The 71897-nt window shown below is 43.6% G+C and overlaps 1 protein-coding gene across 2 annotated transcripts; it reads left to right on the top strand.

Moving 5' to 3' along the window:
- Positions 1-15835: 15835 nt before the first annotated feature.
- On the top strand, positions 15836-66072 carry PIGG (phosphatidylinositol glycan anchor biosynthesis class G). Of its 2 annotated transcripts, XM_033172753.1 has the most exons (13): positions 15950-16103; positions 17444-17649; positions 22026-22235; positions 24903-25091; positions 27186-27330; positions 29737-29949; positions 30525-30742; positions 32148-32426; positions 36130-36587; positions 39291-39482; positions 46844-47153; positions 54739-54902; positions 64514-66072. In XM_033172753.1, exons 1-13 carry the CDS (start codon positions 15950-15952, stop codon positions 64737-64739), a joined length of 2964 nt encoding a protein of 987 aa, XP_033028644.1. In that variant the 3' UTR covers positions 64740-66072. The 2 variants fall into 2 exon arrangements, with proteins under 2 accessions (XP_033028645.1, XP_033028644.1); XM_033172754.1 differs by lacking the exons at positions 32148-32426; positions 36130-36587; positions 39291-39482; ... (1 more) ...; positions 54739-54902; positions 64514-66072 and having other exon boundaries at positions 15836-16103; positions 29737-29953; positions 30525-30689.
- The last annotated feature ends 5825 nt before the right edge of the window (positions 66073-71897 follow it).

The raw sequence follows: 71897 nt of genomic DNA, 5'->3' as shown, positions 1-71897 counted from the left end.
GTCTATTTTTTATTGTCTTTTGTTTGTCTCTCTCAGACTGATGATGGGAGAAGGGGTGTGTTTGTGCATGTGTGAACAAGACGTTTCAATAAACACAGGTCTGTCGTTGAAAAGGCAGCCCTGTTGCAGGTCTCCCCCACCCCCCGTAATCAGGAGCAAAATGATTTCCTTTTGTCTTCCTGCGTGTTTCCTCACCAGCCAGTGATGTGGGACAGAGAAGTACACAGTGTGATGTCAAAATATTGGCAAGTTTCTGACAACACAATATTAGGAACTTGATGCTTCCGGTTTCAATGGCCGGCCTGTCTTCAAAGAGTGACTTCCATGTTACTCCTTCCCATCTTGGTTCCTCTCAAAGAAAGAACAGTTATGGTGACACCTGTGTGAATCATCTTAAAGTAAGGGCCAAACTTCCAGGATATTTTTAGGATGATCTCAACAACAGTGAGGACTAAAGATTTCTCTCCACATCCTGCCCCCTGTTCTAGTCTCAGCCCTCAACTCAGAACTCTGCGGAACGTTTTAGAAGCAGTTGATATTCTCTTCCCCCACTCCCCCCCAGCGCTTTTATAAATGTTATAGAATGGGTGTGTTTGTAAGAGTTCCACAGCAGTTCAGAGTTTTGTGGCTGCGTGAAAGGAGCATAGATCATGCCATTTGGTGAGGGAGAACACATTTCTCATTTAAAGGAAAATCCATTGTTTCAGATGCTGCAGCTCCAGTGTATTGTTTGATTTTGATAAAGTGATTGGGCTGCTAGACCAGATTTGAAGAGTTGTTTTGCACCTTTGGTGGTGGGTGGAAATGTATAGTGCAATCTGCATTGAGTACTCTGGAAAGAAGTACTTTAAATGAGATGAATATTGCTCTGTCCGTGTTAATGGTTGTTTTACAGAGCAACGTGGGATGAAAGGCAGGTCCTTGCCCTAAAATGTCTGCAGTCTGAATTTCAGTAGCAAGAGAGGCATTAGGAGAATGGGGAAAGAGAAGGGTAATAAGTGGGAGTACAGTCTAATTTTGAAAGAAGGCACACTCCTGTTTTGAAGACTATTTGGCTCTGGTATATTATTGTAACATGGTATAAAAATAAAATATTCTTTGAAACAATGGACAAGGAGTGAAATTTTCAGTTCTAAGTTTTAAGCAGTTTTATACTTCTCTATTTTATTTTAAGGCCGCCTATATTGTGGTTTTGGTAAAATACAAATATATTTAAATGTTACCAACTGGTGTAAAGGGTGTTTATTTTAAACAACCCCAGTGTTACAAGGGATTGAAGAAAGGTGGGTTTTATATAAGGGAGTTAGAAGTGGAGGTGTGCACCTGTGCTTAAGTATCCCCAGTGTCAACTGTTTTCAGTTGCTTGGCGTTCCTACAGGGTCTTCCCTGGAGCCAGAAGCAGTTCTGAACTTCTAGGCTATGTTAATGCCTCTTTGAATCAAGAGCCAGTTGTCGCAACTCCTCCCTGTTGTCTAAAGGAAAGTTCATTTCTAATATAGCTACTGAGGATCCTTGATGCAGCCGTCGAGACTCTCGCTTGCTCCTATGATTTCTGTGGGATGTTCGTGCTGTGGGTACTGTATGTGTTTGGAGATCACATCTTAGCATAAAACGTTGCCATGACACCAAGATTCTTGGTCCATCTTGTCCAGTGTTGTCTACTCTGTCTGGTAGCACTTCCCCCGGGACCGTCCCATCACCTTTTCCCTGACTCTTTCTTAGCTGGATTGAACAAGAATAGCTTTTCTCACCGTGGACTCGCGGAGATCAGTGGGGCTCTGGGCAATCTGTGAAATGGGCGGATTGGGGGTGAGAAACCACACTTTCTCTACAAGTCATGGGAGGAACATAGAATTGTATCATTCGAAGACAACCCATGGATCATCTAGTCCAGGGATAGGCAAACTCCAGCCCTCCAGATGCTTGGGACTACAATTCCCACCATCCGTGGCTAACAGGACCAGCGGTCAGGGATGATGGGAATTGTAGTCCCAAACATCTGGAGGGCCGGAGTTTGCCTATGCCTGATCTAGTCCGACTTGCAAGCTTGGCATTATCAGCGCCTCGCTCTAACCAGCTGAGCTATCCAGGCTCTCCATGTCAAGTGTTTCAAACAGTTCAGTGAAGACTGCTATGCTTTTCTCTCCCAATGGCAGTGTGGCATCAGAAGGAATCGCTCAGACCCAAAGCCCCAAAATGGTATTTCAGAATATAATGTTAATGCCCGATATCTCTAGCTTTTTGTCTGATTTCAGAGCTGCTCCTCCCCCCCTTTTTATCCATTTCTTCCCAAGTTTCTTTTGGATTAAGAAAGGGGAAGGGGGAGAGAAAACTGCCCAACATATTGATCAGTGGTCCAATCCTGCAAAACACTTCCAGTTTTGCTTTCCCCATGGTATTATCCACTTTTCACCACATGGGGGTGTTTCATAGGAACATGTAACCACAGACGTATAGATTGAGTTAGATGCAGTGCTAATGCATACCTGATTTTTTTAAAAAAATCTTATCTTTCTTGAGCAAGCAGGCAGTCTTGCGTATATGTAGCTGGCATGAATACACACAGGGGAACCAAGGTTGGGCCAAGCCTAGGGTGGTCATACCTGCAACCCATCTGGAATGGGTTTGTCCAACCAAGAGTCCTTAAAGCCTCCTTGTATTTATATATGGCTTGACCAATCCAGAGGCCCTCCCCTGCTGCCTGCCATTCACAGAGGGTGGTGTTGCAGTTCTCTATTCCCCCTTCCTCAAGAAGGCTGCAGAGCATTGGTTCCCCATTAGCTAAGTACTGCAGACCCCTTTCCCCCCAAAAGCCAAGCCAGGGAATCCCTACTTTTGAAAACATTGATAGCTCTATGGTAGCTTTTGTTATGTGAATGGTGCCACCCTGGGTGGGTTACATTGACTCTCTGGGGTCCATGGACCACCAATTAAGAACCGCTTCTGTAGAACATACAAACATGTGGATCTGAGTACAGTAACTCCAGTTAGGGCCACCCACAGGCTGCTACAAGCACTGGAATTATTGACAGAGTTAGACTGTCCTCCCCCCCCTTTTTTTCTTTTTAGCTACTCCACTAAGCAATCCGAAGCAAAAGATAAATAAATCACTTTTCCTTGGGTTGATTTTTGCTTTGCTTTTATGGCTTTGAAGTGAATTTTTTGGAATATCCGGAGTGGCCACCTGCCACTTAGGATTGCTTCGTTGACCAGTGCAGTAAGTGCAAAATATTAAGCAATGGGTATAAAATGCTTTTTTAAGACCAACTATATTATAAGGCAATAAAAAAGGGATCTATTACATTCATATGAGGAGGTGTATGGGGGTGCCTGATTTCAGCATACTTGATTTCTTGTTTTTGGCTCTTATTTCCAAATGGCTCTTGTGTTTCAGAATCAAACTTCGCATTATTAATGCAACTGTTTTTATGAAGGATGCATGTATTTAAACCTTTTTTTAAAAAAAATATCAAAACAGGAGCATTGTGGACACTTTTGGCAATCTTATCTTTTGGTGAATGTACTGTACATTGTTTCATGAAACTGAGGAACAATGAATGAGGATTTTATTTAGTCCATGACATACCACCATTTCATGTCCTTGTCTTATAGGTAGTCTGTCTGTTTTGGTTTTTTTTTGAGGGGGTGGAGGGTTGGGGTTGGTAAGCGGATGGGCAAAGGGAAACCTAAATCTTTTTTTCCCCCCTCTTCATGGGAATTGTTATGTGTTGAGTAATTTTGGTAACAGTCAAATGAAAAAAAATGTATAAATGTGTGTGTATATAAAATGAGCATTGTCTGAGGTTGCACCTTGTAAACAATTGCAGATAATCTGTTCGAATGTTTGGCACATAATGTGCTCAATCAAAGTACTTTACTTTGAAATTATCATGATTCAGTCATTAAAAAACAAAACAAAAGCAGAACATCGCTTTCCTTATTCATACTTATAAAAAGGAGGAGATTGTTAATTGGGTGTGTACAGTTTGTTAACGTGTGGTGTATTGATTATGGTGGGTGAACACACTGCCCTGTTTTGCTTTGCTTTGAACTGTGTACATAAACCGATATATGAAACATAACTGTGTTGAACTGACTCAAGGCTGCCCCAAGACCTCTTGCCACCTGAGGCAAAGGACACAATCAGCCATCTTGGCTTGATCCAGCAAAGCGCTTCTTATGTTCTTATAGCATCCCACCCCGCATGTATTGTATTGAAGCCAACCGGAGTAGCAGCTGAAACCTTTTCTTCAGCACTATCCTGTTGACCTCAGTGCAGTCCAGGAGCTGTGCAAACCTAAATTTCCAGTATGCATTGGAGTCTCTCCTAAAAGTCACATGATAAAGGAAGCTTATCTTCCAGCTTGCATTGTGTGTGTTGGCAGCAGAGATAGCTGGTGCCCATTGCAACTGGTTGGGCAGAAGGCAGGGAGGTCAACAGCAGGTGGCGCCAGAGCCAATGAATTCTAGGTTTGTTCCCATTGTCCTCCCTGCTGCATTCCACATGGGGCAACACTGAGGGTAACTGACAGGTATTTCCACTGCCTAGGCTGTTTGTAAACAGCAGGGAAGGCAGGGTTGGACCGGCTGAGTCTGTTGGGATAGTGCCTCACTCACCCTAGAATGGATCAGCCTCCATTGCTTGAGTCCCTTCTTCCTCATTCTCCTTCACCCATTGCTCTCTTGCCTAGCTGGCAATCTAACCACAACTTCTTATAAGCTTAAATGCTCCCTTCTTTTCCCTCCATTTCCCTACCACTAAACACACCATCACATGAAAAGAAAACTGCAGATTCTTGTTTTGAAGGTCCTTCATCCTCATGAGGATTCAGTTTGTGTGCATGGGCTCTGTAGTAGTTTCTCATTTTCCTCGACTTATGAGCGTCCGGCTTTTGCCAATGACGATGCTTCCCTCACCTCTCCCATCTCCACAGCCACACAGGAAAGTATGCCATAATCACATTCATTTGGGTGTACATCATCAGTGTGGCATCTAGTATTGCCTCCTTATCCATCTAGAATAATAACATTCAAGCCCAGTCCTTCCGCTTCTGCCAGCCTCCCCTTCCTAGTTCATTTGACGGTGCCTCGACGTGATTCCAATACCCATTGTGATTTCGAATCTTAATGGCCATTAGTTGAATCCCGTCAATTTCACTATGACTGTCTGTAACACTAAGTGATGTTGGCGTCCTTTCTGACAGCTGTTAATGGAATACTTGACCTCTTGTCCCTTGTTGATGGCTGCTGCTTCTATCGGTGAATCTCCGCTTCTTCTTTTTTAATGATTGCAGGCAGGAGGGAGAAATCCTTGGGAATCCATTTGTGATTCTTTGCTGCAAAACTGGATTTTTAAGGACAGAGGAAGAAAGGGGATATAAGCAGCCGCATGTAAATATAAAAAATCCTGCTGAATCAGACCAAGCAGCCATGTAATTCAGCCGTCTGGTCCAGTCAGCAGCCATTTTCAGAGGAGTACCTAGGGGTTGGCAAAACTGTTTTCCGCCAGGGGCACAGGCCCAGGGAGAGGGGCACAGCAAATTCCTACCGAACGATGGAGTATATGATGCATATGTGTGTGGCAATGTGTCACCGTTGTCACAGCGAGAGCAAACGGAGAAGCTCGCTATCCTTGCACCGCGGGCCAAAGGTATGTGATTTTTTTCACTGTGGACAATTTTGAGTACTTAGGTCATGTAAAACATAGTCATTTCCAATGTGGCTATTGCGGTGAAGCGATTTTTTTTTTCCTTGAGGGGGTGCCGATGCAACTCCTTCCCGAGGGGGCAAGGGACCCTAGGTGCGACCTCTGTTTATTTTATTTATTAATGGATGAATAAAGTTAGCCCCAGGGGCTGTCCGTGCCACTGGGCCACAAGTTCCCCACCGCTGATAAGACAAAACCAACCATGAAAAATATCACTAGGCCTCCCCCTCTCACCTTTGGTGGCATTCGGTGGTATGGGACCTGATTCGAGAGAAGGGAGAGTGGCACAGTTAATTCCTCATGTCCAGCCTGTCCTGTTGCATCCAACAGATCTTAACATTCATTAAAATGTTGTGTACGGTAAACACAATTAGCCACGCTTTAGAAACTCATTCTGATGGTGTCAAGTGTAATGCGAGTGCTCTGGTTGATAGATGATGAACGCAAGTGCTTTTTTTAAATTTCAGCACGATGCAAATGCTATTACTGGGAGTTCTCAAGGGTGCCCAAGTTCTCAACAGGTCAAAGAGCATGTAACTATCAGACATTAATGGCCTCTGGGCATATTGCAACAACAATAGAGCTCTGAGAAGAAATTGCAGTATTGGAGCGCTTTAATATAATGTCGCTGGGGGGAAAGGCATCTGTCTGACAATAGGGGTAGACGGTGATGCGACCAGGCGGTGAGGGATATTGCTGGTTGTTTATTGCTGTAACGCTACAATGCTCAAACCTTGGGCTGCACGCTGGTGTGGCCATGAGAAAACAGAGAAATTGAGGGCCTATGAGCCGAAGATGTGCATCCTGCCACTTTGCAGGAGTGACAGCTCTAATGCTGCCTTTCTTCAGTCAACCCCATTGTAGGTTGGTAGATCTGGTGCATCTCTGCATGGGTATGTGTTTGAATCATTTCATTGCATCTACTCCGTGGTGCTCCAGATAAAATAAATGCCGTAAAATTCCTCTCGGCGGTTTGTAATGAGGGAGGCTGACACACTTCATCAGAAAGGGCCTTCCACAAATGGGCAACTGACTTCAGGTGGGAAAGGCCTGTCAGAGTAGGCCGTGCTACACTGGGGTAGACCCAGGGATGGAGAAACTTCAGGGGCCAACTTGGACACAAGGGGAAATTGCTTTGCAAAAAAAAACAAGTACGTGAGGCAAAATTGTAAACAAGAACGTGTAGCCTATAGCAAGAGAATTCACACTCTTGGTGGGTTTTCATTAGGACTTAATAATAATAATGCAGAAACTGGTGCAGGAATCTGGGGAACTGAACTTAAGACTGGAAATATTAGAAATCAGAAGGGATAGATTTGCCCAGCCCTTACAAGAGGAGGGCAAAAAGTAGACTGGGGCCTACGGATAAGTCTCTGAAATCTCAAGCATTTAACAACTCTCTCTTTCACCCCTGAAACAATATTTGAGGGAAACGGGAGTACTGTATATTTTTTGTGAGGGAAAGACTCGGACTTCACATTTAATTCTGGTAATGAAAACAGACCCTGGGATATTGTGTGCTTGGAGATAACATTTTATATCCCTTTAAAGGTTGCAGCCTTACCCCCACTTTCCTGGAAGTAAGCCATGTTGACTTCATTAAGACTCATTTTTTCAACTGACTTCTTCTATACAGGATTGTGCTGCCATTCTAAAATGTGCTGTAATTCTAAAGTGTGTGCTTGGCCCACTGATCTGCTATGCAGATACTTTGCTTCAGCTGTTGGATCTTGTAGATCTGGGGGGTTGGGGTGGGGTGGGGTGGCAACGTAGTCCCATACCCCTTAAGTCTTCCCACTTCTGCTTTGTATGGTTGCTTTCCTCATAATCGAATCCACCACCCCCCCAAGAGAGATGTGTCGTATCAGTTTTTAGGGAGAGCGACTTTGGTGTCAAGACCAGGGTCCGTTAATGCACTTTCCCCAGTCTGCATGCTGCCTCCGTCCTTTTCATAAACAGCTTCCACTCCCTGGATCCGCGGAGGATAATTTTGCTGACAGCCTTGTCAAAGATATGCAGGGCGTGTGGCTTCATAATGCTGCTAGCTGCTATCGCTCAAAGGGCTTCTTTTGTTTCAGAAATTGGTAATTGTAGCTTATCTGCGTTACCATCTGTGGACAAACTAAAGCCCGGGGGCGGGAGGGGGGCACTTGTTCTGCATTACATCTCCTGATAATGCTGGAATTTGCTGTCAAACAGCTCACAAAATAATGGGTTTCCAAGCATGTCCGCTATTTCAATAGAAACTGGAAATGGCAAAACGATTGTGTGTGTGTGGCATCTTTTGGAATATGATACATCTTTATTGAGACAGCTGGGCAGATATTTTTATCCGACGACTGAAATAATCACATATTCAATGTTGGAATGGGAGCGTTCTGAAATCCTAAAGCACAACTGGGAAGCGGGTATTTTCTGCAGCACAGATTTGTGTTGTTTTAATAGTTTCTCTCCAGGAGTCCCTGAGAATTGCAGTTCTGGAAGGGTTAGCAAAGGTCTTTCAATGGAGAATTCTCACTGTGGTACAATTCCCAGGATGCTGTGGCATTTATTTATAGAAAACTGATATAAATTTATACCTAGCACTATCTACAAGCCCCCTCCTGGCTGTCAAATAATGAAAGTTGATGAGTGAGGTGCCATATGCTAGATTAGTTGATGGTTGCAATGAAGGTCAGATTTAAATAAATTTGCATGTTGCCAAACCTTCAACTTTGGTGTCTTTTGTAACTTAAAAGGAAATACCATATTTACTGTTTTCTTTTTAACACTTGCTCTGGTAGTCCACCAGAACCAAAGAATAAACAAGTGTGATATAGCTACTTGTGTTGTCTTATCTATGCTGTATATTACTTTTTGTGATGAAACAGTTGTGTGTCTGCCACCACCGGCCCTGTGGTCTGGCAGCATCTGAAGTGCACCATTGTCTCTTACCGTTTGCCATTTGGACCACTGGACAACACACCAGTGGCTGCCGCTAGCCTAAACACATGCTTCTCTGCCGCATTTTCTTCTTTTGCACCAGCTTTTAGCCTAAATGGCAAGATAGGAAGAATAAGGCTACAGGTAATTTAATGCTAAGCACATGAACCTGGGAGTAAGTCCCTGAGGAGCCATATGCAGGATTGCACCATGTATGAAAACAAGTTAAGAGTCCCCATTTAGAGAAAGCGTCCTAGGCCTCATTGCCAAATGAAGAACCCAAACTTGGATTTCTGCTTCTGCCAAATTATTAGATAGTGATACCATACCCTCCAACATTTCTTCAATGAAAACAGGGACGTCCTAAGGAAAAGCGGGACATTCCAGGCTCATGACAGTGAGTTACATCTAAACTTCTTGGGAACTAACTTAACTCTTGTTAATAGGACCAAACGTGACTCTCTTTCTTTGCAGTAGGGCTAATTTGTTTGGAAAGGTGGGAGCAGGACTTCTGTACACAGCGAACAGCAATGGCTGCGTCAGGAGCTCCTTTGAAACGAGGCTGATTTAAGCCTCATTTGTGAAAATGTTTGTAGTGGTTGCTTCTGTGAAAAGCAAAGGCGTTGAGGAGCCAGTATTTGGGGGGGGGGCAGGCATAGGCAAACTCGGCCCTCCAGATGTTTTGGGACTACAACTACCATTATGCCTGGCTAACAGGACCAGTGGTCAGGGATGATGGGAGTTGTAGTCCCAAAACATCTGGAGGGCCGAGTTTACCTATGCCTGGTTTGGGGCATTTGAAGAACTGGACCTAGTTTTCCAGAAATCTGAATGAAATGCCAGATGATCCTTGCACATTCCTCCTTGGTGGTTTTTTTTTGGAGTCTGGTCCCTTCTAGTTTCACAGCCCCAGATGAATCGTCATCTCACTTCACTGTGCTTCCTGCAGGGGCGTAGCAAGGTAAATTGGTACCCGGGGGCAAAAAAAGGCATGGGAAGGTCAGGTGGTACCCTGTGCGGAAAATTTCTTGTCAACCCCCCAATTGATTCCCCACCCCCGAAAAAAATGGTTTTACGTTATTTCATATTTTCTTACAAAGGAATAATAACAAGTAATAATAATAAAAAACTTTTATTTATATCCCACCCTCCCCGGCCAAAGTCGGGCTCAGGGTGGCTAACATCAGATACATAACATTGGTATAAAATCAAACAATAATTAAATTACCACCTAAAAACATCTCAAAATCAAATTAAAGTCTAATTAGATGGCTTTCCACAGGGTTAGGGTTGGGAACAGTAAAGTGTCTCTGAACTGAAATTTCAGCCTTTATGACACAGGAAAACAGCCAAGTGAACAGCTATTTTGGTGGAGGACGGTCAAGATATTAACCGATATGCATGAAATTAGACCTTCGGAGCAGGCATTTTCAAAAAAAATAAATTCATTCATAATTTGTCACCCCCTCCATTATGGAACCCGGGGCAGCCCGCCCCCCTCGCCCCCCTTGCTACGCCCCTGGCTTCCTGCAGAGACAACATTTCATGTCCCTTGGCTAGCTACCGGTATGTTACATAGTACCAAGGAACCTGACTACTGCTGACATTAATAATCTATTGATGTTTGCAAGTACTTCAAATACCATTTCAAGGTAAGCTCTGTGCTACTCCTGCACTCTGTGTTCTCCAGGCGACCATGTGCTCCCAGGTAATTGCTGCGTCCCCATTCCAGGAGGAGAGTTATTGTTATACCAAGTGCTCCAGGTGTGTCACATATGGTGACATTTGAAAATGGCAAAGCGACAGCATCCTGTGCCTTGAAATGTTGATAGACAAAACGCTCTGACTTGCTTTGGCTGTACTTGGCCTGTAAAGCACCACCGAAGCTATTCAGAAACTCAGTAAAAGAGAGAGAATTACCGGTAGATGAATGCCAGATTCTTCCTTGCGACCAGCTAAATGATTATTTCATTCTCGTTGCTTCAAGACGATGCTTTGCTCAATCTATAAAGTTTTTCTGTCTCGCTCTGAGAATGCACAAGGGGCCAGAACATCTTTGTGTGGTGTAGTGGTTAAGAGTGGTAGACTCGTTATCTGGGGAACCGGGTTCGCGTCTCCACTCCTCCACATGCAGCTGCTGGGTGACCTTGGGCTAGTCACACTTCTTTGAAGTCTCTCAGCCCCACTCACCTCACAGAGTGTTTGTTGTGGGGGAGGAAGGGAATGCAGAATGTTAGCCGCTTTGAGACTCCTTCGGGTAGTGATAAAGCGGGATATCAAATCCAAACTCTTCTTCTTCTTCTTCTTCTTCTTCTTCTTCTTCTTCTTCAGTGGAGGAGGCAGAGAAATGTATGTGGCAAATGGCACCACTCGTATTTGCTGAAGCATTTCCTCTGCTTTTTCTGCTGTGTGTACAAGAGAGAGAGAGAGAAATGGTGTGCTTTAGTGGTTGGAGTGTGGCTAGATTGACTGGTGATGGATTGATGGGTATGTTTGGGAACTCCAGGTGTTAAGGCCAGATTATGCACTAGAATGAGGTTGGTAAAAGCCCTTCTTTTCTTCTGCTGTGCATCATAACGCTATTTGGAGAAATGTATCTGACTATTCCTCAGCACAAGCTAGACCGCAGATCTGGACCTTATAGGTAATGTGATTGGTAGGAACATTTTCCTTCTTTCTTTCCTTCCTTCCTTCCTTCCTTCCTTCCTTCCTTCCTTCCTTCCTTCCTTCCTTCTTTTTTACATGCAGAAGACCCCAGAGTCCATTGCCTGTCTCCCCATTTACAAGGATCAAGCAGTAAGTAATATGAAAAGCTATCTCCTTGAGCTGCTGCTGTCAGTTGCCTGGCCTAGATGGACAAATAGTCTGACGTGGTATAGAGCGGTTTCTTGTGTTTCCACTTCTTATCGGATCCCCTCATCCCCTCCAACATTTCTCTGACGAAAATAGGGACATCCTATTCCATAATAATGATAATGGTGTCATTATTTATACCCTGCCCATCTGACTGGGTTGTCCCAGCCACTCTGGGCGGCTTCCAGCATATATAAAATAATAATAAAACATTAAGCATTAAACAACTTCCCTATACAGGGCTGCCTTCAGACATCTTCTTGTATAGTTACTTATCTCCTTGGCTTTTTTTGGGGGGGGGGGAGGTCACATAATTCCATACCCTCCAATGTTTTTCTGATGAAAATAGGGACGTCCTAAGGAAAGGCGGGACATTCTAGGATCAAATCAGAAACTGGGATGGCTTCTGTAAATCTGGGACTTTCCCTGGAAAATAGGGACACTTGGATCCCCTTGATGTGGTCCATTGGAAGAAGTTTGATCTCTGTGATGCTCAAGGGAAGGGGGGGTGAGTGAGGGAGGTGATGATAAAACATATTTTACCTCCACCTTTCCCTTGTGCCCTATATGTATTGGGAGTGGTGTCACAATACAAACAAGACATCTATGTGGTGTTAAGAGGAATAGGAGTATGAGGGATGTCTCAGAAAGGAGCCATTTGGTTGAACACTGGCATTATCCATGGGCTCTGTAGGGATCTTGTTGCTGGGCCACCACTGGAATTTTTTATTATAATGTGCTGCATGGTGTAACTTGTGAAAAATCCTTGATGCTAAAAAAAAATTGAGTTTATTAATATGTTTGCAGCCGGTCGTAGAGGTTGTTCAGTCCCTAATGAGAGTGACTTGAACAGAAAGCTTCCCCCTACCCCATACCTGTTGGAAGCAACGACCAACTTTCTTTTTTAAAAGCTTCACAGTTTGGTGCTCCAACTTCAAAGAGAACTGATTTCCTCATAGTCACCTCTTCAGTCACAGCTGAATTTAAAAGAAAGGCAGTGGGGGAAGCAAAGAGCTTAGCAGTGCCAGCAGGCAAGAGTTTTAACAGAGCCCCCCCCTTTTTTTGAAAGGTAACTGAAGAGAGATTTTGTAGAAATTAAAACAAACTTTGAAGCCAAGGAAAGCTAAAAAGGATTGTCAGGCTTGTCACTTTGTAAATTAGCCGAACAAAAGTGTCGTGGGGAGAATCAAAAGTTCTGATGAGCCTTTGGTGCTGAAAAGGGGGGGGGGGAAGGGAACTATTGTATTGATCTCTTTTAACGTGGAAGAAAATGTGATTCCCCCCCCTCTTTTTTTTTTGTCCAAAGCTATACTGAAAGTCACTGAAGGTCAAAACCTGCAGACAGTCAGTGCCGGATATACGTATAAGCTAAACAAGGTATAGCTTAGGGCCCCACTTTCTTGGCCCCCCCCAAAAAAATTAAAGGAAAAAACAAACTGGATGTACAACATTTCCAAAATATAAGATAAAAAACAAATAAAATAAAACCTACAAACAGCAACAGTGTTTTGTGTTTTGTAGGCTGCTATGATGTAAGTAATGGGCCCCGCCTGCTAGCCTGCTCCCTAAAATATCACTGGTTTGCTCATTTCTTTATATAGGGTGCCTACGTTTTGCATGGACTGTTAAGTTAGGTCCATAAATTAACATATAGCATATATTCAACACAAAAAAGCGACAATTTGTTGTTGACAAAGGACAGCTGGACATATAAAGGGCCCCATTACATTCAGTAGCTTAGGGCTTCATCAAACCTAAATCCGGCAGACAGTTACTGTTTCTTGAAATTAAAATGATGAGAAGCATGGATGGTGCCAACTGATTGCATGTAATCGAAGCCCTGGCCAACCTCTGAAACATCTGAATGGCTCGTGCTATTGACACGATTGCCCCTGAGTGCCTTGTCCCACTTTGTGGAGCCCGTTTGGCCCCCTCGTATACTCCAGAGCTTAGGGCGAGGAAACAAGATGGGAGATGGCTTGAACATAAGTGGAGGAAAGAGCCGAATGAATGCACCCCAACACTGGTAAGGGCTCATTACCGAGCCTACCTAGTGTAAAGAAGGCATACTTTGCTGCCTCCATGGCATCCTTAATATGTCATCTGGCAGAGCTTTTCCTGACTGGGGCAAAGGAGGTGGTAGAACCAACCGTAGCTTGCTGTGATGTGACTTGTTTACAAAGCATTTTGAGGATAAAATCACTTGCATCCACCAAGACCTTGTCTCTGCTGTTATAGCAGATGAATCTAGTCTTGTGGTGTTGGATGAGTTTCGGTTAGTAAGGCTTGAGGATGTGGACAAGGTGCTCGGATCGGTCAGGACGACCACTTGCGCTCTAGCCCCTTACCTCTCTTGGCTGATAAAATCAGCAGGGAAGGAACAGCTGGCTGGGCCAGGGAAGTGGTCAATGCCTCTTTACAAGAGGGGATGGTCCCTGCCTGTTTGAAGGAGGCAGTGGTAAAACCACTCCTTAAGTAACCTTCCCTGGATTCGGAAAACCTAACTAATTCTGGCCAGTTGCTAATCTCTCTTTCCTGAGCAAGGTTTTGGAGTGAGTGGTTGCAGACCAGATCCAGGTGCTGTTAATTCTTCTCGACCTCTCAGTGGCTTTCAATACCATCAACCATGGTATTCTTCTGGAGCAATTGTCCAAACTAGGAGTGGGTGGCACTGCTTTGCAGTGGTTCCAGTCCTACTTGGATGGTCGTTCCCAGAGGGCATTGCTTGGGGAAAGCTTTTCAGCCCTTTGGAACCTTCAATGTGAGGTTCCTCAGGGCTCAATCCTATCCCCTAAATTGTTTAACATCTACATGAAACCGCTGGATGGGGTTATCCAGAGGTTTTGGAGTACATTGTCAGCAGTATGCTGATGACACTCAGCTCTATTTTTTCTTTACATTTGCAGGTGAGGCAGTATAAGTGCTGGACCAGTGTCTTGCCTCGGTAATGGACTGGATGAGAGCCAGCAAACTGAAACTCAATCCAGATAAGACTGAGGCACTGTTAGTGGGTGGTTCCCTAGACCAGATGGGTGGGAGATCACCTGCTCTTGATAGGGTTACAATTTCTCTGAAGGAGTAGGTTTGTAGCTTGGGGGTACTAGATCCTTTGCTGTTGCTCAAGGTTCAGGTCGCGTCAGTGGCCTGGAGTGTCTTCCATCAGCTTCTATTTGTGGCCCAGCTACACTCCTGTCTGGACAGGGATAGCCTAACTATTGTTGTCTATGCTCTGGTAACCTCAGGGTTAGATTATTGCAATGTGTAATACATAGGGCTACCTCTGAAGACAGTTCAGAAACTTCAGCTAGTGCAGAATTCAGCAGTCATGTTGCTCACTGGAGCAAGACAGTTTGAGCATATAACACCAATCCTGGCCCAACTGCACTGGCTACCAATTAGTTTCTGGGCCCAATTCAAAGTGCTGGTTTTGACATATAAAGCCCCAAATGGCTCAGGACTGCAATACCTCAAGGAACGCCTCTTTCCATATGAACCTACCCAAATCCTGAGATCATCTTCTGAGGCCCTCCTTCATGTGCCTCCTCCTTGAGAGGTCCGAAGGGTGGCAACACGAGAAGGGGCCTTCTCTGAAGAGGCTCCCCATCTGTGGAATGCTCTCCCCAGGGAAGTTTGCCAGGCACCTTCATTATACACCTTTAGGCGCGAGGCAAAAATGTTCTTTTTTTAACCATGCCTTTGGTTGATTTTATTGACATCCTGTGCCCTTTTAAAATGTGTTTTTTTTGGGGGGGTGACTATTGGGCTGTTGACCCATTTTCTGTCAGTCTTGTCATGTTTTGTTTGTACAAGAATGCTAGCAATGGGCTATTGAAAGCACAAGCCCCATCTATCTCCAATCAAGTTAATGCATAAGAAAAACAGGATTTTCTCTGCTTCCTTGTATTTGTTTTCTGTTTGGTATGACTTCCTGGTCTTAAACTGCTGAGAATTGCATTTACAAATCTGCTTGTGTATTCATTTTGTTTAAATCAGTAAAGCTATTGATGCTGTTATTTGCGCATTTAATTTCATCTATTCAATTACACATATTGTGTAGGTTAACTAATATGAACTGTATTGCAAACACTTTAATTTGCGGTGCCGAAATTTAATTCAGTGTGTGGCCCCTCGCGGCCCACTTTGCCTGAGAGCTTGGCCCGCACTGGATTATATGTGGTAAAACGCACTTTAACACACGTAAATGCTCCGTCGCAGTGGTTTTCTGGGAAATGTAGTCTTCCCCACCCTCCTCTCGGGATTGGCTCTTGCCTCAACGCCTTCCATATAGGAGGCGCCTTGCATTGAGGCCAGGCCAGCCATTGGTCAGCCGGCAGCCAATAGCTGCCTAGAGTGCCCTCCGGGCTTCCCCGATTGTTGTGGCCCGTCGGAAGCGGCGGAGGTGTGCGCAGGCGCGCCTCGCGAACTCACCTGTCTTCCGGCTCTACCTGTCCGCGCTGGAGCCGGAGGATGCGGCTGCGCTCGGGGGTCTTCGCCTCCGCCTGCCTGCTAGTGCAGGCGCTGGGCGTCGGGCTCTTCCTCAGGGGCTTCTTTCCGGTGCCGGTGAGGTCGCTGCCTAGGAGCGGGGCTCTTTCTGGGCCGCCGGCGGAGCCGCCTCCCACAGGTAAATGCATTGCCTCCCTCCTGGCGGCGTGGGAGGCGGGAAAGGTGTGTGTGTGTGTGGGGGGGTTATACGCTTGGAAACAACGGGGGTCGGCCTCCTTCTCATCGCCCAAGCCATGAGTTCGTCTCTCCACACCCCTTTTCATGGGAAAGAGCCGTGGGCGGGGTAGCTGCCCCACCCCTAAATAAATGAAAATAGCTTACAAGTAGAAATAAGTAAAAAGATTTCGACAGGTTTTCCTGAGCACTTCGGGTCAAAAGAAAGGGATTTAAAACAACTGTTGTCCAATCTAATCCAAGTCGTTATTCTGGTCAGGGGCCAGCATAAGATAAAAACACCTCCATACATAAATGTAACACGCTAGATAGGCTGCCAAAGTAACTGCCGAAGTCAAAAGGTAAAGGTAAAGGTAAAAGGACCCCATGGCAGTTAAGTCCAGTCAAAGGTGACTATCGGGTTGGAGTGCTCATCTCGCTTTCAGGCCAAAGGAGCCGGCGTTTGTCCACAGACAGCTTTCTGGGTCCTGTGGCCAGCATGACTAAACCGCTTCTGGTGCAACGGGACACCGTGACGGAAACCAGAGCGCATGGAAATGCTGTTTACCTTCTCGCTACAGCGGTACCTATTTATCTACTTGCACTGGTATGCTTTTGAACTGCTAGGTTGGCAGGAGCTGGGACAGAACAACGGGGGCTCACTCCGTCGCAGGGATTTGAACCGCTGACCTTCCAGTTGGCAAGCCCTAGAGGCTCAGTGGTTTAGACCATAGCTCCACCCGTGTCCTGCAAACTGCCAAAGTAGAGGGTACTTATTCATGCTCACAGTTACAGTAGAACAGCAAAAGATGAAAACACATAAAACATGTAAATCAAGCCTTCAGTTTTAGACCTGCTGTGTCCAACTGTTGTTGAGACATTTCATTCTGAATCTGCTGGACAGAGCCAGAGAGAAGGTGAGTGTCCTTCCCCTTCCCAACATAAATCCTGCCTACGCCCATGGAAAGAGGCTCTGCCTTGCATGCAGAAGGTCCAAGGAGCAACCTCCAAGGAGCCCTGGGATTAAGCCCTTTCTGAAACCCAGGAGAGCCACTGCCAGTCAGTGTAGTCAGTACTGAGTTAGATGCACCCAGTGGTCTGACCCACTATAAGGCAGTTTCCTTTGTTTCCCCACAACCACCACCCATCACGTGGCCCAGGAGAGAGGGAGGGCAAGTGAGTAGGCAGTGAGCTGGCAGGTTGCCCACTTTCTGCAGCAAGGCAGACAACTGGGGATAGTATTTACATAGAAAACCAACCCTTGACTTGACTTGGTGACTCATACATGTCTTAAATATATTTTAGGATTCTCTTCCAACTGGACGAAGGTGCCATCCCCTCTCTTTAAAAAAGCTGTCATAGTACTGATTGATGCCTTGAGAGATGACTTTGTGTTTGGCTCGAAAGGCAAAAGGTTCATGCCCTACACAACCCAGCTGGTGGAAAGAGGAACATCTCATAGTTTTGTAGCGGAAGCCAAGCCACCTACAGTTACCATGCCTCGAATTAAGGTAAGTTCTGATATTTGGACATGTGCTTCAGAACAATGTTAGAAATTAGCCGGGTGTCAGGCGTGTTTTGCAACCAGTGTGGGTCTGATTGCGTCCATGTGGAGATCTCTGGATGCCATGTTGACGACTGAGATCTCCATTTGGCTGGCCTCTCCAGTTTTCTAAAGCAGGTAAGCAGAAGAGCTTATTTATTACATTTATATCCCACCTTTTTCTCCGAGGAGTTAATCCCAGTTAATCTCTACAACAACCCTGTGAGGTAGGTTTAAGAGGCTGTGACTGGCCCAAGGTCACCCAGTGAGCTTCATGGCTTTGTGGGGATTTGAACCCTGATCTCACTAGTCCCAGTCTGACACTCTAACCACTGCACCACCCTGGCTTCCTAGAGTACTTCTGCTGTAGGACAGCTATATAAGTTAAGCAAGTAAATAAATATGGGGAAAGCAGAATGTCACTTAGAGAAGCATCTGAAATCTTTCTTTGAAGCTTGAATTTCTTTTATTCTGGGTTGTTTTATTTAATGTTTTAATGTGGTATGAGATTTTTTTATTTAAACTATAAAGCTTATAAAAATGAAATTAATAATAATAAAAATATTAATACATTTCATTTTAAAAATGGCCCCTAGATATTCCATTGTTGCGACTGTAACCTAGGTTTAAGGTGCCATTTGGTGATTAGCTTACATATATGAGTTTCTAATACTGCTTCAGAATTGCTTGTACTTTTTTGAGAGGACTTCCAGGTTAGCAAGCACTGTAGGTGTAGGACAGAATTTCAAGCGTCGGGTATCTTTGTGCAGGACAGAGTCTAGCTAGCTGTTTCTTCCCCTTAGAACTTCCCACAGCTTAAGAGGCACCCTCCTTTTGAACAGAGCAGAGGTTTGTCTCTTCAATAGCAGCAACTATTGAGAGGAAAACTAGCAAAACTTTGCATGTGTTTGTGGTCCTTATACATTTATGTTCCTCCTTTTGATCCTGGCCATTGGCTTTGTTGTTATACTGAAGGGCAGACAATGAAAAATCTTCTATTGTCACATTGAGGGTGGATGGTTTATAAAAGTTTTTGAAAAAATGTTTCTTGAGCGGAACCAGTAATGACTTCTGCTAAGTGTTCATGAGATCAGGGTATAATTTTATCTATATTCTTTGCCCCAGGGAAATTTGCTTAGCAACTCCTTTGTTTTCTGAGATTATATCTACATTTCCCCAAAGACTTGCAAACATACACATGTTTACAACTTTGAGGACTAGAAACTTACATTTTTTAAAAAAGGGAAACAGATTATTTAATCTGAATTATGTGATATATCCTGTGGCTTTCTTGGGCTTCTGTATGTAGTTCCAGCCCAACAAAGTACCTACAAACAAATTGGGATCGGGACATCCAAATTCCACAAAACAGAAGAGTATAAACCAGTTATATAAAACACCTTTATATCACAAATGTGAACAAATGAAGACTGACATAACCTTTAAATACTCTGTTTAAGATTTAATGTGTGTACCAGTACATTTTAGGAAGCAACATATTACTACTAGTTGTTGCAGAATTTAAAAAACATACAAACATGGATGCGGTGCAGGAAAGGTGCTAAATTGTGTTTCTACACTGCAATTGGTTGCATGTAAGAGCTCCATGAGCTTGCTTAGGCTAATCAACAAAAGCTGCTGGCATTAAGGATGGAAATATGCTTTCATGGGTTGCAAGCAACCAACATGTCCCAAGGATTTCTGCTTGCATGGTGGGACGCCACCCCATCCTCCCATGTATGTGCCAAGCAACCCTCAGGAATCTCTATAGCAAGGAACGCATACTACAGTTGTACCTTGGTTTTCGAACAGCCCAGTTCTCAAAGGTTTTGGCTGAACAATTGAAACCCGGAAGTGACTGTTACGGTTTTTGAACGTTCTTTTGGAAGCTGAACGTCCGACGGGGCTTCCGATTTGGAAGCCACGATTTGGAAGTTGAATGCTTTGGAAGTCAAACAGACTTCCTGAATGGATTCTGTTCGACTTCCAAGGTATGACTATACTGTTTTGTGCATCAGGATAAAAATTCCTCAGTAGCCTACTAATGTTAAATGAGTTTCTAATTAAATACTCTGACAACATCAAGAACTGTGTTATTAGAACTTAATGAGCCGTTGCAATTAATTCATCTTATGTCCTTAAAACTTACTGTGAAGTTTCCCAAAAAAGACATTGCAATCTCTGTCCCAAAATAGATGCCTGTGAGGATTGATTGTCTGCTTTGGAAAGTGGCCGTCATCACAATTTGTCTTAAGTATCGGTTTCTTTTAATTTTGGTGAATGGATTCTGTAAATGATGCACAACAGCTACAGCACAGTTGATCAACTTTTTAATTTTGTGTGTTGCAAAACGGCACTCGATGCTTGTCGTGTCTTTTCCTTGTCTTGTTTTTGCTGTACAGCTGGAATCTTTCCAAGTTCAATATTGGGGATGGGCAGAAGTCTGAGGAGAGGGGAGGGATGTGCGGGCAGAGGAGGCAGGGGAGCTGGATGATGATCCGGGGGAAGGGGCCAGTGATATGTGGGGTTTTGTGGAACCCGTGAGGCAGGTGCCAAGGAGAGCCAAGGGGAAGAGACTGGGCACCCAGAGACAAGGGGAAAAGAGGTGGGAGGAGAGATTCAGGGAGTCTCAGAGACAGAAGGGGCTGTGCTGGTCCCAGGGAGAGTCTTGCCTTTGGTCCCCCCTTCCACTGTCTCCACGCATAAGGAGGGTTATAGTGGCGGGAGCAACAAGGGCAGAGTTGTAGGGTGCTAGATTGCCTAGGCAGCTAGTTAGCATGGGTGGTGTGTCTTACCATTGCACCTTAGGAGATGATGCAACCGAGTTCTTTGCCAATAAAGAAATACATTCATACCTCGAGTTGCGTACACTCCATGTTGCGTACGTTCGACTTACGGACCTCCGCGACCCGGAAGTCCTCCCCAGAGCGTGCGGGTGCGCAGAAGCGTTCTGCGCACTTTGCACATGCACAGAAGCGCAAAAATGTGTGAACTTCCGGGTTTTTTGTTTTTTTGGGGGGGGGGGCGTTCGTGTTAAGCATGCCCGTGTTACGTAGCATGATCCGGAATGGATCACGTGCGTAACACGGGGTACCACTGTAAATTTCCAAAAGCATGTCTTTGTTGGGCTGGGTTTGCTCTGGACATTCTTGGATCTCCTATCTAAACTTTCAGTGTTGGATCCTGGGAACTGAGAACATTTTTCTCCTTGTTGACGGATAGAAGTTCTGTTTCTCTTTGAAAGCAAATAATCATTTGCCTTGTTGCTGGTGGCGGCTAGGGACTGTGGGCCAGGTGAGTTCCCATCCTTCTTTCCAGGCTTAGGGCTGGTTCATAACATGGGTGAGGGTTATGTAGTGTTGACTCAGCAAACCCAAGCAAGGCATCAGGCTACTGTGCTCTGTCAGGAGGAGGACTATAGGTATGGTACGGTTTATATAGATACTACCCCAATAGCGGTGAGCATCAGTAATACATATCAATGCAGAAGAAATAGGCCATAAAAGTACAATTCATTAAAAAGTCAAGCAAAGCAAAAAAAATAAGTAGGGGCAGGATTTTGGGTGGAGTTGGGGTTGGGAAATGAAATGTTCCATTACATGCTGGTCCAAGGAATGCACTCCATATCGGAAGATGTCTCTTAGCACTATTCCATTCCTAGCAGACTTGGGCAGCTAGAGGTTCCTGCGCTCTTCTGTGTAACTCAGTTGCCAGCTGTGCGCTTTGTGGCGCAGGTCACGCACCCCTGAAATCCTCCACCTTTAAGTGCCTGAGCAGAAAGGGGTGGCTGGCCAGCAGATGGCAGACAGACGAGCAGAGAATAACTTCACCCAGTCCTCCTCTCACAGTTTAGCCCCACGTGAGCCCCATGTGTTCTCTGCCTTCTATTCTGTTGGGTAGAAGACTACTGCCATGAATAACGTCCATTGAAAATAATCTTAGCTTTGCATTGTGTGTGAACTGGGAATCCTGGCTTACAACTGAATGATGAAACCATTGTTTCTAGGTTTGCACATAATGCTAGGCTAAGATTCCCATCACCTTTGAACCTCGGCCATGCTGACTGTGGAGTGATGGGAGGGAGGAATCCAGCAACAATTGGAGGATACCACATTGGCTATCCTTGTGTACATATCTAACTGAGACTTGCTTGGCAGTTGTGCAGATGTGTTCTTTCTGGGTTGTTTTTTTTAAGTGTCTCAGAATTGGTTCATCAAGCCTGTTATAGATGATTGTAATAACATTTTTTACTGTTCATGCACCCTTGTCCTAAGGCAGTCTCGTCTTCTTCTCAAACCCTATCAAGATGTTTCCCCCCTCTGCTTTTTGGGCATCTGTTTGCAGGCACTGACAACAGGGAGCATCCCGGGTTTCATCGATGTCATCATGAATCTGAATTCTCCAGCCTTGCTGGAAGACAACTTGATACAGCAGGCCAAAGCAGCTGGGAAAAGGATAATCTTCTATGGTGATGATACTTGGGTTCGATTATTTCCAAAGCAGTTTGCAGAATATGATGGAACAACATCTTTTTTTGTCTCAGACTATACTGAGGTATGAAAATGCTCCAGTACAGTGATGTAAGAAATTGCATTGTTAGGTTAGTGTGCAAATAATTACTGTGTGAAAATTTGATTTATTCTTGCCTATGTGTTCTTAAAGATCTGTGTATTAGCTCATAGTAAAAAAGCTGGATTGATCATATATTCTAAAGCATGTTTTAGTTGCCACATTTCTAAAATGGGTATGTTTTTCCTGTCTGTGTTGTTTTTGGTGGTTTCTTTTGCAATTGGAGCCAGTCAAATAATTGACAGGCTCTGCCTCCCCATTGTGACGAACTACTAAAAGTTCCATATGTGGTTGTCACAAAATTGCAGACCAGAGTTCCTTACTTTAGCTCAGTAATGGAGAGCTTGTAGCCCTCCAGAAGATGCCAGACTCCAACTCCCATTGTTGCTGAGCATTGGCCGTGCTGACTGCAGCTGATGGGGGTTGGAGTCTAACATCATCTTGAGAACCACTGATTCCTCAGCCCTGCCCTAGCCTGCACAAACCCTTGAAAGCTTTGGAATTGCCATTTGCAGCAAGTACAACTGGTCCAAAAGGATGCGGGTGGCGCTGTGGTCTAAACCACTGAGCCTCTTGGGCTTGCTGATCAGAAGGTTGGCGGTTCGAATCCCCACGACGGGGTGAGCTCCCGTTGCTCAATCCCTGCTCCTGTCAACCTAGCAGTTCGAAAGCACGTCAAGTGCAAGTAGATAAATAGGTACCACTGCGGCGGGAAGGTAAATGGCGTTTCCGTGCGCTACTCTGGTTTTGGTGTTCCGTTGCACCAGAAGCTGCTTAGTCATGCTGGCCACATGACCAGGGAAAACTGTCTGCGGAAAAACGCCGGCTCCCTCGGCCTCTAAAGCGAGATGAGCATCGCAACCCCAGAGTCATCTGCGACTGGACTTAACTGTCAGGGGTCCTTTACCTTTACCTTTTTTTACAACTGGCCCACTTGGAATGGTTCTCTAGAACTTCAGGCAGGGCTCTTTCTGGTCCCCTTTAATTTTGTATTTACTATGTTCTTTTCTACCAAAGAACTCAATACTATTTATTTATTTTAAAACAATGGATACATGTGATACAAGGAAGATAGGGGGAAGAGGAAAATAACTTACTTGAATATTGCCTTTTTCATACGGTTATGTTAATGACCAGGCAGACAAGTCTCTGCAAGAGATGGTTCTGGGAGGGAAGAAACAAAATGGCACTTTGTCCTAGCTGAGCCAACGGGGAGAGCTTAGGTTTTTCAACTCTTCCTCTACCGCATCTTCATGGAAGGGTTTTTAGAAGAGCCTTCTAACTGGAGATGCCAAGGATTGAGTTCCCTCCATGAAAACCATGCCATGAACTCTGGCTCTTCCCAAGTTGATGCACTTGACATTGTTGTTGTTGTTGTTGTTGTTGTTGTTGTTCTTAAAACAATGTTTTGAAAGGTATAGTCTCTGCTTCTGTTGTAGGAGTTTAAAGCTTCTGCCACTGCCTTGGTAAAGGGTAGCATGAGGATTGTCAGCCTGGTCTTGTGGATTGCAGCTGAGTGTGCTCTGATTCAGAGAACCAGTTAACCTGCAACATGCTGTGCTTAGAGGCTTAGAAATTCAGTTAGGTCCACATGGTTACTTAATTCTTATTAATTGGCCATCTGCCTAAAGATCCTTCTACACCAGTGTTTCCGAAACTTGGGTTTCCAGATGGTTTTTTGGGACTACAATTCCCATCATCCCTGAATATTGGTCTCGCCAGCTAGGAATGATGGGAGTTCAAAAACAACAGGAGACCCCAGTTTGGGAAACACTGTTCTATAGTGTTTCTTGGACTCCAGCACTCCAGAGGAGAGGGGCATCATGTTTGAACGCTCCCCAGTTGAAAACAACTCATTGTATGTAGAAAATGAGCGTGTCTGTGAGAGACGTTCAGCCTTGCCTTCTCCCTTTAGTGTGCAATTTCCACTCTTGTGTAGGAAATAATAGGAACCATTGCAGTGTGATACAGTCCAGGAACAGCTTTCCCCCTTGGATTCTGCCGACTGTATAAACTGCAAGCTTGAAAAATTAAGATTTTTGCTAAATGAATAAATGCTTAAGCCAAGAAAGAACTTAGCATATGAAGTTGAAAGTGTGTAAATGTACCAAATCCTTGAGAAAGAATATTTTGAAGAAGAAGACTAGATGTTCTAGTTAAGATGAGATGTAACATGTAAATTTGTATGTATGAAAATACAGTAAATCCTGGGAAAGAATTTACTGAAGAAGCCCAAAACTGTCCATGGGCGAAACAGGGGACAAACGCCGGCACCCTGTCTAACTTTTGTACGTAACATCTTCAATATTTCATCTGATTGGACTTGCTTTCATCAATTAACATCTGTGCGTATCATCCTCGATATTTCATCTGACTGGACCTATTTTCATCAATATCTACAGGAGCCTGGCTAAAGAAATTTAAAGACTGAAATTGTCCTGTTGCACTAACTTGAATGAGTTTTCTGTTTGTGGCTTCTTTGTTAGACTTCTTGCATTGCTCTCTCTTTGGTTGGACTACCAATATAGAATTCAGTACGTGGAATGGTTTGGTAGATTTGTGTGCGCCGTTTTTGTGCTGCTTATTGTATACTGAAAAATTAAGATGGCATAGGAGTTTCAACCTGCCTTTGTTTTTCCTTTCCCTCTTAAGGTTGATGATAATGTTACCAGACACTTGGATAATGTGATGAAAAGAGAAGACTGGGATCTGCTCATCCTTCACTACTTGGGGCTGGACCATATTGGTCATCTGAGTGGACCACACAGTCCTTTAATAGGGCCAAAGCTTTCTGAAATGGATAACATCATCAAGAAGATTCACACTTCTCTCCTCTCCAAGGTGACATGCATATATATATTGATGTAAATTTAATCATGAGAGTAGGAACAGCATATGAAGCCTTAGGTTTCTATCCAATGTCATTTATACACTTATCAGCCTGTCCTAATGCATGCTTACTTGCAAGAAAGTCCCACAAAATGTAGCGAGGCTTATTCTCAGGCAAACGTACATAGGTTTACAGCCTTCGTGGTGCTGTTGCCTTTGACGTTTGGGGCAAGTTAACCTGATGCCCTTGAAAATCTTGGCCAATGTGTTAAGGACACGAGTAATTATAACAATTAAAAACTTCATCAGTGCATGTGACACAATTTCAGGCATTATGCAAAGGCTATTTTTGGGCATTCATGGCTATTTCAGGCATTATGCAAAGGCAAATACATGTTTGCAACCCACCTGACAACTCAACACGAAGCTGTATCCAATGGCAGCTCTCTCGGCAAGGGCACCTGCATGTAATGCACACGACTGCGGTACTCAGATTGCACATTTTTTCAGTGAAATGTGTGGAGTGACCTTAAAGCTCCATAAGGAAAAAGGACCACTGCCAACTTTTACCAGGGTGTGTGTAAATAGGAGAAAAAAAGTTTTGGGCTTAGTTACTTGAGAAAGTGATGCCGGGGCTCAAATCTGAGAATGCCACCTGATCTGGAAATTACTCCATCCTCCCTCAATCCCTGATGTGTTGGGGGACTCTCTGTACTTCCGAAGCCATTAAGGAAGTGCCCTCTGAAACCGCTCTAGTGTTTGAGGGGAAATAGGTGCCTTTTTGGCACTCATAAAGTCCTGTCTGTGCTGTGTGGCACAAACTATATGTGCCGTGGTGCTGCTGTCTGCCTTTTTCTTTTGGATGAACATTACAGTCGTACCTTAGTTGACAAACGCCTTGCGACTCGAACGTTTTGGCTCCCAAACGCCGCAAACCCAGAAGTGAGTATTCTGGTTTGCGAACGTTCTTTGGAACCCGTATGTCCGACACGGCTTCCGCGGCTTCCGATTGGCTGCAGGAGCTTCGGAATTGGCTTCCGATTGGCTGCAGGCATCGGAAGCCGCACCATGGTTTCCGAACATTTTGGAAGTCAAACAGACTTCCGGAACAGATTCTGTTCGACTTCCGAAGTACCACTATAGTGGCCGGCCTGTAGTGGCCCTCCGTTTGTCATAGAATCATAGAATTGGAAGAGACCACAAGGGCCATCCAGCCCAACCCCCTGCCAAGCAGGAAACACCATCAAAGCATTCCTGACAGATGGCTGTCAAGCCTCCGCTTAAAGACCTCCAAAGAAGGAGACTCCGCCACACTCCTTGGCAGCAAATTCCACTGTCGAACAGCTCTTACTGTCAGGAAGTTCTTCCTAATGTTTAGGTGAAATCTTCTTTCTTGTAGTTTGAATCCATTGTCCTGTGTCCGGTTCTCTGGAGCAGCAGAAAACAACCTTTCTCCCTCCTCTATATGACATCCTTTTATATATTTGAACATGGCTATCATATCACCCCTTAACCTTCTCTTCTCCAGGCTAAACATTGTGAAGTGCTCTCCCCAGGGACGTTCGCCTGGCACCTTCACTATATATTTTTAGGCACCCGGCAAAAACGTTCCTCTTCAACTGGCCCTTTGGCTGCTTAATATTCTACAGCCTTTTAAATGTGTCTGTGGGAGGGGGTTGGAGTATTGCTTTGCTGTTTTGTTCTACGTATTTACTTGTTTTTATCCTGTATTTAATTCTGCAAACCGCCCTGAGATCTTATGACGAAGGGCAGTATATAAATCCAATAGATAAATAAAAAACAAACAATTGGCTGAATGGCAGCCATTCCTCAAATTGCAGATGGGGGACCTGGTGCCCTCCACACATTGTTGGGCTCTACTTCCCATCAGCCCCAGCCATCATGACCAGCACTGCAGGGATATGGGGAGCTGGACCTCCCAACAGCTTCTACAGCGCCATGGGTTTCCTGTTCCTGCTCACACGGTTTTGACTACGACCACCTATGCTTCCTGAGCTTAGATTTTGTGAGTTAAGGAAACGAAATGGTTAACAGAGTATGTCAACATCGCCCCGCTAAGCCCTCGGCAATTTCCTTCCTTTGCAGGAGGAGGGAGAGGTGGCTTCACCCCACCTGCTCGTTGTCTGTGGCGACCATGGGATGTCTGAAACGGGGAGCCACGGGGGATCCTCGGAGGGCGAAGTGCGAACGCCCCTGCTTTTTATCAGCTCTGCTTTCGACAGGTCTGGGGGTAAGAGTTGGATTCCTCTTGCCGGTGCTGTTATTTCAGTAAAGAGATCCAGCTGCTTTTATTAAAAAGTGCCACAGAGGAGTAGCTACTCCCTTGTGAAATGCTTGGGAAATGACGCAACTTTAGTAAGGTGTGCTTAGTGTGTCCTGGTAGAAAGACAGTCTTATTTCAGAAAAAAAAGAGAGTTAAAAATGTCTCAGGTCTGTGGTAACCGTAGCATTAATAACGTCAGGACAGCTGCACAAATTATTATATCTAGGAAGTGGAAGGGGCAAGGTGAATAAAAAATGGAAGAATGGTACAAAGAGCTGTGGGATATAGCTATTAATGATAAATTAACATGTGCCATTAAGGTAAGACAGGGAATATGCAGGAGAAATGATTTTGAATTTGATTTTGAGGAGATAGGGAAGGTATTTGTACTGTTAAAATGGAAAGGAGTCAAACCATCGCAAGAGATGTTGAAAATTTGGGAGGTTGGATAGTTACAATGGAATGGCCTCAGTGCTGGGGTGCACATTTTTTCTCTTATTTATTTATGATTATTACTTTGTCAAAATAATAATAAATAAAAAATGTCAGGAATCACCCTTCCTCACCATGGGTTTTTTCTTTTCTCCCCCCCCCCCCCCCGGACTACCACTCCCCTCAGCCGTAGGTATCACAGTGGAACCGCTGAGTGTAGTGATTACCGTATTTTTCGCTCCATAGGACGCACCGGACCATAGGGCGCATCTCATTTTTAGAGGAGGAAACAAGAAAAAAAAATATTTTTCTGGTTTTCTTCCTCTAAAAGCCCTGGTTTTTTTTTGTTTTTTTTTAGGATCAGCTAAAAGTTTTGCAGCTGTTTTTGCAAAGGCAAAAGGCCTTTTTTAAAAGGATCAGCTAAAGGTTTTGCAGCTTTTTTGCCAAGGGGAAAACCCTGGGTTTTTTTTTTTTAGGATCAGCTAAAGGTTTTGCACCTGTTTTTGCAAAATGGAAAGCCCTGTTTTGTTTTGTTTTTGGGTTTTTTTTGAGGATCAGCTAAAGGTTTTGCAGCTTTTTTTGCAAAGGGAAAAGCCCTGTGTTTTTTTGGGATCAGATAAAGGTTTTGCAGCTTTTTTTGCAAAAGGGGAAGCCCTGTTTTGTTTTGTTTTTGGGTTTTTTTTTTGAGGATCAGCTAAAGGTTTTGCAGCTTTTTTTGCAAAGGGAAAAGCCCTGGGTGTTTTTTTTTAGGATCAGCTAAAGGTTTTGCAGCTTTTTTTGCAAAGGGGGGAAAGCAAAGCTCCTTTTGCAAAGGGGGAAAAGCAAAGAGGAAAAGCCCCATTTTTATGGGGTTTAACTCACATTTCTGAAAAAATCTTAAGGAAAGGGAGCCATTTCTACTGTTTGTAGACAGATAATCTAATCAGCCAGTCACATGTCCTGGGGAAACAAACAACCACCCTCTGCAGCACATTCAACAAAGGAGGGCGGGGCTGAAAGGGAGCCGGGACTCTTATCTCTCTCCCGATCTCTTGCTGATCAGCTGCTGAGCGGGGTCCTTTCAACACTCCCTTTTCTCTTTGTAAAATAAAAAGCACAATCTGCTTTTGGCCCCTGGGCAATTCAGCTCCAGGGACCACCATTCGCTCCATAAGACACACAGGTATTTCCCCTTACTTTTTAGGAGGAAAAAAGTGCGTCTTATGGAGCGAAAAATACGGTAAAATATCTGCAGGGCACCAGGTTAGAGGAGTGTGTCTTATTATTATTATTATTATTATTATTATTATTATTATTATTATTATTATAGCTATGAACGGCTCCAGCGCTTTACTCCCTTAAAGGTAAAGGTAAAGGGACCCCTGACAGTTAAGTCCAGTCATGGACGACTCTGGGGTTGCGGCACTCATCTCGCTTTACTGGCCGAGGGAGCCGGCGTTTTGTCTGCAGACAGCTTTCCGGGTAATGTGGCCAGCATGACTAAGCCGCTTCTGGCAAAACCAGAGCACCGCATGGAAACCCTGTTTACCTTCCTGCCGGAGCGGTACCTATTTATCTACTTGCACTTTGACGTGCTTTCGAACTGCTAAGTTGGCAGGAGCAGGGACCGAGCAACGGGAGCTCACCCCATCACGGGGATTCGAACCGCCAACCTTCTGATCAGCAAGCCCTAGGCTCTGTGGTTTAGACCACAGCCATCTTGATCTGTTTTGGTTAAAACGTGGCACTGATAATGCCAAGGTTGCAGGTTCGATCCCCGTATGGGACAGCTGCATATTCCTGCATTGCAGGGGCTTGGACTAGATGATCCTCAGCGTCCCTTCCAACTGTACAGTTCTGTGATCAGAAGGGACATGATTGTGTATCAAGTACCTCTTCGCATATATTGTATTTTTGGGAAGGCAAGCCAGGGAAGTTTAGCTGGTGTCTTTCTCCTCTCAGGTCTCCTGAAACCTCCAGAGCTTGTTCAGCAGACTGACTTAGCCGTCACGCTGGCCATAGGCCTTGGCTTGCCCATCTCAAGGAACAGCGTCGGGCAGCTTTTGTTGCCTGTCGTGGAGCAGAAGACAGTGAGAGAACAGCTGCGGTACTTGCATTTAAATGGATTCCAGCTTAGCAGACTTCTCCAGGAGAACATGGCTACCTATGAAAAAGGCAAGTAAGTTAATGTCTGCACTTTTTATGATAGCCGTCAAAACATTCTTAACCCACAGGAAACCCGCTTTGAAGAAATAGCAATATTCTGATTGTTAGGGGATTGAAATAGATTTTTGTAGCATGACAGGAGAGAGACAGGATCAAAAGCAACTCTTGTTCTTGTGACTCAATGGTCAGGGATGGTTCCCTCCTCCTAAGGCAGAATGTGCTGGTGGTCAGTTTCTGCTCTAGTGCAGACATCAGGCTGAGGCATTTCGTAATTCGCACATTGAAATCCCACCTGCGGAGGGAAATGGCAGCTCCTCTCCCTTATTTATTTTAATTTAGTTTAACAGTGTATAAAACAAATGAATTGTTAGTTTTAACTGTGGTTTAAAGTGGACACATGCTTATAAATGCTTATTTGGGTTTCTTTGCAAACTGTTTCGGATTCTGTTTTTAAAAGCGAGTTTGCAACTCATGGTTGCGAGGGAACCATCACAGACCTTTATGACTCGATGCAAGTAAGAAGAATCCTTTCTACAGATCCCTCGAATAACTTTCCGGTCTGCGTTAATGTCTCTTATGACTAGATCCTGGATTCCAGCAGTTTAAGATGGCGGAAAAATCCCACGGAAGTTGGATCAAGCTCTATTTGGAGGGGAATACCTCGGAAGTCCTCAGAAACCTTGGCAAAAAAGTTCTCAAGCAGTATTTAGAGGCCATCAGGGTCCTGAGCTCTTCCTTAAGCAAGCAAGTGGCACAATATGACACGTATTCAATGATCGTGGGAACCGTCATTATTCTGGAGGTACGGTTGAGTATACTGAAGCCATCAAAAAATTTCAGTTCAGTCAATAAGTCACTTACACTATCTCTATTTCAAGTTGGATGGTTAACCTACTTAGAAAGTACTTCGTTCATGCTCTGAAACAAGCTGACACAGCATGAGCTTCTTGACTCAAATTTAGGTGGCAACGTATCGGTCAGGAGCAGAGGACCTTACTTTTTTTTTAAAAAAGAATTTATTGGTATTTCCACACAAAACAACAAATAAAAACATAGAAACTACATAAAATACAAATACAAATACACTACAAAATACAAATAATCAAATAAAACTAATACATACCTAACACCACAGGAACACAGGAACACACCAATTAATTATTGTTTAAACCTTGTTTCAAATCTTACTTGGGGGACTTCCTCCGTTCTCTCTGCATTCAGTTCGAATTTACTTTAGTAACTTTGTAACTATTTTAATATTCATTCACCGTTATCCTTAATCAAAATCCAATAACATTTTATCTTATCTCTTTCAACTTATTACTAACCATAATATTTTACATGAAAAATTAAAAACACAATCTTAACTTCTTCTGGAGCAGAGGATCTTTCTTCAGAAGTTGCTGACCTGGCCTTGCACCGTACATGTGTCGTCTCTGGTTTTTATAGGCACTGTTTTTCTGACAGTAGGAAAAGCTTCACTATCTAGATCCACGCTGCCTATATTTGCGTCAAAAACCTTGTACATGCAAGGCGCCCCATGCTGGATTGCAGACTTTCTCTGCAGTTTCCAAAGTTTTGTTTTCCTACGTGGCTTCGCGAAGGGGCTGCTATTTGAGAGACCCAAGCCTGAAACTCTTATGAGCGTGGGGAAATATTTTGTGTGTGTTTTTCCTGTCGGATGCTGGCCATAGAGTCTGCGACTCAAACGCTATAGCGATGGGTAAAAGAGCAAGTCTTGCCTTTGCTCCCAAAATGCTAACGAGCAGTAGATGCAGAGAAATGCTGTCTTGCTCGGCATGCTGGGTAGTTTGAGAAGTCAGCCGGTCTGGTCTGTCCCTTGTGCCACGCATAATGTGAAATAATGCAGGACCCTAACTAAATATACAAAAGAGCTAGCATGGCATAGTGGCACAAGAGTGTTGGGCTAAGACCTTGGAGACCAGAGTTCAAATCCCCACTCAGCCATGGCCACTGGGTAACCTTGAGCTAGTTACCATTTCTCAGCCTAGCCCAGCTCACAGGGTTGTTGAAAGGGCAAAATGGAGGTGTGCAGTGGGGAGAGCCAGGTACGCCCCCTTGAGGTCATTGGAGGAAAGGCAGGATGGAAACGTAATGGTAAAAAAAAAAACCCAAAACCCGGCTCCTTCCACCGGTTTTGAGTTCTAGACTCTCATGGGATGTTCTTGCTTGTTTCCTCCTTCTAGGTGCTGGTGCTGCTGCTCTTGAGTACCGCAAAAGCTCTAAGCAGCAGGGCGGAACTGGAAGTGCCTCTCTCCCCATTGTGTTCTCTGCTGTTCTACCTGACATGCCTGATGCTCTGTGCGGTTCATGTCGTCGTGTGCACTTCGACGGAGAGCTCGTGCTATTTCTGCAGCATCTCATGGCTAACAGCCCTTGGAGTGATCATGCTGATTTCCGGGCTTCTCTGCGTCATTCTCTCTGCCCTGGAAAAGGTGTTTGTGAACCCCAAACAAATGGCGAAGGTAATAGATACAGGAATGTAATTTAAGCTGCCGGGGAATGTGGATCTGAAGTTGTCTTGTACCTTTTTGCTTCGGAAAACAACTACCCCTTTCACATGGTAGTGTTTCCCAAACACGGGTCTCCAGCTGTTTTCGGACTACAGCTCCAATCATCCCTGACCCCTGGTCTTGCTAGTGAGGGATAATGGGAGTTGTAGTCCAAAAACAGCTGGAGACCCAAGGTTGGGGAACACTGCTTTAAACCTTTGCAAGCATACATCACACACCAGCATGCTGCACATTTATATTCAGCACCACCACTTCTGCCTGCCGGTAGCCCCGATAGGCAGACAAGCCCACAATGTTCTCCTTAAGGAGGCTGACCTGGCACCCACGTTGCAATCTTTTCCATGCTAAGCAAAAGCGTTGCTTTTTGTCCTGGGCATTTTAGCTTGTAGAGAGCATGCTAACAATTGCATTGGTGTTGTTACTGCATTTGTACTGCTATACAGTTAGTTGCATACTGCCCTGGAATTTTAAGTAGGATGGTCTCTCTCCCCAGACCATCCTCAGGCTGAAATTGGACATTAAGAGACTCCCACTTCTTCGCTTTTCCGTTGCCTGTTTAATTTTTTTTTTAACCCACCTACTCCTCAACATGCAAGGGTAGTGAGGTCTTGCAGTCCAAGGCTGTTACAAATGATCTTAGCATGGCAAATTGCGAACATCGATTTGCCACAGTGGTGATACTGCTGCCTGAAAGGTAAGCTGCTCTCAGTTATAATGACTAAATTACTAGTGCCTAAGAGCAGAGTTCAGGGAGATTAGTGGTGGTGGAGCTGCTGGCTCGGCTCTTCTGGAAAGCTTCAACAGGCATCTTTTAGTCTTTGAAAATCGCTGCTTCTCCCAGTAATCCATGTTATCCGATTTTTATACTGGAGCGGTAATGAAAACCCTAGTTTTGAAGTCGCATCTACAGATTTCATTTTAACTGCTTTTTAACATGCAGTTTCTTGCAGAAGAGCTCTGGGAATAGTTTTGTATAAAAGTGGCATAAAATTGTGATGGGGAAAAACTAGCACAGAAAAAGGGGAAGCACGCGAAGGAAATGAAGCCCCTCCCTTTGACTTGAACCCCCTTTTTTGACCAGTTTATCTACGTGGGCAGAAGTGTGCAGGCTATGGGGAACCTTAGCTTGGAATTGGTGAGGATGATGGAATTGGTGAGCACCAAGATCAGTACAGCTGTGAGTTTATGAGCAAACCTTTTAAAGCTACTTTGGTTCCGGTGGTGTTTCTGTATGAGAGATTGGAAAGAAAGCATTAAAGATTACCCTTTTGGCTAACAGCGAGTGGTAACTTCCCTTGACTTGTAGGTTAACCTTGTGCACTCCTTCAGAATCTTAAGGTTGAGGTTTTGATAATATAGTCATACCTCGTGTTGCGTTCTGCTCTTGATACGGACTTTCAGCTTACGAATGCGGCAACCCCGGAGGTGTTTACTTCCGAGTCTGCCGTCCGTGCATGCGCAGAAGCAATCTGCGTGCTTTGCGCACGCGCAGAAACGCTCGGTTGCGCCGCACACATGCGCAGAAGAAGCGCTCTAGTTGCGGACTTTTCAGGGTGTGAACGGCACCCCGAAACAGATTAAGTCTGCAACTAGAGGCACCACTATATGGAAATTGAGTAGGAAAAAGGGTACACAATCATCTAAACGTACATTGAATTGGTTGATTTGGCTCTGGCTGACCACTGTACTCCATGTGCTGGTAACCACAAGGCTGGATTACTGCAATGCGCTCCGTGTGGGGCTGCCCTGGGGGCCTAGCTTGGAGCTCCAGTTGGTGGCGAATCTGATGGCCAGATTGCTGATGGGGGGCACATGGCCAACGACATGTGACACCACGGTTAAAACACCTGCACTTGGCTGCCCGTTGACTCCAGAGTCATGTTCAAGGTCCTATTGTTAATTTACAAAGCTCTGAACAACTTAGGTCCAGAGTAGGAACTGTCTGAAACCTTACCTTCCAGCTCAGCTGCCTAGTTCATCTGCAGGAGCGTTGCTCGTCATCTCCTGAGTTGGAAAGGCTTATCTGACAGCAAAAGGAAGCTGAGCCTTTAGTGTCATTGGCTCTGCCTGCCCTGTGCAATGCTCTGCCAATAGAAATTCAGCAGGCTTATCACGTGTTGATATTTATGCATCTGCTGAAAACTTTTCTATACTGCTTATGCATAGAAAACTATACTGCTTAATAAATAAATAAAACTGACTTGCCACAAGTGGGAAGCATTTACCCCCTCCCGAGCTGAGGGATTCAAGGTGGTGGTCTCCAGTAAAAATAATTATGCTTAATGTTTAATTATGAGCTTTAAGTTTTAAAAAAGAGGGCTCCCAAGAGGTTATGCCCAAAGAGCAGCCTTCCCCAACCTGGTGCCTTCAGATGTTTTGAACTACAACCTTCACCATTTGCAGCCAGCAAAGCCATGCTAACTTGGGTCTGATGGCGAATTATGGTCCAAAACATCTGCTTGATGAAGGCTGCTGTAGACAAAGTCTGAGCGTAGGTGGCAAATATTCTTTGATATACCCGTAGTTAAAGAGTTATTATTCCTGATACCTTCTGGCAGTCGAAACTGATTACATTGAATGCATAGAGCAGTAACTGAATAAGCAAGTCAGTCTTTTTATTTCCCATATATACAGTACATCAAGATCCTTTCAAGCACTGCCTAGCAGTGAAGTCTGAGAGGTCTAACATTCAGCGTTGAAGTCTATGACTTTGGTCAACTGAACGGCTGGATATTTTTTTATATACTTCTCTCTGCATGTCTTATTAGTGTTCAGATGATATCCCTTTATTTTACTTGACTGCACTTTTCCAGAGTCGTTTCGTTTTTTGTAGAGCTAAGCCGGTGTTTCTCAAACTTGGGTCTACAACTCCCACCATCCCTAGCTAGTCAGGAAGGATAGGAGTTGCAGTCCAACCACCACTGGGGACCCAAATTTGAGAAACACTGAGCTAAGTGAACTTCCGTTTGCTAAAAAATGGTGCACTCAAGGATTTCTGAAGCGCTATCCTTAAATCGGGTTACTCTGCAGCAATTAACATATAAAATAGCCATTTCCGAGGTAGCCTTGCCTGGCGGCTTCTTAGGAAATAAACCCATAGCTTTAGTATGAGCAACGTAATAACCAGCGGATCAATATTATTCTTGCTGCGGCTGTGAAGCTAAATGAACAACTGTAGATGGTTGGTTTTTTTCCCTTGCATCGCAACACGCTGGAAAATGGGTAGATTTAAAGAGATCAGGCAAAACGGCTGCCTACTTACCTCCTTTAGAATTTTCTGATTGCAAAAAGATTTTCTATTTTTAGTTCCACATCGAGGCACTTCATACTCAGTCGCGCAGCTAGAGACAATGTGAACTTTACATGTTAATGCCAGTTATTCAGGGAGAAGCACTGCACACTCCTTGAAAGAGAACGCGCAGCCGTTTGTTTCAATGGCACAATTAACCGAATGTTGACAGCAACTCTGAATTACGCTGCAATTAACCTTGTTTCGGGCTAGGAATATAGGAGAATTACATAAAACGTAACAAAAATACCGTTGTCGTTGAAGAAGCCAATGTATGCAATTTTATATGCCGGCGGGCTCTAATGATATGTTGGATTCTTTCCAGATTATATTGCCAACACATTTTTCTCCCTCCCCTCTTCACAGAATCCAGCTGCCGCTACTTCCAGCTGGTCTGAATTTGACGTGCTCATCCTGGCAGGCACCGTTGGCCACGTGTCAAGTCTGGGCGCTAGCAGCTTCATTGAAGAGGAGCACCAAACGTGGTACTTCCTCGTCAGTACCCTCTGCCTTGCCCTCTGCCAGGAGACCTGCAGGCACTATTTCTTGGCTAAAGACTGCGATCTTCAGCTTCCCTCGTCAGTCAAAGCAAACCCTGAAGAAGTCAAAGGAGCCCACCACCACCACAGGGATGATGCTGGCTTCCTGCAGGATGCCCCGAAAACGGGCAAGGCTGCCAACTCTGAGAGCACGAGGGGCTCCGAGAAGTGGATGGTGTTGGCCACTCCATGGGTTGTCCTCGTTTGCTGCCGCTTGCTTCGCTCGCTTAATCAGACTGGGGTTCAGTGGGCTCATAAGCCAGATTTTGGCCACTGGTTGACAAGGTGCGTATTTGAATTGCTCTGTATTTGTTTTGGGCAGGATGGGTGATGAATTAAGGCTTGTACATGGTGATTCACCTGTAGGGAGGTGTAGAGTGGCTGGGGAAACCCCACCAGATAGGCAGGTTATAAATAAAAAAAATATTATTATTATGTAGGGAAGCATAACAAAAGGTCTTTCTTTTGGGCCACAAGCTACTGATACTTTATGGATCTTGTGGCTTTATTAGCTAGTATTTGTAATAGTTTGTGTTTCATGCCATGTCTTGGAATGTTTCCTCATGTTTTATTGGTAACTCCCAAAACAGTGGAACGTAGGTCAGCCATCTTCCCTGCTTCACTCAAAGGCTCTGAAAAGGTAACAGTTTTTGAAAATTTTGCAGTGGAATGTTCTTCCTCTGTGCACTTTCCCTCTTCTTCTGGGTTGCTGAGAATGCGGAGGGAGAAAAAACACTGGAGGGAAGATGGCAATGTACCATTTCGAATATGGCTGGAGGTTCCTTTACCTCTGAAGCCACAGAGCAACAGACTTTGGCTCTGGAGCACTGTTACTTCATCCCCCTCCCTCTACAGACCACTTTGGAAATTGCTGCGGGTTTTGTCTGACCACTGAAAATGCTTTTGTTCTACAAATCAAGGAACAGCTTCACCACCAGTGTCACAATCAGAACAAGCGCCATCTTATGAAAATCCTGGCGCCTAGGCCAAGGTGGTGCCAGCCCGCTCATGGTCAAAGCAGCCTCTATGCCAGTCTCTAGAATGAATGAGTGGATGAAGTTCAGGGCCTAGCAACAGCTAGTCCAACAGCAGCTGAGGACCCCAAATTTGAGAAACACTGGGCCAGGCTAGTCTTCCCCATGACTTTTCTTTCTATCTCCAGTTAGCCAATGGGGTGCTGAGCCTGAATAGTGTGATGTATTACTTAAGGCCGCTAAATGAGTCCACGACTGAGGCCAGATTTGAACTGGCAGCTTCCTGGTTCACTGCTTAATCATGATGCTGCTCTAGCTTTACTTGGTAGTTAGACTCATAGAATTGTAGAGTTGGAAGCAACCCAAAGGGTAATCTAGGCCAGTGTTTCCCAAACTTGGATCTCCAGCAGTTTTTGAACTACAGTTCCCACCATCCCTGACCATGGGTCCTACTAGCTAGGGATGATGGGAGTTGTAGTCCAAAAGCCTCTGGAGATCCAAGTTTGGGAAACGCTGATCTAGTTCAGCCCCCTGCAATGCAGTTGTATCTATTTGATACTTTGCAAAAGACTGGAACAACCTTCCTTTGCATCTGCTTGCTTTCTTTTTAAAAAGAAAGTTTCCTTTACCATCTAGGACACAAGTTATCTGCTCTTGGGTGGAAAAATGGTGCTTTCTGGGATAACTTGCTGATCCTTAACTACAGACTTCTTTCCAACGGACACACTTGGCCTGTGAAATAAGATTTTTAACAGAAGCCTAAAAGTGAAGGCTTTAAGTGCCAGCTTGCGTTGTGTAGCAGCCCACCATAAATCTGCAGTGAAGCTGCCTTATACCGAGTCAGACCATTGGTTTATCTAGCTCAGTATTGTTTACAGAACCTCACTAGAGACACCAAGGATTGGGACCTTCTGAATGTCAGGGAGATGTTCTGTCACTGAGCTATGACACTTCCTTGTTATATTCATGTGCAAAAATAAGGTAGTGGGGAGGAAGGTGCCAGGCATCCAGAATGAATGCCATGGCATAAATAGCTCTGTGTGCTTCGTGCTAAAAATACGGCGAAAACTCTGCTCCAAAGCAATCCAAATTCTGTGATGCAAAAAAAGCTGAATTATGTCGCTTGTATGAATTAGGCAAGTTTGTGAGATTTCTCTAGTTTTGCATAACACTGTGCTTGATACTATTTTAATTTATTTATTTTTGCATTGGATATTCTGCTTCCACTAATTGTGATGAGGGGCAAGGAGCCGGAACTCGTGACTTCTGAAATTTCACCGGGTGTTCGCACTCCACTTTGAAGAATATATTTGCAACCCTAATGGCTAGAAAGCTGCTCTTTTGCTGGAGCAGGGATTGGGGGGGGGGGAAGCAAAGCCCTTTTACAAATGGTGCTTGGAACTTTTGACTACCCCAAGCAAAATTCCTATTTTCTCAGGCTAGTAAAATTGTCCCCAAGCAGATCCATGTGTGTGATATCAGAAGAAATGTATTAAGGCTGCAATCCTGAACCCACTTACCTGTGAGTAAACCCTATTGAATTTAGTAGGGCTTACTTCTGAGTAGACATGGTTAGGATTGTGCTGTAAGTCTTTCTTGGATTAGCTTTTGTTGGGAAAAACCCCAATGGGGCAATAAATCCCAATAATTAACATTGGCTGGGGCAAATATATCTTGCTATAATTAGCTATTTCTGTATCTGTCTATATCTATGGTTTAGGATAGGGAGAATTCCTCTGCTGTAATCAAGAGGCAAGTCCATTTTTTAGTAATAAAAAATGTCTGGAACAATGTGACAAAATGAAGTAATATGCAACTTAGACAAAAGCATATACGGTATATCAGGGTATGATATTTGCTGTTTTTGGGTTGAAACTAGTTATTGGGAAGGAGGCTAAAGAGAGTTAAACAACTTTAATACAGGTCCAACCGACCAACAATTTCAAAAAATGAACTTGCAGTAGTTGAATCTGTTAAAATGGATCTAATTGAAATTATTCTTGTGTTTTTGCAGTTCTGAACATAAAGCTGAACTTTCTCTCGTGGCATCTGTATCTCTAGTTATGATTTTTATTCTTGTGCAGCGGAGATGTTCTCTGGTTTCAAAAATAGCAATGGCACTTGGACTCTTGGGAGTGTACAGTTACCGGGCAGCCATTGGAAATGTGGAATTTCCATGGCAACGAGACAGCAAAGATATTTCAAAGTAAGTTCATTAGCAGCTATGTAAATGTACTTAACACTGCAAGGTCTAAAAGGAAATGTTATCCGAGCGAGCGGTGTGTTGGTTTGGTTATGAGCCTTAAGAGCTTCTGCAGGTTGCCAGGAACCGTTGCAAAATGGGAAGCTCCTGTAAGACTCCGTTCTGCCTTGGTCAGACCACACCTGGAATACTGTGTCCGGTTCTGGGCACTGCAATTTAAGAAGGAAATTGACAAGCTGGAATGTGTGCAGAGGAGGGTGACCAAGATGATCAAGGGTCTGGATACCAAGCCTTATGAGCAGTAGTTGAGGAACTTGGGTATGTTTAGCCTGGAAAAGAGGAGACCGAGAGGAGATAGCCATCTTCAGATATCTCAAGGGCTGTCACATGGCAGATGGAGCTAAGCTTGTTTTCTCCTGCTCTGGAGGGTAGGACTCGAACCAATGGCTTCATGTTACAAGGAAGGAGTAAACACCAGGTCCCTTCCAACTCTACAATTCTGTGATTCTATAATGCACTGTGGTGATGAGGAGGCACCTAGTCAGCTTGGAGATGCATGGTTGGCTCATTGCAGGCGACCAGCTGAGTGTTAAATGACAATGCTAGGGATAGTTGAGGATCAATTTGACAGCAAGGTTCCGCAAATCTCTCCGTTTCCTACTTGCAGCCACCTGCTCTTTCACAAATGACTTTGGGGGCTTCTAAGCCAGAAGCATAATCCGCTGAACTTTCAAAGCTGCAGGTTCCGTGCGTGACTCTTCCTCCTTTAAAGCTGATGGCTTAATATCGCCATTACAATGTGAAGAGCAGTTTAGAGGCATGTGATCTGAGGCTTCTGAAGTACAACAGCTCTTTTTAAAAAATGCATCTTTAACTGGGTTGATACATTATAAAAAATGTGTACTGTTGTCATTTAAAATTATATATATATATATATATATATATATATATATATATATATATATATATAAAATGTATGCCTCCTTGACTGGACTATGCCCCAAAAGTTGGCCTATACGTAAATAAGTTCATTAAAAATGCAGCAAGAAACTTCTGCTTCTGAATGTCAATGAGAGCACTCATTTTAATAGCTAGAAATCTCGAGAGTGTTTGTGGCTACATGTACGAACTAGAACACTGAGATGCATTCCTGTAACTTTTAAGGAGAGGTGGTTGAATTGTTGTTTCCCCTGCAACTAATTGGTGGTCTCTTGATTTATGAAGCAAGTAAGATTTTTTTAAAGTAACTTGGACTTGTGGTTTGTGGAGGTCCTTGTCTCTGATGACATGGCCAAATGTAGCCTTTTCTCACCCCCAGTAAGTCATCTTCACCAGTTGCATGTACAGCATTTCCCTGTCCTTTTGCCTTGGACCAAGGGAAGAATATGATACACAAAGGTGTGAAGGCCTGGGAGTTGGGTGGGTGGGTGTTATTTGGGTACATGCCATTTTCCCTCTGAATTTTATTTTAAGTTGGGGGAATACTGAAAAAGAACCGCTATAAAATATTTTCTCTTTTGAAATGAATAACACGCTTTTTAAAGACAAGGTTTTTCTTGCTTTAAAATGTATACTGTGAAGAGTTTTATGTAAAATGATGTACAACAACATTAGAAAGTGATGATTTCTGTGTTTGCTGTAACGACATATACACCCCTCAAATATAATACAGTCATACCTTGGAAGTTGAACAGAATCCATTCCGGAAGTCCGTTCGACTTCTAAAACGTTCGAAAACCAAATCGTGGCTTCTGATTGGCTGCTCCTGCAGCCAATCAGAAACCACGGAAGCCCCGTCAGACATTTGGGTTGCAAAAGAACATCCACAAACCGGAACAATCACTTCCGGGTTTGCGGCATTCAGGAGCCAAAATGTCTGAGTTCCAGGGTGTCCAGGATCCAAGATACGACTGTACTGCAAAAATTTAACCATCTAAATATGCAGCAAGTCATCAAGATTAACAAAATTTCTACTTTCTGTTTTCAACATTTAATTTCCCCAACTTATTATCATTATGATTATTTATTAAATTGGTATATAGCCGCTTCATCCATAGATCTCAGGGCGTACAACTTATCAGATGACGAACGCTTAAGATACATGTACTTAGGCAAAGCACTTTGCAGCTTTCTCTAGTATTTGATCATATATTAGTAATTTTGCTTCTACAGAACAGATGCATACTTTTTGAGGCTGCAATTCTTTGTGTGCTTATCGTGGGAGAACTTCACTAAACAGAATGAGTTTTACTTCCCAGTAAGCATGCGTAGGACTGCTTTGTGAATTTCATAAACATAGCAAATGGTATGCCTAATAAATAATGCATTTTATACTGATAAAAGCTATAAAATAAAGGTAGGGTTTATGAGAATGTTAAATATTGCATATATTTCAGTTCCCCCCCCAACCTTGTTTTGGCAGGGAAGGATGGAGGAGAGAGAGAGACCAATAAGTCCTTTAAAAAATATATATATATGACTTCAACATTTTCAGAAAGTCTCTGTTATGTAAGATTTGCAGCATATTGATATAATAGGCATTCAATGCTGATAATAGAAAGTGGAACTCGTTTAACTGTTAAACTTAGGATTGTATCCAGTATTAGTCATACTCCGAGTAAACTCACAAAAATAGGACAATTAATTCCAGTTGGTCTACTCTGAGTCGGACTTAGTTGGATGCAACCCTTCATTTAAATGACACATTTGTTTATATGAATTGATTTACTAGTGGCATAGTTTAACTTTCCGCTGGATGTTCCTCAGGGTCAAATGTTTTTCTTTCTTTCTTGAAACAGAACAGAAACGTTAACTGCTTCAATTGAAATGAGAGGGTTTTTTTTTTTTAACGCAATTAGAGTGGTGAATAACTTTTCTTTTTAAAATGCCTACCCAAAACCTGCTTCTGACAGTTTTAAGTGCAATCAGCATGTTAATTCCAATTAGCATAGACTGAAATATAATGTATTTTTTTTTAAAAAAAATCTCTTATCATACTATTGTACAGTTGGAAAGGGACCCTTTTGTAATTTGCTTAAATTGCCGGTCTTTGGTAATACTGTACAGTGGTTTTCAAGATCTCTTGCGATAAAGCCAGAGAAACGTTATGCTATCAACTGGAGATGAAGGTGCCTTAAAGATAATGGAGTTTGATAACTGAGCAAGGTTTGGGTTATTATTTATTTATTTATTTATTTATTTATTTATTTATTTAAATTCCCTACCCGTCCTTCACCACCAAGGTCCCTAGGGAAATTGCCACAGTATAAAAATACAATACTAAAATCCGTTAAACCCAAACAAACAAACTAAGAACCTTCCTTTTTAATATGGAGGAAAGCTATTTGGGGGGGAAACAAAAACAAAAACACTCCCCCCCTTTTTTACCGGTAGGGAGCGCTTTCCAGTTTTTTTTGTTTACATTCGACTGTTTACTTTGCCTGTTAGCAACCTCTGCATAATTAGCTGAGCCCTGAGAGTTTTTGAGAACAGGAAGTTCCGCTGAAAGAGTTGGTTTGTGTGCTTGTGAGGGGTTAAAATTAGCTACAGCCCATGGCTTCTTTCCTTATTTATCAGGGGGGTGGGGGCGGGTAGGAAGGAGGAGAGAGCAAGCAAACAGAGCCTGCAAACTATCTTCAAAGTATCTGTAAAGTTCAGCTGTGCTACCCCCTGGGAAGCTGTCCACCTTTTGTCCACCAGTATGTTGCCTTGTTGAAACACTTATTACGATGTTATTACAATCAGTGACGGATTGTATACGTATAAGCTAAACAAGCTATAGCTCTAGGGCCCCACTCTTTTGGGCTCCCCCCCCCCCCAAAATATAGAAAACACAAACCTGGATGTACATTTCCAAAATATAAGATAAAAAACAAATAAAATAGAACCTACGTACAGTTAGAGCTTAATGATTATTTCACTATTAATCTACTTCTTCTTAATTGTATTTCACTATTAATATAAAAAGATAAAGGGACCCCTGACCATTAGGTCCAGTCGTGGCCGACTCTGGGGTTGCGGCGCTCATCTCACTTTATTGGCCAAGGGAGCCGGTGTACAGCTTCCGGGTCATGTGGCCAACATGACTAAGCCGCTTCTGGCGAACCAGAGCAGCGCACGGAAACACCGTTTACCTTCCCGCCATAGTGGTACCTATTTATCTACTTGCACTTTGACGTGCTTTCGAACTGCTAGGTTGGCAGGAGCAGGGACCGAGCAACAGGAGCTCACCCCGTTACAAGGATTAAAACCGCCGACCTTCTGATCGGCAAGCCCTAGGCTTTGTCGTTTAACCCACAGCGCCACCTGTGTCCCCATCACTATTAATATACTTCTTGTTAATTGTATTTCAATTGTATTTCAATTACTTTGATAAAATACATATTTTGTTATGTGCAAATGGCTTTGGAGACCTATTAGGTCCATAAATTACCATATAGCATATATTCAACACAAAAACAGCGAGAATTTGTTATTGACAAAGGACAGCTGGACATATAAAGGGCCCCATTACCTTCAGTAGCTTAGGGCCTCATCAAACTTAAATCCGGTCCTGATTACAATACCGGTATTCAAAGGTATGGCAATTTATGGCACAGCCCTAGTGGCAGATGAGATGCTTTGAATGCTAGCATTACTTCTACTTGCTTTCAGTGTGCAGGTACAGGGAGGTGTGCAGGTGAGTTCTGGACATGCCACACTGAGGCGTACCAGGCCTCTTCAATGCTCCTCATGAGTGCAGTGTGAGCCTAGGACATGCTGGGAGCTCCATGACAGATATACAGGTTTCCTCAGCAGATAAGGCAAAGTTTTTCTTGGCAATAAAAAGTTTGAAAGCCCCTGGGTATAATGGGTTTGGCTGCAGCCATCGTTGAAACCTGAGTGTGATTGTAAGTCTAGTTGTTTAAAGCTCCGGCTTCTCTCAGCCTTTTCTTGCTCAGATTCCCCAAAACCATTAGAAAGTGCAATTCATCAGGTAATGGTGGTTTACAGAATAACAGGTCCTTTGTGCACCCTGGTTGTGTACAAAAATCCAATTCCTGCTGATGTTCAAAAGGCATGTGAATAGTGCAAATCAGCCCGTCAACACCTTCCCCTTATTTTTAGCCCTCCCATCCCTCTTGAGGTATTTGAAGGAGTTCAGCAGGGGTTTGATTGCCTTCAAATTCAACATCCTCCTTCGAAGTGATTTCCAGAGAAAGAAAGGGAGATAAAGGCCCTGTGAGCTTGAGTCAGCTGTTCATTTCTTTGCCTGTGTGCCACCTCAAATGAAAGACACCACTGAGAACATAGTCCTCAGATGCAGGAATTGTTATTCCATGCACTATGTTTTGAGTTTAACTGCTAAATCATATGTTTTTATATAGATTTGATGCTAAGACTAGTATTTTTTACCTCTAGTATTGTTTCTTGGAATTGCTTGTCATTAGTGTTCCTTGGGGTGGGGGTCCAGTATCCCAAGATGTAGACCCCCCCCCAAACTCCTGGATCCAGCAAGTGTTAAGATATAAGTCAGGCTGGCTTCCCGTTGAGGCGATTGCCTGGGTGATGGTCCATTAAGGGGATCAAAGGAATGGGGCTCTTTGCATGATTCAGGTACCTTACCCCAGTTTGCGGATAGTTGGAAAGACAAAGCCAGTGTTGAGAGCAAAGAGTTGGTAGTGATGTGAGCTTAGAAGCAAAGCAGCAAACTGGGAACTGAGAGAAACAGCTGTGGCTTTGGGGAAAGCAAGGCCCTCTTGGGTGCAAATGCTATGAACCCCTCTACCATAGGCTCAGGTTGTAAAGGATAAAGGTAAAGGTACCCCTGACCATTAGGTCCAGTCGCGGACGACTCTGGGGTTGCGGCGCTCATCTCGCTTTGCTGGCCGAGGGAGCTGGCATACAGCTTCCGGGTCATGTGGCCAGCATGACTAAGCCGCTTCTGGCGAACCAGAGCAGTGCACGGAAATACTGTTTACCTTCCCGCTGGAGCGGTACCTATTTATCTACTTGCACTTTGACGTGCTTTCAAACTGCTAGGTTGGCAGGAGCAGGGACCGAGCAACGGGCACTCACCCTGTCGTGGAGATTCGTTCTGATCGGCAAGCCCTAGGCTCTGTGGTTTAAGCCACAGCGCCACCCGCCACAGGCTCAGGTTGCATGTATGTGTAAATAAACAATATAACAGAAAGACACTACAATCTCCACTGTGCCTCGTTCCAAATGAAAAACAGACCCTGGGTAAGTGCCTGGAACCCTTGGAATCTCGCACTGCTCGCTTGGATAGTGGGGTGGCATACAGCAATACTTTTTGCACTGTGAGTAGGAATGGTTAGGATTGCACTATAAATTTCTAGTCTTTGTCAATGGAGATGTGATGACAGGTTATGAAATAAGAGGTGACATGACCCCAAATCTTTTAAACACCCACTATTTCAAAGTTTTAACAGACTTTGGACCGAGCTGTTAAAACTTTGAAAGAGTGGGTGTTCAAAAGATTTGGGGTTTACTCAGAAATAATTCCTGCTGAGTTCAGTGTCCATTGTTCTTTGGTAAATGTGCACAGGATTGCAGCATTAGGTTTCGTCATGGGAATAACATCCCCATAACGGGTATAAAAGCTCCAGATTTTCATAGCTGAATAAACATACAGGGTTATGGTTGAGAGTTGTAGAACAGGAAGTTCTGGGGGCAAATTTTACTCAGAATCCCATCAGGGTTCAAAATCAGCAGGGCGCCAGGCACATTTTGTGCCTAAAGATTCTCCATTTGCGAGCACCTCACAGAGCCTGGGTGCCATTTTTTTGCTCCTGGCTGACACTCAAGGATTACTGAAATGTATGTGCTTTGAAGCCTCAAAGTATATGTTAAGGATAGACAACATGTTAAGGAGTTTTCACAATAAAGTGCAGAGTGTTTTGAAAACTGAAGTATGGTACCAATTTTTTTTATTGTAAACACCAAATTAAACATGTATTAACAATTTCTGTTAAAAATGTGATATTAACAATGCATCTCTTACGTGATTTGCATATTCAAGCTTATCAAAATAATAAATAAAAAGTGTTGCTGACCCCACCCCCCACCCCCGTGGCGACTAGACATTCTGTTTGGGCGTCCACAACCCAAGTCCCAGAAGCCATTTGGCTCCTAGCTTTTCTATCCCAGTTTCTAACACTGCATCCCATGGGGGTGCAATCCATCAGGAAGATTTCCACACAGAACTCTTTGATTTATTCCATTCGCTTCTTGATAATGTCTTGCTCCATCGGCTTTGCTTCGTGGATGGGCCTATTTTGGATTATTTATTCTAGTTTTAACAGAAGCAGATTTTTCGACCCATCAGATGCTGAATTTGTTCTATCTTTTCTCTCTCATTTTAGGGGCATAATTGAAGCACGTTTCGTCTACGTCTTTGTTCTTGGCATCGTCTTCACAGGCACCAAAGACTTGCTCAAATCTCAGGTTCTCTCAACAGATGCTAAGACAAAGTTTATAGGATTGTGGGAAATCTACAGTGGGTTGGTCCTGCTGGCTGCGCTCTTACTCAGGCCTCACAACTTGCCCGTGTTGGTCTTCTGTCTTCTCATCCAAGCCATGATGACAAAGTACGTCTGGAAGCCGCTGGAGTATGATGCAGCTCAAGTTACCATCATGCATTACTGGTTTGGACAAGCATTCTTCTTTTTCCAGGTAAGAGCATACGGTGGTACCTGTGGTTGCGGATGGGATCCGTTCTGGAGGTCCGGTCGGATCCTGAGGTTTCTGCAACCTGAGGACTGCTTCTGTGCATGCGGTGAAACCCTGTAAAATACTTCCACGCGCGCATTCCAAAGTTTATGTAACCAGAAGGTTACGTAAACAGAGGTACGGCTGTATTGTCTTTAGAAGAAACGTACTTCCTCATTTGTAGCCAGTTTCTTGTTTCAGTTCAGATGCTTGCCTCTTAGGTGATAAACTCTTGACCAGGAACTAGAGCTACGTTGAGAATGGAACTTGGACACAGGTTGGCAGGGCCCATTGCTGCAGCTGTTGTTACCTGCACATACGCCGTTTCCCTTGTGGGAGTGGTTCAAAGAGTTGAAGAGGCCAGATTTATCCATGGTGCCTCCAGTTGATTATTCTGTCCAAAAGTGATCTGGGGCCAAGATACTTCAGGGAGTACTTTCTCCTATCTGCAGGATTCTTATGCCTCAGTACATCTCAGTTTTATGTGGTGGTGGACCTTAAGAAATTTGCTTGAGGGAGACCAGAATCATCAAGTTCTTTTCCATGCAAGTCTTTGGCTTGAAAGAAACCCACGTGGTTGTCCTTTTTGGACTTCCAGAGAGCATTTAAAACATTCCTTTTTTCCCTTCTTTTTAATATTTTAGCAAGCTGATGGATGGTTCCTATTTATATTTTGTTTACCACTTAACGCTCGTCAGAATAAAATTTTTGTTTTTCATTTGCTGGACCGAAAGGCAGTCTATGGAAATGAATTACTGGGTGTTTTGTGTAGCATTGTGGCAGCCTTGGGTTTCTAGGCAAGCTCTGTTTTCATTCAAAGCATTCAAAAAGATCTCTTGCTTCTAAAGAGACTTAAAGCCACTTACCAAGAAATTTCAGCAATGGCAACAATGGCCAGATCTTGCCAGCTTTAATTCAATTTATGAAAATTCAAATTGAGTCCTTTTCAAAGGTTAATTGTAGTTCTACTTAAATGCAACCTTCATATGGAAGGAAGAGAAGTGGCATGAAGAATTTCTGTAGTGGCGATTGTACCTTTGTACTACAAAAATGTTTGCCTGTGGAGACTGGCAATTAAGTTTTGAAGAATTGAAAATCCCAAAATACAGATGAGCCTCCTTTATAGTGGAGAACATACTAATGTGTGTGGAATACATGAAGTGTATGTGGTGTTAGGGGAGGGGTAGTTCCTCTGGTGGGGGACATATTGTGCTCCTTCTGGGATAGTTCTTCCACCTTTGATCACAACCCTGCACTCAGTTTTCACCTGCAGCTCCCAGAAGCTGTCAGCATATGACAGCGGCCACACACTGGGGAATGGCTTTGACCAGCTGGTTAAACCAGGGGAGGGTCTCAAACATTTGATGATTTAGGCATGCAAAGACAGGCCCGGCAGATTGAACAGAGTAGACCAATGGTGTGGGTCTAATGGTCAAGAAAGCGGTTTCTACACTTGTAAGGGGCTTGTCAAGTTGGAAGGGTAGCCCATCTAGGAGAAGGAAAACCGACCCCCAACCTCTGCTGCCTTGTTGTGTCTATACTCATTCATGAGATCAGCTTTGGGAGTAAACCCTGAGGAAAAATCTGAACCCACTACCTTATGGGACATCTTCAGGAGAAGAAAAGGCAAAGGAGTTAACGTTACACAAATCCAGAGTGGAGTCCCTAAGGCAGATGGATGGTGTCTCATATGCCTCCTTCCAGGAACTCCTGCAGCCAAGCTGGTACCAGATGTATTGCTCTGCTTTCCTTCGGATCACATCAACAAGGTCGAGAGGGGGGTCTTATTATCTGGGCAACCCAGGACTTCCATACACACTGCCCAGGCTTGCACTGCGGGGAGATCACTTTGGTGCTTCTAACACAGCAAAAACAACAGTTTTTGGAGGCAGCAGTTGTTATGAGTTACCGGTCTCTGTAGCCACAGCAGGCGCTTTGATTCTCCAGTAGTCTGACTTCACCCCCGGAGGCGCACTCCACTGTCTTCTTGAGACAGATGCATGCCAACAACAGCATGAGGAAACTCTCTCTGGTGAATTCCTTGCATGCAAATTCACCACTCAGGTTTTTAAAAGAGGAAATGGGGATTTGCATCCCCTCCACCTGTCCCATCAAGACACTCAGAACATCTTCTAATAAAATACCGTATTTTTCGCTCCATAAGACGCACTTTTTTCCTCTTAAAAAGTAAGGGGAAATATCTGTGCGTCTTATGGAGCGAATGGTGGTCCCTGGAGCTGAATTGCCCAGGGGCCAAAAGAGGATCATGCTTTTTATTTTACAAAGAGAAAAGGGGGTGTTGAAAGGACCCCGCTCAGCAGCTGATCAGCAAGAGATCAGAGAGAGATAGGAGTCCCCGGCTCCCTTTCAGCCCCGCCCTCTTGCCACGCCCTCCTTTGTTGAATGTGCTTTAGAGAGAGGTTGTTTGTTTCCCCAGCTACATGTGACTGGCTGATTAGATTATCTGTCTGGAAACTGTAGAAACGGCTCCCTTTCCTTAAGAAGCTGCAGAAATGTGAGTTGAACCCTATTAAAATGGGGTTTTTCCTCTTTGCTTTCCCCCCTTTGCAAAAAAGCTGCACAAATCTGAGCTGATCCTAAAAAAACCAGGGTTTTTCCCTTTGCAAAAAAAGTTGCTAAACTTTTAGCTGATCCTCAAAAAAACAGGGCTTTTAGAGGAGGAAAACCAGGGAAATTTTTTTTCCTGGGTTTCCTCCTATAAAACGAGGTGCGCCCTATGGTCCGGTGCGCCCTATGGAGCGAAAAATACGGTATATGTTCAATCCAACTCAGAATACTTGGTACAGGATTAGCAGTTCTGTCAATGGAAAGGCACTGCTTTATTTTTTCCACATCCGATACTTGTTCTTTAAAACCTGTCCTGCTTCCTACCGACACACTGCTAGGCATACACTCTCTTTTGGCTTTGCTTCACTATTAATAGAAGTGCATGCCCTGCACCCAGAAAAGTCATTAAACACAGCCCCGCCCCCGCCTCCCTGTTAAAAGAAGCTTGAGTGATTAACAGGCAGTCGGTCTTCATAAAATAGTTCATGTGATCAACCCTGTAACTGAAATTGGAAATGCTTTTTGAAGCCTCAGGAATACTATTTTCGGAATACTCTTAAATTAAACTCTGTGTTGCCATTTTCTCTTAGCTGTGTTCTTGTGCAGAACTGCTGACAATTAAGCAGCGCTGGTGAGATGCATATGGTTTCTTTGCAGACTTTCTGTTGCATTAGAGGCTACAGTATATTGGTAGAGTCTTGGTTCATACTTTGGTTTAATTGAATTATCCATCCATCCAACCCTCCTGCTACAGATTGGCTAATGATCCTGAAGTTCTGGGGCAGCAAGTACAAATAGCTTTTAAAGATCCCATTAAAACCTAATGAAAACTACTGCTTATATACTTCCCTCCATCTCCCCGTACTTATTTAACACAAGCTTCCTCAGGAATATTCTAGAAAGGAAAGCCTTAAGCTTCTGAAATATTTGGAGGCCTTGCGTTTACAGTGGGGATGTATGTGTGTGTGGAGTTTATAGGGTAGACAGCAGTGTCTGAGAATGTCTGCACACCAAACAGCTTGGATGGGGTCATGGCGGTGTTAACAGGATACTGTTAGTTCTTAGGGATTGTTTACAGCAGGACCCAAACCAATGAATTCAAGTTACAAGAATGGAGATTCTGGCTAAACATCAGGAAGAACTTTCTGAGGGTAAAAGCTGTTCGACAGTGGAACTCCCTCAGGACTCTCCTTCCTTGGAGGTTCTTAAGCGTAGGTTGGTTGGCCGGCCATCTGTCATGGATGCTTTAGTTGAGATTCCTGCATTGCATTCTACAATTCCCATCAAGGCCCCAAAAGGAAGCATATGTAATGTCTCAGAATATCACAAGGTGATTCCTCTGCGGACCTCATGGACTTGGGTGCGTAGCTTGCCTCTGCATTTTCCTTGGGCTCCAAGGACCTTCTGGCGGTTCCCTCACTGCGAGAAGTGAAGCTACAGGGAACCAGGCAGAGGGCCTTCTTGGTAGTGGCGCCCACCCTGTGGAAGACACCTGAAGGCAGCCCTTTTAGAAGACACCTGAAGGCAGCCCTGTTTAGGGAAGTTGTTAATGTTTGATGTTTTTTCGCTCCTTATTATTATTAATAATATTTTGTTGGGAGCCACCCAGAGTGGCTGGGGAAACCCAGCCAGATGGGCAGGGTATAAATAGTAAATTATTATTATTGGGGCATGCCATAGTCCTAAGGTGGATAAATCTGAGGAGAAATCTGATTTAAGAGATTAAAGCTTTTCCTGGCTGCAGAGAACCTACCAACATACACTTATTTGCCAGGGGATCCTCTGGTATCGGCCATAGAACCCTGGAACACTCCAGAGAATGTTCCGGTGTGTTTCTTGGTATTCTTTCAGGCCCTACATTACTACAATCTGCTGGGCCTCCGCAGAGCCCCAGATGAACCGAGAGTGTGCTACAATGTGCTTAACATTTCCCCGCGGCTGCACATTGCAAGGGAAGATTAATAATAGCTGTTGGCAACTGGTGTTTCAGGAAAGATTGCCCAGCGTTATTAATCTTCTTTGAGGAACCCCGATGAGCGTCTGAGGAATTCCGAGTTAAACATAAGGACATAAGATGAGCTTGTTGTTCAGGCCAAAGGCCCATCTAGTCCAACATCCTGTTCTCACAGAGGCCAGCCAGATGCCTCTGAGATTCCCGTAAGGAGATCCTGAGCCCAACAGCACTTAGCAATTGATATTTCAAGCATTTGGCCCTCCAGCAGAGTTAACTCTGAATTCCCTGAAACGTAGTTTGAAAGATACTTTGCCTCCAGTCCCTTGATTCTGGTTCTTGTGCCCGAGACTGCACTTACTGTACAGTACTGTCATTTAAATTGTTTTGCCCAGTGTTCTGGTTGCAACAACTCCCATAAGAAATTGGAGCCTGTTTCATTGGTTGATCTGAAGCTTTTCCACCAAGCTTAGAAACACGTCTCAGAAATAGATGGCAGTTCTCTACCTTAACTTTTTTTTTGCCCAGTGCTGTGGGATGGTATTGTATTCCTTCATCTCTTTTGTTTTGCTCTCCAGGCAAGGAGATACAGGAGGTTTTGCCCTAGGTTGAAGAACTCTTTAACTGCCACTCCGACTCAACCTCTTTCATAGATGCTTAGCACTGACAGTCCGTTGAAGTTTTTATCTCCGTTTTCCCAGCTTGCCAGGCTACCATTTTATATTGGGGGAGAACAAGTGAAGCCCATCACTTCTGGGGTGTGTGAATTGGTACAGTGGCTTGTAGGGATATGCAAAGAATACAGTGGTACCTTGGGTTAAGAACTTAATTTGTTCTGGAGGTCCGTTCTTAACGGCTTTAAAACGCGGTGCGGTGCGGTCCGGTGCCTCTTCATAGTTCTATCCTTATTACACACATTGTGATATATCGTTTTGTTGCGATGTTTAGCTGGTGATATGTCATGAAGTTGAAAACCAGATATCGCCCATCCCTAGTGTTTGCACAAGCTAGGAATCCAGAGGTTTGTCCTTGTTCCTCACCAAATCTACTGGGTGCTTTGTGGGCTTCCTCGCAAAGTAACACGAAAGTAGACATTGAGTTTTGTTACCGTACAAACGTAGTTGCGTTTTGCTTTTAGCCCGTTTCTGTCTACCTCTTGATATAGAACCTAGTCCCCATTAAAAATTACTGTTCTGTTCATTTTGTTTCTATGCATGTTCAAAAATTTATAACGAACAAAAGAGAACATTTGTCTGGCCACTTAGGCCTCCCGTTGCAGTTGATAGATATTGTGGCTGCTTCCTCCGCACAATGCTTCCATTCCGACGGTTTGTCCTCTCCCGAATACAAATTTGTATACGCCTCTGAGCACCGGGCAATGGCTTTGTGAAGCTGGCATCCTCTTGGGAATAGAATTCACATAGCACAGCGTAAATATTTAAAATGTAATATCTGCACAGTACACTTTACCTCAAGGTATGCCACGCTCTAAACTGCAGAATCAAATAAGGAACGAAGAACAGATTCGCTTCGAGCCGGGGGAGTATATAAAATCTTTATATAAAGAAAAACTAAAAATAAATAAGCCACTTGTTTGTGATTTATACAGAAGTGGTTCGAATGCCTCTTTTAAAAACTGGAGGGATCTCATATTGTCCTTTACATCCCTGAGTTGACAGCAACAACAATGGATTATCCCAGGGCTTTTTTCAGCTGGAACTCTTAGGTGGGCGCCATTGCCATTCTAAGAGAACAAGAGAGGTGTTCATGGTGACTTCTGGTACCTCTTTTTCTAGAAAAATAGCACTGGATTGTCCACACGGTACGTATTTGAAGCCACACAAGGGCTGAAAGGCTAGCACATGGTCTCCTGCCACTGACCGACTCTCCCAGCAAACTGATGGGATCCATGAACTTTTTAATCCCATAGTCCCCAATATGAAGAGCAACAGTTAGTCGGTTCCCTGTGTGAACTAGGACGCTAGGAAATAGGAACAAAGAGCATGATGGAGGACTCTAGAAGGCTTAGATGTGACAGTTGCAGAGATCAGATCCAAATTCTCCCCTCTCCAAATTGCTATTTACTCCACGTGGCAAAGTATTCAGGTACTCGTGATCATACATTTATGGTTTCTTCCCCCTACCCCCAGTAAATAGCAAATGTGAGAGGGGATTTCAATTGGGAAAAACTGGAAGAAAAGGTTAAAACTTCACCTTTTGCAGCACTGTGTCCATAATCACATCCTCTTCTTCACACGCACCTTCCATGTAGTTAATAAATTTCCTCCTACAAATGGTTTCACCTTCAAAGGCCTCTGTTGCTGCACACACCTGAGGCCCTGAGTCTTAAAGGGCCCTTTGCTTATGTCTGTTTAAGAAATTGAGTGAGGTGCATAATAGTGGACAGCTTCCTGAGGTTGGGGCTGATTGAGTCTCCAGGTCTCTGTTACTACTATTAATGGTCTTATTTATTTAGGAAATTTACATTTAAAAAAAATGTGTGTGTATAAACAGTGTATACTATAAGGGAAATAAAAAAAACATAAAATATAGCAGAACAGATTGCACAGTGATCAGTGGCCTTTTGTTGCTGACAATAATAATCCAGGAATGCTTGGTAAACAGAAAGGTTTCTTAAGAAGGCAGCAAAAAACATGATATAGTTGACGCCTGTCTAATGTCTCTGGCTGGAGTGTGGAACCTCTGGTCTTTTGTAATGGGCCATAGAGATGGTGGCTGGAAGGATCCTTGATCTGTCATAATGCCTCTTGCTGGCTGACTGGCTGGAGATGTACATGCAGAAACCTCTGACTTCTCTGTGGCTGAATCGCAGCCTCTGGAAGGTTGCCCACTTTGGGCCAAAAGTATTCCCTGCCCCTGGTCTGGGGGAAAGGTGTAAAGACAAGAGTTCTGAAAGGTCTCCTACCCCTTATGACCTCGAGACGTATCTTGGATACCTTTACCTTGCAGGATAGCTTTCCAATTTTCACTGTGTGGATCTAGCTGCTCAGTATTTTCCTTTTCTTCCAGGGCAACTCAAACAGCATTGCGTCTGTGGACGTTTCGGCTGGCTTTGTCGGGCTTGATAACTACGTGGAAATCCCGGCCATCTTCCTAACTGGATTTGCGACGTACTCTGGACCTTTGTTGTGGGCCATTCACTTGCTGTGCTATTTGAGCTCCGAAGTGAGCAGGTAATCTGTTGTTGTTGTTTCTTTTGCACTGACCGCAGCTTTATAAATACTGCTAAATGTTTAATTTCTTTCTGGCTGTGTGCTGAATGTCACAGTCCATGCTCCAGCGAACTTTGCGAGCCTAAGGGGCGAGCTGGAGACGTTTTGGCAAATGCGTGTTCTCAAACTTGCGTGGGCTGAGATAATGGAACGTTTAACAGGGCAGGACTGGCAGGCAAGCAGGAGGCTCTTTTTTATTCTGCCCACTTATTCAGCAATTGGGTTTTTAGAGTCTGGCTGGAGAAAAGAAGTGAAAAACTACTGGTGGGTGGAGAGAGAATTCCTGGGCAGGGGGGATAAACATACCTGCCTGCAGATTCTGCCTTGCAATTGTTCACATTTCCCCCCATATTAGCATTTCAAAAAGGCTTTGTTGGCACCTGTCTGTCTCAAGAGACAATGGAGTGTTCCTGGGGTGGGGGTGGGGGGTTGAAGTCAAACTGCTGTGCTGGCAGCACCAAAGTGACCTCCCTGGGATGCAGTCCTAGGCTGTGTGTATGGAGGTGCTGGGCTACACAGGTGACAAGACCCCCCCCCCCTTGGCCTTGCTGATGTGGTCCAAAGGAAAGCAGGGCAATATGTTTGGCACCAGCTTAGCTGCAGGAGTTGCCGGAAGGAGGCGTACAAGACACCATCCAACTGTCTTAGGGACTCCACCCTGGATTTGTGAAGGGTTTACTCCTTAGCCTTTTATTCTCCTGAAGAAGGCAGCAGAGGTTTAGTGTCAGAAGTCTGATCCTAAGGGTTGGAAAATGTGTGCTTTCTTTTTCTGCTTTGGCCCAAAATGGGATGTGGCTTTGGAGAGCCTTGGTTACAAAGATCCAAACTGACAGTCACCACACCTCCAGTTACAGGTAGGTAGCAGTGTTGGTCTGCCATAGTCAAAACAAAATAAAATAAAAAATTCCTTCCAGTAGCACATTAGAGACCAACTAAGTTTGTTCTTGGTATGAGCTTTCATGTGCATGCACACTTCTTCAGATACACACCTGTTGGTTTTTTCTGATTCAGAGTAGGAATGATGGGGAGCAGGGAGTGGGATGCCATAGCCTGAGGGCACTCAAGGTACCTTCAAGCAGCATCACCCAGTTGGCCTCTGTCCCCTCCTACCCTTCCCTGGGGGGGTGGTGACTAGGGTTTTTGGCCTGGCCAACAAGGCCATCCAAAAATTGTAGGACACCCCCCCCCCATGATAGAGTGAATGTATATATTCACAATATAAAGGGCTTGCGGCTGAAGTGTGTATCAGCTTTTTAATATTGAGCACTGACTTGGAAGCTTTCTCATTATATGTGAGCTAATTTGAATCCATTGGTGGGGCTTCCTGGTGAAAACTCTGGAGAATTGCTAACTCTGGAGACCTTGTCGCCTTTCTCCTTTTAAAAAAATACTGTATGGTAGTTCATAATAATAATAAATATAAATAAATAAATAAATAAATAAATAAATAAATAAAATTACCTTCCTCCCCTATGAGGATCGTCAAAGCTGCTTATGTTACAAGTATCAAATAAAAACACTATTAAACTCCAAAATAAAAACTAGAAGACAATAAAAACAGCAGCTTCCATGCTTAAAATGACAACATAAAAATTGCCATGTCAAACTTGCCACTACCCTGTAGCCAGCTGCAAATGCCTGGTGGGGTGTTTATAGTTGTGTGTCCCCCCCTAATATTTTATTATTTTCTATTATTTTAAAAATTAGTTGCCAAAAGGAAATAATTACTTTGAGTAATATTGGAAAAAGAAAAATGACTCAACTAAACAAATGTTTAGTTAATAACTATCCATAATCTGTTTTACAGCAACTTAAAACATTAACTTAAGATGACTTAACAATTAAGAGGAATGCATTTACAGTATTTTTAATTTATTTGAACTATGTTAAAATCATTTAATATCGGCTCCAGAAGTAATGTTTGGACAAGCCCTAGTGGGATGAAAGTGTTTGTTTTAAGTATATAATCTCCATTTTTAAAAGCTACACAAACAGTTCCTATTAAAATTTAGGATGAACAACAACTGAAAAAATTGGCAAAAAGATTAATTGCATTACATCAGAATGACAAATTTTCCTGGCTGGACTGCTTGATTAAAGAGCTGCAAATATTGTTCATCTTCTTAAAATAGATTCATTGTTTAATTGGTGAATTTCGCCCATATGCAGTGTAGTTCAGATCCTTTAAAAGGAAAATACCCCTGTTGAGGTATTGCCACTGACTAGCTAATTCAATCCTTGCAGCGACAGTCACATTAACACCAGTTTTTTAAAAACGTGTTTTCATTCCAAAACCTTTAAATAGCTAAATAGAAAAATACCCAGGGGCAGGAGAGGTAAATGAACAACAGCCACATGGCAATGCAAAGAAGTAGACTGAGAGTCCTAAAAGGATTCTGTTAAGATGCAAGTCATAATAATGTGAAAATATGTGAATGGCCAGAGAAGGGTTTAATGCTGTGTAGTTAAAACATTTTGGCTTCAGCCTTCCTTGGTAATTTGTGCCATCGGGATTTCACGTGGATACTCAGAGCTCAAGTGGCGGCCTTAATTCTTACACCCAGAGTGTACTTTAGAGTGACCAGGGGTCAGCAAACTTTTTCAGCAGGGGGCCGGTCCACTGTCCCTCAGACCTTGTGGGGGGCCGGACTATATTTTTTTTGGGGGGGGGGGGGGAAATGAACGAATTCCTGTGCCTCACAAATAACCCAGAGATGCATTTTAAATAAAAGCACACATTCTACTCATGTAAAAGCACACTGATTCCCAGACTGTCCGTGAGCCGGATTTAGAAGGTGATTGGGCCGGATCCAGCCCCCAGGCCTTAGTTTGCCACCTATGCTTTAGACTGTCACTTTGGCTCCTGACATTATTTTGAAATCCCAGCTGTTTTTTTTTTATTGAGGAAGGCAGAAAGGCTGCAGCATTTGAAGATTTGTATTGGCCTGAATATAAGCCGCACCCGAATATAAGCCGCATCTTTAAAATTCAAGGGGGGGGGGGAGAGAGAGAGAGAGAGAGAGAGAGAGAGAGAGAGAAAAGACAATACCCGAATATAAGCCGCTCCCTTGAAATTCCACAGGCACTTACACCCATTCTGTTCTATCGTATGTCTGTTTCAGCAGCGATATCATAGAAGCCAATTTTTGTAAGGCACTGAATTTAAGCCGCACTTTAGCTTTTCACAGTTGGAATTTGGGGAAAAATTGAGGCTTATATTCAGGCCGAGACAGTATCTACTCTTCCAAAGTCGCGGAGGTGAAGTTGCTCTTCTCTTGCATAAAGACAACATGTCACATATTTTCTGGTATATTGACTCCAAACTTGTTTTCTCATTTAGCCTTCAGTTTCTTAATATTTTCTTTCCCATCCCACTCAACCCAAAATTGGTGATAAACCATTGACAAGAAGACTTCAGGCAATATAAGTGCCAAGAACGTGTTTTTGGTTGTGTTTTTTTTTAAAATGATAATAAAAAATTGATTTACGTTCTATTTACTGACTGCATCACGCTGCATGAACAGTGCAAGAAAATGCCACGCTGAGACAATAGGAACAGCTATTGGGCTATTTTAAACCAGTATTTATTCACATTTAGTATTTACAAGTCACCTTTTAACTTAACACACCAAAGTTATATAATATATATTTTTAAATTTCAGTTATAAAACCTTTTTTTAAATGATTGAGAAATACTAAGTGTTTAAAGAACAAGGCAATTTACTAGAATTTTGAAGCTTTGAAATAATGCCCAGTGAATAAGTCCTCTCTACCCCTCTGTCAAATGCTTTAAATCATTTGGGGCAGATTCTTTCGCCTCATGTTCTGTAGCATTTATATGTCACTCTTAGTGTTCATTTGGTACTTTCAGAGTGTTTGGAGTACACATTTATTTACACGTAATTTGTATCTCCTGCACCACTGAGGAAAAATTACGTCCTCAGGTGGCCATCAAAGCAGTAGTAATGATAAAAGTACAATTAAAATTTTGAGAATAAAGCAAGCTGACTCTAAAACAGCAACATTCCATCTATACATAGGGTGTAAATTTATAGCTGCCCTAAGATTAAAAAAAACACACTAAATGATAGTAACAAAGGTGCTAGGCCAGGCATAAGCAAACTCGGCCCTCCAGATGTTTTGAGACTGACCACTGGTCCTGTTAGCTAGGGATGGGAGTTGTAGTCCCAAAACATCTGGAGGGCTGAGTTTGCCTATGCCTGTGCTAGGCTTTCCTCTCTAGTAAGGCCATTTTGAAGGTAGGGAGCCACCATCAAAAAGGCTGTTCTTCCAATCACCAACTCGCATCACATTTCAGATGGCAGGGGTGCCCAGAGAGAGGCCTTGGATGACTCATCCATCTCATGGATGGATGGAGACTCAAACCCTGCACCTGATCCTAGAGAGAGAGTGCAGTCCCCTCCAGAACTAATAAAAAAACCCTCTCTAGGTAGAGGAACTACACTTCATCTGGTCAGGAATTGAGTTTCCATTCATTGACCCTCATCCGGTTCATTAGTGCTCCCGAATACCCGATCAGCACTTCACCTGCATCACTGAACTCAGCTGGAAAAGATAGCTTTTTGTCACCATATTGATAACACCCAACTTCAGACCCTCAGACCTCATTTGCAGGCTTCAAGGGGCCGTTTCCCCAATGTTGATGGGCATTGCCATTTAAATTGTGTGCGTGTGCCATGTCATGTGATCGATTATGTGGGGCAGGGCTTACCTGGAACCCCTCTCCCCATATTTTATTCAAGTTGGCACTCCTGGCTTCATGCAAATGTTGAATGAGGAGCCCTGTAATGCGTGCATCCCAATCCCACCTTCTGGAACTGGTCCTCCAGGTTGGAGCAGAACCATCCAAAGATGGTGCCTCCATACGCCAACCTGAGATCGTACCCAAAGGCTACCATGGTTCATAGTATCAACTTCCTGTGGAACTCCCTGTGTCTTTCCCAGCACAGGTTCAGCCTGACCAAGGCAGTGATCCTCCTAACAACCTGCCAGGTTGGTCACCATTATTTCCATATATCAGATTCCAAGGGTGGGCAGGAGGGACAACATGAGAACTGAGGTCTTCCTGATTCCACAGTTCAGCTACTTAGTCCCCCTGCCTCACAAGCACACAAGCTGGGAAAATCCTGACTAGCCACAGGTTGTATTAAGAGAATAGGACCTGCCTTTGAATTACTGCCAGGTTGCTGTGATTTTTGCTTCAAAGTAGAGATTGGCTTATCAGTCTCACTATTGCCCAATATAAAAACCAGCATTTAGGCCTATGACAACCATTACTTGCTCAATCCGATGGCTAGTGTGTTCAGCGGCACATCATTTTGTTTACCAAGTGCTTTGGTATTGCGTCTCTACAGACTTAGCAAGCACCTACTGTGCATCAGAGAGATTGCCTGTGTGCCTGTAATTCTGTTTTGCATTACAAAACCTACAGCACACCCCCCACCCCTCCTCCAACCCTTTATTAAACTTAATAAGCTGTTTTTTGTGCAGTACACAATTCTAGCGCCGGCTGCAAAGCCTGCATAAATACATTCTCCCAGGATGCAGAGGCTGTGTTGTCAGAATCCCTTAGCAGCCGCCACAGAATCACAAGTGTTATTCATGGTATGGTTAATGCTCCTCACGCAGACAGGAACCTGGAGAGCTTTTAGCTGACCTTGGTTCATCAATAGGCTAACATTGGAGGGGGAAGAAACTCCTGATGAAGTACAACGTTCAAGAGGATTCACTTCAGTTATTAAATTTCATTGTATTCTGCAGCCTCCCTCTTCTCTACCCCCCCCCGCCCCGCCAAAGGGTAGGGATCTAGCTGGAATTTGCAAGGAGATTGTCTTTCCACAGTTATGAGCACTGATCAATAAAAATATGTAGAACTGTAGAGTTGGAAGGGACCCAAAAGATCATTTGGTCCAACCCCCTGCAATGCAGGAATACGGGGATCGAACCTTGCAAACGTTATCAGCACCACGCTTTAACCCACTAATGCACTGTACTGTAAGCTCCTCTGGGAGCCTTGGCTGAACTGTGGCAAATGTTTCCAATAAACAACGGCGGCACATGCCTCCTAAAATAAACCCAGCCCATAGGTATCAAACGTTGAAGAAACACAGGTCTGGTTTGAGGAGTGGAGAGTAGCTGAATAAATGGATTTATTGCCCCTGTGTTGACCATACATTCATAGGCACACCTTGCTTACCGGTATCGTAACTACCGGTAGTTCCTAATGCATGTGACATTCAGGTGCCTCGGTGCTATTTGACGTGCACCTTAATGATAGCAGATGGACCTCTCAGCTTGATAATTGGTGATGAGCCCTAGAGATGTGTATAGAATCAAAGATTTGATGTCGCCGGCCCTTTAGAGCTATATTCTTGAGTGCCTTGATGCTGGCAGGTGGGAGGGGGCATTGTCATGTTGAGTAAATGGAAATAATTGCGCCTGTATTGTGTCAAGCTTTGAAGATCAAATTGGCACAAGACCAGTGGCCAACAGAGCCAAATAGTGGAAGCTGAAGGATAGGCTTTCTGCCAGCTAGGTGGCTCTGTTCTGGAGTCTTTCGTCTTCATTAATGAAGTGGGATTGGCCTGTCACCTTTTGACAGTGTAAATCAGGCTTTCCCTCCCATTAGATGCAGTGGACTGTGGGGTCTTTTGCCAAAAACATAAAACCTGCTCTTTGCACTCTTACTATTTGGCCTTGAGTATCAATCTGCAACTCTTGCCCAGAAACTTCATATGAAATCTTCCATGTGGAACAGCGATCTGCTGTTTTCTAGTTTCACAGCTTGAGAAAAGGAAGACGACTGGAGGATGCCCTCAACTAGGGAAGAGTAATGGGTTTGCAGTACCAGTTATGAATTCTTTTTTATTTTTAAATAATGTGTTAAAAGACTAAACAATACTTTGACCTGTCAGATGCCCAGTGTTAACTTTAAGGCGGGCTGTATGTAAAGCAACTTAAAAACTAGTGTTAAATCTAGAAAGAGACTTGAGACAGGGCTAAATCAAATGTTAAGTTAAGGCTATTGTATGGAGGTGATGGATTATGGGGGTGGCGTGTTTGCAATATTATTAATGCTGCAACCTGTTGCAAGACTATCAGAATGGCTTGACTTTGGCCTTGTCATCTGCTGTGAGCTGCTAAAGCAGTTGTGGGAGAGCCAGAGGGAGAAAAATCTGAGCGGGGAGAGCTTAGATTCCTAAGAGGGTTGTGTTTGTGTATTCACGGTGTCCTGCTCATCATCTCTCTCCAGCTTACATTGTTATTTTGCCACAGTTGCGTTCTTGATTCCTGTTCCTCAGCCAGAATTGTATTACTCCAGCATCATGAGGCATAAAGAGATGTGGATATTTAGGGGTGGGGAGAGAGAAGCAGAAAACTCAGTTGCCCTACTTTTAGATGCTATGACTTCCCCCCCTCCACAATTAAAAGCCAACTTGGTCAAGTTCCTTGGAAAATTTCTGAAGTCCGGATGAGAGTCACCCGTGAAGACCCAGCTTCTTTAACTCAGGTGCAGATTATCCCCCATAAGGCTGTTCAGGGGGCAAAACATCATTGCTCCCAGTACGTTTCTGAGCACAATTCAAAGTGCTGGTGCTAACCTTTAAAACCCTAAATGGCTTCAGCCCTGTAAACCTGAAGGAGCGTCTCCACCCCCATCATTCACTGAGATCCAACACCGAGGCCCTTCTGTTGGTTCCCTCACTGTGAGAAGTGAGGTTACAGGGAACCAGGCAGAGGGCCTTCTTGGCAATGGCGCCCTCCATGTGGAACGCCCTCCTATCAGATGTCAAACACATAGGCAACTACACAACTTTTAGAAGACATCTGGAGGCAGCCCTGTATTGGGAAGTTTGATGTTTTATTATGTTTTTATTTGTCTTGGAAGCCTCCTAGAGTGTTTGGGAAAACTCAGCCAGATGGGTGAGGTATAATTAATAATAATAATAATAATAATAATAATAGTAATAATTGTTATTATCTTTTCTGTGAACTGCCCTGAGACCTCTGGGTATAGAGTGGTATATAAACTCAATCATAATCATAATCATCTTGACCAGGGAGACTAATTTTCTCCCAACTGAAGAACCTTACAGGCAGCTTCTCACCTCATATCTTAAAATAGTATTGGGGTGACAATGAGGACCTTCAGTTGAGCCAGATCTGCAGTATTGTGTAGTACACAGGCCACAGCATGCAATGGATCATGTTTCTTATACATACACAGGCAATAGAATTGTCTCCTGGCGAGCCCCTGCTTCTCTACCGTGAAATACCTGTACAGTGTGCAGGGAATTCTGGGACATATACAGAGTTCCCACTGGGCCCCATCAGGCCTGTTGCAAATTACCCAGCTCTCTGTGGGAACTGATAGTATACCCAAGTCAACACATAGCACTTCCTGATGGCCCCATGTTGTCAGGGAATGCCAGTCGCGCTGGGCAAGCTGTCGTTCCAAGAAGCTTGCATGCCATTACTGATTGCCTCTGCGAGGAGCCGTTGGCATGCTTTCAAGGAAAGCACAGTTCCCTGGAACACACTGGCGGAACTGCTGCTCCAAAGCGTTATTACTGCTTGGCGGCAACAGCTCCCACTGGACATGTTTCATTTTGGTTCCTTCCCAATTACCCATTCAGCGAGAGCTGTCTTCATGTATGAGCAGTCCCATCATTTCTCTTTATTCCCTGACTGTCATGATGACAAAGCCTTCTCTTTATGACAGGGCTTACAAAAGGTCATGTGTAATAGCTCTACAAAGTTAATGGGCAATAAATCTACAGCCTTGGGAGCCACCAGTATAGCTTGGTGGGTTTATTTTATTTTTTATTTTTTTGGTTCTCTGTGATTGCCATGTGGTGCCTGCCAAACCATCTCTTGAACTGTTAAGTCGACATCTGGATTTCTGCCCGGCACTTAGATGGTTCCCATCGTCTTGGGCCTGCTGTGGAACTTAGCAGCGGCGAGACGTCCCCTCCGAACCATCGCTTTTCTTATACAACAAAAAAGGGTGGGTGGGTGTCCCCAGTTGTAGGTAACAGAGAGACAAAGTCCCAGGAACACAATTTAGCAAAAAAATGAAAGTAATATTTATGTAAACGTGCACTGCAGTAAAAGAATACAATGATCTACGAATAATACAAGCCAAATCCATCAGCATTCCTTTTAGTTTTGCTAAGTTGGGCTGTTGTGACCCCGCCTCTTTTATAAAACACCTTTATTGTTGTTGGCATCTGTCTGTCTTGGGAGAAGGAGTGCACCTTTGGGGGTGGAGAGTTACAGCACCTGCTGTGGCATCTAGAAGAACCATATATTCATTTAGACTCGCGCCTCCACTCGGCATAACCCCACCTGAGTTGTTTTTGGCTCTCTGCACATCAGGCTGCAATGCTGGAAGCTGGTTGTCCTGTGTTTCCTAAATCCACTTCCATCTTTCATTTATTACAGAGGCTTTCCTATGCCAACCCATGGAGATGCAAAGGAAATTATTGGAAAGGGCATTGACACAGGCTGAGATCATGTATTTATTTATTTGTTTGTTTGTTTGTTTATAGGAATCCTTCCGCCATGGGGCACGGCTGCTTCTGTTACGCGCTGCTGCGCTCCATCCCGGTTGCCGTGTACATCATCCTGGTCACGGGCCTGCGGTACCACCTCTTCATCTGGAGTGTTTTCTCACCAAAGCTTCTCTACGAGGGGGTGCATGTCTTCATCACGGCAGGCGTGTGCACATTCTTCACAGCCATGGATCACAACCACTTGCGTAAAGTCCAAGACTGAAAGCAACCGTTAAGGCAGAGTCTTGCATAATTTCGAGCGACGGACTGAATTTCCGCTATGGAATGTGGATTCTTGCCTTTAGATTGATATTTAAAAGTTAACTGGGTAATCTATTTTTGGCAAACATGTTTATACATGCATACATATCTACACACACACACACACACACACACACACACACACATAGACACACACACGTTGCATTGCAGAGTCTGTCTTGAAGTGCTGTTCCGAGCGTATAAGGCCAGACAGTGGGGAACTGTATCTAAATTACAGTTGGACTGTAAATGGATTGTTAGATTGCATCCCTTCCATGCCAGTTTTCATTGCCTGCCTTAACTACAGTTAAGCATCACATTGGCATAGATGTTGATTGCAATGGAAACTAGCCAGGCTCTGTTCTCCGTCTTACTAAACCAGAGTTTGAAGCTGGTTAACAGGCACTGGTCAAGTGGACATTTGGCTTGACTTAACTATGATTAATACCCATTGCTGACTATTAAATGGTGGTTATAGTAATCAGTGGCAATTGGTGCTGGAAGAGGTCACAGGCTGCCCCCAATTTCTTAATTGGACCACAGTTGTCCATGTTGTGTATCCACTATCTGGGTTAGAACATCTGAACAGGGTCATCTCTTGAGAAGTTCTTACTGGTCTTCATTCCTTCATATTGGAGTTTAGATGAAAATCTACCAGGCTTTAACAGATTGCTGGGGATAGGGTTCTCTCTATCACTGGGACTGTATGTTGAAATTTTATTTCACTCCTGCACTGCATTTCTCATTTGTTAATCATAACTTGAATAAGTAAAGTTTTTATCTCCTTATCCAATTCCATGGAGTGCTGGCTGATGAGCCTCACTCAAAAGGTTAAAACTGTGAAAAAGATTTGCTCCAAACCAATTACTTGTATTTTTGTTGTTGTTCCTTTGATATACTCGGAACATGGTGGCTCACAATGTGACAGGATGCTGTGAACTGGAGATTAGACATACACACATACATTTATACACACATGCATCACAGTTTTATGAATGTAGCTCTCACAGTTTCCTGTAGTTTTCTGCAAACAGCAGTCAAAGAATATGAAAGCACTCTGGCAGGCTTAAAAGTGCTGGCATATCTGTAAATATGTGTGTGAAATTCTTTATAAGCATTACTGGAATGTGTTTTTTTATAGGGAAAAGCAACTAATTTCATTATTTTTGATAGCTGAATTGTAGCATGGAAATGTTACAAGTTTTATATGTAATTATATAAATAAGCTATCGGCGAATGTCAGTATGCTTGCAGCTGACAGCAAGCTTTGCTTAAGAAATGCAAAATGTATGTTTTAAAAAAGAAGAGTTATATTTATTTATGCTAACTTTAACTCTCCTGGGTGAGACCTTATTTTTGGTATTAGTGTGTGTTCAGAGGCTACCTTTCTGAGAATCCAGCCCTTGTGGGGTGAGTGGGTGCTTACTCACATGATGTTAGGAGGGGGAGTATGCTGCATTTATCTGCCTGTACTTACCCTGCGACTCATTCTCAGATCATGGAGGCAGGAAAAGCCCATAGACACAATACAGCCTGGCCCAAACTTCATATTCTCTGTTTATAGTGTGTCAGGGCAAAGCTCGTTCACATTCTCAAGTTACGCACTCAAGTATTATCCAGGCAACCACACCCCATATTATTCAAGCTTCTCACGTTTGGTGAAATGGTGTCAGATCTAAACATCTAACTGGGGTATGCTTTCCTTCTCCCGTGCCGTGGAAGGACAAAATGCTTTGTGCTGTGAGCAACGGTGATTTACAAGGTGTTTTCATTCCTTCCTACAGAGATGCAAGTAAGGACCACAGAAGCACTAACAATGGGATTTAAGTAGCATGTCTACATTTGCAGCTGTTGATCTCTTATTGTTTTAAGTATGGTTCTGAAAGCATTTGATTATTTACATGTTATTGCAAACTCTCGGAATAGCAAGCAGGAGCAGAGCAAATAACGCTGCTGCTCTGGCAAACAGCAATGTTAATATTTTTTTCCTACTTTAGAAAAATAAATTTTATCACTATATTTCTAGGCAGTGTTTTCCAAGTGGAACAGCCTGCCTCCACAGCAGGCCCTCTCTCACTCCATCTCAGTGTGAGTCACTGTTCCGGTTCAGCCCCAATTGGAAGGAGGCAAAACTGGAGGTGCAATGAGCAGACTCCTCTGAGGACAGGCAGTTTTGCTCTGTACAGGGAGGGAGGCAGTTGTCAGAGGTGCCTCTGCTGGAAGCAGGGGGTGGGTGCTCACACCTGGAGCTTACCTGCACAGTAGGTAAGTACATAGGGCTTACAGGAGTGTTTGATTGCTTTCTTTTAAATTTTAATACTTATATTTCTAGTGCAACATGCTAATATGCCCCAATGCACAATTTGGTGAATTACTGCTCCAGGGTAAATGAACTATTGAATCTTTTTCCAATAAGAAAAAATAGCTTATTAGAAACATTTGAATCATGCCACATGTAAATACAGTTTGAGTTTATCTGAGCAACCACTCTGGCCTGTATATATGCTAATATTTAAAATAGGATGGCAGTTTTTCAGGCAGTGTTTTTCATAGGTTAGATAAGAATCTTGTTTTAGTTTCAATAACAAAGAATCTCTCAGGTCCAAACTAGATGAGATGCAGGAGATCTGAATCTGGATCTCCTGGTGTTTTTCAGCTTTATTCCAATACCGCTACTTTGGACCCTCAAATAGACTGGGCCCAGGGAAGAGGATTTAATTCCCAGTGTGTTTCCCTTTGCTTTGCTGGGGTGGCCTCTGTATAGGTAGCTATATATTTTTCTTCACAGGGCAAATGATAACTTAGCATATGCTTTTGATAAGGAAAATGACATGGAAGGATTGACTTTGCCTTCTCCCGTATCGGAGCCTGATCCAATTCTAGGACTCTGATCACAGATCTTCCCCCATCACCTCTAGTTTGGCTATGACCTTGGTTTAAAATGCAACTTGAATGCAGTATAAACATGTTTTACAACCTTCCCTCACAGCCTCTCATAAAACGGAGGCCATGACTGCCTATTTCACATACTGACTCAATTCAGATATTGCACTTCCCATTCAACATGCCAGGTGGAAACCTGCAAACTGATACTGAGAGCCAGGATTACCTCATGATTTGTAAGGAGGCGGGAATCACACCAATTTCCCAGTAAGGTGTTATAGCAAGCCAGTAACTCTTGTACTAAGATGGGCATGTGAGGAAGGGAGGAACCACACAGGGACATGGTGCATTCCCCAGGAATGTGATGGTTGAACCAAACAATTGAACTGCTTTTCTATCTAACAGAATGACCTAGGGCAAAAAATATCTGACTTCTTAGGTAAAGCATTAGAAGAGTGGCGCACGACATTATTATTGGAATCATAGAACCATGGAGTTGGAAAGCCTAGTCAACCCCATGCAATACAGGAATCTCAGCTAAAGTATCCATGACAGATGGCCATACAACTTCTGCTTGAAAACCTCCAAGGAAGGGTACCTTTTTTCATATGTGGTGGTCATGTCCAGGGGTGAATGCTTTCTGGGATAAGATTTATAATGAGCTTAAAAAGGTAATGAAAATTACCTTTAGTAAGAAACCAGAGGCATTCCTTTTGAGCATGACCAATGAAGAGATACCCAGTCAGGATAGAGTATTTTTTATGTATGCCACAACAGCGGCTAGAATTTTATTGGCAAGAACCTGGAAGGGTGAAGAGACTCCAACAGTGGAAGAATGGCAGATGAAGCTAATGGACTATATGGAACTCGCTGAACTGACCGCTAGAATCCGAGACCAGAGGGAGGAGAAGGTGTCGCAGGACTGGAAGAAATTTAAGGACTATTTACTTAAATGTGTAAAATTGAATATTTGAATATTTGAGCAGAATTAATCAGAAGAATCGGCTTTAGCAGGTTAATGTTAAGCAAAATGTTTAGAAGAAATTTTTTGTAGTGAATGATTTAATTGTGAAAGAGTACTTTAAGATATTGAGTATAAGTTATGATTTATATTGGAATAAGCAAATTTAAAGAGTATTAAGAGATACGGTAAATGTTAATGGAAAAAGATACAAAGTTACCTAAAACGTATATATGATTTTGAAGGCAGTGGAGGGAACAGGGGAAGTCCCCCAAATAGAGAAGTTAGAAATAAGAAAAGTATAAAGATAGGTGTTGGTTAAGGTATGTATTTGATTTTCTTTGTTTGTTGTTATTGTTATTGTTTTTATTTTGTTCATTGTTCACTATGTATTGTGTTTTTATTGTGTTTCTGTTTATGTAGTGTTTTTTCTTTGTTCCATTGGAAAATAATAAAAAATCTTATAAAAAAAAAAAGAAAACCTCCAAGGAAGGAGACTCCACAACTTCCTGAGGAAGACTGTTCCACTGTTGAACAGCTCTTACTGTCAGAAAGTTTTTCCTTATATTTAGTCGGAATCTCCTTTCTTGTAACTTGAAGCCATTGGTTTGAGTCCTACTAGAGCAGTAGAAAGACTTGTCCCCACTTCCATGTGACAGCCCTTAAGATATTTGTAAATGTCTCTCGTATATCCTCTCAGTCTCCTCTTCTCCAGGGTAAACATACCCAGGTTAGTACATTCCCTTTTCATCTCCATAGAGGACTTTTGCCTAGTAATTACCAGTCGTTGCTTCTGAAAGTTTTGAGTGCTTCAAGTAAATGATCTTGTGTCGTGTCTTTGCATGGGTATGGAGAAAACCAAATAGGAACCTTTCATTTCATAGTGGCTGCTATGTCCATTTACCAGGAAAGATTAGTACTCCAAAAATGGATTAAGAGAAATTAGTGAAGGCATCTTATTATTTCGCTTAAGGCCTCATTGCACAGTAGATTTTAATTTGTATGCATTAAGATGTTTTCTACATATGTCAAAAATATAAAGGTGCAAATTCAACAAACATGTTCACACAAGCACATCTCAGTCCAGTAGACATGGCAGGGAGCTGGAATTGGCTGCAGTTATCCCAGCCAATTTCACTTAAGTGCGAACACAAGTACCAACATATACTAATTTTAATGATTTTTTTGCTTTAGCAGCATCTGTGCACTTGATGCTTTACACAGCAACATAGACAGGCTTGTCTCTTTCCTAAATAATTTTGTGTACAGATGAAATTGCAAGAAATCGAGGGAGAACACCCACAGTGATCAGGGGAGAAAATGGCTAGGGCTTTTATGCTTTAACACAACGCTGCAAAAGTATTTTGCCGTACATACAGAGCCGTCTCATCCATTGGGGCTGGTGGCGCGCCGCGCCAGGGCGCAATGGCCTGGAGGGCGCCTCCGTCCTCCAGCCCCGCTGGCAGCGCCTGCCGGCAGCGCCCTCTGACTCCCGGCAAGGGAGCTGGCCGGCCACGCCACGCCCTCTGGCTGCCCAGCAGAGCACAGGAGCACAGCTCTGCGCGCCCTTCCAGCGCTTCCGGGACGGGAGGCGAGGGCGGCCGGCTCGCGCTCCCGCGCAGCCGGACGCCCACCCGATGAAGCACAAGCTGCCCAGCCGCGCCGCGCCATCCGGATTTCTATTTCTTTTGTTCTCCAAATAGGTCATGCATGGATGTAATGTTCAACCATCCTTTGTGCTAAACATGGTTTGTTGTCTTAATTCTGAGCGAGACCCTAAATATACAGTAAAATGGTAGTTCGGCATGTCAAGCTAAGGTCTGTCCCCATAGGGTGTGACAGCCGCTTGCCACATCGCAAGCAAAGAAGCTGGAGTGGCAGAGAAACTGCCTTAATCATTGTTTGTTTGGTGTAGATCCTATTCTTTACCCATGGTTTGCATGCCCACATGAAACCATGGTTTATGGCAAGTATTAACCACCGTTAAGGAAAACAAACCATGATATAAACTACAGTATGTGCAGCATGTTAGGTTTTTTCCATTAGAATTCACCTCTCTTCTCAGCTAACGTATCTGTTGGATGGGCTTTGCTTTATGATGAATGTCAGAAAAGAAGTGTTGCTGTTTTAACTAGCTTCTGTGCTTGTGAGATCTGCTGCTGTTCAAAGGCAGCTTGTTCCCCAAGAGGTTTGTAACACATCTGTCAGGATTTTGGTCTAACAAGGAAATTCTTTTGGGGAGCAGGAAACAGCAACTTTGAATTTGCTGCAAAAAGCCAGATAGGCATGCTTACTGTATACAATTGTCTCTGCTGCAGGATTTCTACTAGTTTGGAGGCACAACAGCTTCTCTGACACACACACACACACACACACACAACCCCTGGCCACTTGACATTCAGGCGGGTAGCTGCACCATAACCCAGGATCCCATGTAAATCTTTAAGCTCAAGATTGTTTTAAGAATTGACCTTTATTTGATGTCCATTTGCTTAATTAGGTAATGCATTGTAGCTCAAATTCCCTGCTGTTTTGAAAAGATACATTTTAATGGGAAAGTTTGCCTCCCTGCAGTACGATACGAGTCCATTGATTTGGCCAATTTGCACAATCAGACTCATGCAGCAAATGTTTCTTCTTCTTCTTCTGGACTCAGGAACATCAGGGTGCAACTGTTTGCATCTGTGCGTTGAGAGAAAACTGCTTATTTGTATGCATTCTCCCCCAAGGAGAAATATATATACAGTAGGCCTATATAGCTTTTCCTAGGCATGGTACTTAAATTGAACCCTTATTCTGTGGCAATCTAGTTCTCTGTGTAGATAATCCCTCCCACTCCTCTTTTCTTTTTTTCCCTTTTTTTTGAGGAGCAGTTCAAACTAGCTCTAAATCATAAAGCTTTCTGGAAATAGACATGGAAACCATAAGGTTAAAAACAAATACTTTTTAAAGAAAGAGGTGGGGCTGATGCAGTGCATCTTGGGGGCTTGCTGCAAGTTTATTACTTACTTGAAGTCCACCATGGAAGCAAAATTAACTTTGGTATTGTAAGAAAGAAAGAAAGAAAGAAAGAGGTGAAAAGAATATCCATAAATGTAGAATTCTGATTTTGGGTGGTTGTGGTGGTAGCAGCTTAATGGTAATGGATAAAAGTCTAAATCTGCAAGCTTTGAAGAAGTGAGTTGAACGTGTGTTTAGATGTTTCCAGGCTGAAATGCCAGAAGACTTGTTACTTCTAGTCCTTGGATAACAAAATGAATTAGCGTTTAATAGTTT

The sequence above is a fragment of the Lacerta agilis genome, chromosome 16 (genome assembly GCF_009819535.1).
Source record: "Lacerta agilis isolate rLacAgi1 chromosome 16, rLacAgi1.pri, whole genome shotgun sequence".
Lineage (NCBI taxonomy): Eukaryota > Metazoa > Chordata > Lepidosauria > Squamata > Lacertidae > Lacerta > Lacerta agilis.
Note: the sequence above shows the minus strand (reverse complement) of the source record. Positions and strands in the feature narration are given on the sequence as shown.

Excerpts from the sequence above, each read along its gene's own strand:
- PIGG (XM_033172753.1), top strand. The coding sequence starts at position 15,950 with ATGCGGCTGCGCTCGGGGGTCTTCGCCTCCGCCTGCCTGCTAGTGCAG. Across the intron at positions 22,236-24,902 it reads TTGTCTCAGACTATACTGAG|GTTGATGATAATGTTACCAG; the intron begins GTATGAAAATGC and ends TTCCCTCTTAAG. Across the intron at positions 47,154-54,738 it reads AAGCATTCTTCTTTTTCCAG|GGCAACTCAAACAGCATTGC; the intron begins GTAAGAGCATAC and ends CTTTTCTTCCAG.